This window comes from Pleurodeles waltl, chromosome 10 (assembly GCF_031143425.1).
Source record: "Pleurodeles waltl isolate 20211129_DDA chromosome 10, aPleWal1.hap1.20221129, whole genome shotgun sequence".
NCBI classification, from domain to species: Eukaryota; Metazoa; Chordata; class Amphibia; order Caudata; family Salamandridae; genus Pleurodeles; species Pleurodeles waltl.
In genome coordinates this window covers 51193505-51265593 of record NC_090449.1, presented here as the reverse complement: position 1 = coordinate 51265593, position 72089 = coordinate 51193505, and the positions used below count along the sequence as shown (strand labels likewise).

The window sequence follows — 72089 nt, the reverse complement described above, 5'->3', positions numbered from 1 at the left end:
GTGTAATCACTGGTGACCCCATAGAGGGGTTATTCAAACATATCAAGTGAGCTTTAACAGTCATTGTGTGATAATCAATTACTTTGGCATAAATCATTGGCATAAGTTTAATAAGGATGTATTAATAAAACATGTGCAATCATCATGAAAACCCAATAAAACCCTTATGAAGAATAAACTCATTGTCTGTGCATCCATTCAAATATTTGGACATTAAACTGTAATGATCAGAACAACCCCTAGAGGCCATCACAGTAAAACAACATGGTGTAAAAGGCGTTTCAGTGTATTCATACAATCAGCCTCTAGAGGGTATAACCACCAGAACAGTACATTACACATTTTCAGAACTATTAAAACTTTTAAAATGTTACTATACTCAGGGCCCTACACAATGAACTACTCTAATCTGTAGTGTAAAAGCTTCTGCCAAGAGAGAACTTAAAAATGCCTTAAACAGAGGGAAAGGTGATGATTTTGGGTCCCTCCAACTTAGGATGAGGACCCAGAAGATAACATGCAAAGAAAGAGCACGTCGTGCTGAATGACTTGGTGATGGTTCCATCGTCCTAGGACCACCAGAAACTGATATATGGCTGAAAATGCAAGCAAAATAAAAGGCCCTTCAAACCATTATGGGGAGTTCCTATGGGAGTGTAGTGAATACAGCAGTATCTGCTCTCTCTGTGAGCCAGGAGAGCCATGCTGGTGTTTCCTTTGTGTTCTTCTACACTTCAGGAGAGTGCCGGGTCTCACTTGGGCACCCCATGCCTCCATTTCTTTGGGGGAAGTTAAGGGATCCTACCCTCACTGCCCCACTGCCTCCCATGCGGCCTGGGACTCCATGAGCCAGCTGCTTTCTTCTCTGGTGCGCTGTAGTCGGTGGCAGCCTCTCGCCCCCCCCAGACATGGATGCGGGGAGTGGGGCAGCTGGCCACAGTTGAGGGAATGCGACGGCACTTCCCCTATCATTTTTGTTAATGCTGGGGTCGGGATGGGGTCCCGGCCCCCTGAAAGGAGTACGCTAGAAGCATGGATTCTCTGGGTATTTAAAGGAATAAAGAGAGGGGGAACCAATGCACTCCATCTCCCTGAGGCATAATATAAATATCCTTTCACCGACCCCGGGCCCTGACCCACCCCATGTGTGAATTAGTAAACAGCTGTGGAGTCCCACGCGCTTTCGCTGGTAAAAGTTTGCCAAATTTTAAAATGACATAACTACAGCCCTGTTGGGCCAATGTAGATGTTCCTGGGCTCATTTTACTCCTGGTGGCAGTAACAACAACACTCCGCACCTCCAAAGCTGTGAAGTCCTCAACCAATATCTGGAACTCCTGGCTCCCTGCACACGTTCTCCTTTGTGGCTTTGTCAGTGAGCACAGAAAAGTCCAGGGCTTCCCTCAACTGGTCCACAGGGGGAGAAAGGGGGGGCAGTCTCACTGGCCCTTGCGGAGACCTTGTAGTGAATCCTAGTTTGTTTTGATGGGATAACACGAGTTAGCTTAGCCTTTGGCTTGCAGACTTGTGCCCCCATCACCTAGTGACTTTTAACCTACTTAGCTCGCTCTGTCTTCGCCCTTTTATTTAATTAATTCTTCTAAGATGGCTGCCTTTTTCATAGTTAGTCCATTTGTTTAGCTTCATGTTATCAGTGCTACCGTGCTAAGGCGTCAACTCATGCGACAAAGACAAACAAACTGTAGGTGTTCACATTAGGTACTTTCCCTCTTCATGCTTTTGAGGGAATTGTTTATATTAACTACATCAGGGGTCAAGTAGATCTGTATAAATACATCACACTTTAAACAGATAATCAGAGGGATTCCTACCAGATACCATCGCTGCTATCGATGCTGCATGTCGCCTTGACGCTGACCCGGACTTCGTGTTCCTCCGGAGTCTGAGCACAAGACCTCATTCCAAGGTAGCAAGGGTTGGGGGCTCCTTCCAGGGACAAGGCATTGGCAGATTAGGTTTAACATACCCAGGTCTCCATTAGGTTGAAAGTTAGGCCTATTATGATAGGGAACTAGGACATATTATACACTTTGGCCCTCATTTCAACCCTGGCTGTAAATCCCGCTTACCGCCATGCAGAAGACCGCCAACATACCGCTGCAGCCGCGGAATTCCACTACAGGTATTACGACCCACAGCCCGGAATCCGCCACAATACAGAAACCCACACAAGTCTGCCACACCAAAGGTCAGTGATAAACTGGCGATACCAAAACCGACACTGTCACGCCAACAGGAATACGCCCACACTCTCACGACTCACGAATCAACGCAGCAGTCTTTCAGCTGCGGTAATCCATTGGCGGTACACACCGCTACACTCAAAATACACACACATATACAAAACACAACCACATTGGACAATTCGAAATACACACAACCGGTAACACACACCACACCCACACACCCAATCCAATATAAAACACACACCCACATTACCCACAAACCCTTACTACCAGAAATTTGAAAGCAGGCCAGAGAGAGACATACCTAAAACAACACCAGCATCCACAGACACAAAACACCATCACTTATACAACATCCACGCACCTCAAACAACACACACCAACACATCCCCTCACACATCACAACAGACACCACCTCACACATCACCCACACCACATCATGGCACCTCAACAACACCCCAGTTTTTCTGAGGAGGAGCTCAGGGTCATGGTGGAGGAAATCTTCCGGGTAGAGCCACAGCTATTCAGATCACAGGTGCAGCAGACGTCCATTGCAAGGAAGATGGAGCTATGGCACAGAATTGCCAACAGGGTCAACGCAGTGGGACAGCATCCAAGAACACGGGATGACATCAGAAAGAGGTGGAACGATCTACGGGGGAAGGTGCGTTCTGTGGTCTCCAGACACCAGATTGCTGCACAGAGGACTGGCGGTGGCCCCCCAACTCCTCCCCCACAACTAACAACATGGGAGGAGCAAGGCTTGGCAATACTGCATCCTGAGGGCCTCACAGGTGTAGCAGGAGGACTGGACATTGGTAAGTCAAATCTTTACTACCTTATCCCCCCACCCCACCTGCATTCCATCACATACTCCCACCCTTACACTCACACCCATCACACCAACAACCCACAGATACCCCACCAGCACAACCCACACATCCCAAACGCAAGCCCTACATGTAACACCAATGCATGGACACCCATCACCCAAGCATGTCCAGTATAGAGACTCAATCATGCCCCAAAATCACCAATCACACAAGGACCAAGCTAATAATTCAAGCACTGGAGTAGAGGGTCAACCACCCATTGCACACAATGGCACACAAAGATACAATTATTATGCATTTACACCCCTGCAGGACCCCTACCCAACGTCACCGGACAGGAGGTGCCAAACATATCCAGTCCCTCCACAGAAGAGGCCCACAGTGATGACAGCAGCTCTGCACGCCTGGATCAAGATGACCAGCCCAGCCCATCTGGGACCTCGGTACAGTCGGTTTCCCCTGACATTGTCACAAGCCACCACAAAGCCTCCCCCCTCAGGAAACACCAGCACAGCACCCACCCAGCGGGCCCATCCCTCAGTCCCCAGGACACGCCAATCAGCAGTGTGTCCACCACTACAGGGAACCCAGGCAAACCCAACAACCCAAGAAAATCAGGGCCCTGGGGTCAGTGTCAGTGGGCACACGGTTCAGGGGACAGAGGCACAGGATAACTGGGAAACTGGGAGGACTGCTGTGCGACAGGGGGAGGACAGGCCCAGGGAACCGACACTCCACAAGGCACTGTCCAACATCATGGGAGCTTACCATCATTCCCAGGAGACGATGGCAATGGTACTGGCCAAGTTTCAGGAACCCCAGCAGCTGCAGGAGGAACACTACCTTGGGATCAGGGAGGACTTGAAGCCCATTAACACCACCCTGGTCACCATTGCAGGGGTGCTGGCAGACCTTCTCAAAACCAGGAGGGACACAGTGGCACAACAATGGGCCCCTGACACTATCCTGAGCGATGAACAGCCCTCCACCTCTGCTGGCGCTAGTGGACAGGAGGCACCGCCACAGGAACAACAGGACACCAGCACCCCACCCCCTGCAGATGGAGAACCACCCCGCAAATGGTCCCTGAGATCAAGGAACACGACAGAGAACATTGCCAAGACCCCCCACCAGGAAATGAGACCCCCTGAGTGTCACCCTTCTGTCCCACTGTGTCACCCTGTCCATCCTTAAACTGCCATTGCTCCACTTCATATGCCCCTTTGGACAATGCACCTGTGAAACAAATAGACTCGACTCTGCCATGGACATTCCTCCACCATCACCCCAGCCCATTTGACAACCCCTCCACTTATTAGCACAGGAATAATTACACTTCAATCACAAAACAATCTGGAGTCAGTCTGTGCTTTCACAAATGTGTAATTGCAATAACTATGGGATATAGCAATGTCAATTTACTTGTTCACATACCAATGTAACACAGCTGTAGGCCAGCAGTAAACATAGCAGAGGGCATAAAGTGGGACCCAGTTCTGTGAAATGGAAAGTCAAAGTGACAAGTCAGGGTCCATACACTAAACGAAAATGACAGACTTATGCTAGCTCAAACAATAGTATGAGATGTGGGAAGCAGTGAAATCTTCTTACCTGTGTCTCACTGGAAGTATTGCATGATGATGTTGTTTCGGTTGTCTATATCCTCTTCTTCTGCCTCCTCTTCTTCAATGTCCACAGGCTCCACAGCTGCCACAAGACCACTATCTGGCCCATCCTCCAGCAGAAAAGGCACCTGGTGTCGCAAAGCCAGGTTGTGCAGCATACAGCAGGCCACGATTATCTGGCACACCTTCTTCGGTGAGCAGTAAAGGGATCCACCTGTCAGATGGTGTAGGAGGCTGGCCTGGTTTGTAGTGAGTACCAAGGGTTACTTACACTCTGCACCAGGTCCAGGTATCCCTTATTAGTGTAGAAGAGGTGTTTAGCAGCTTTGGCTGATAGAAAAGGGTAGCTTAGCAGAGCAGCTTAGGCTGAACTAGGAGACATGCAAAGCTCCCACTATACCACTAGTGTCATATGCACAATATCATAAGAAAACACAATACACAGATATACTAAAAATAAAGGTACTTTATTTTTATGACAATATGCCAAAAGTATCTCAGTGAGTACCCTCAGTATGAGGATAGCAAATATACACAAGATATATGTACACAATACCAAAAATATGCAGTAATAGGAATAGAAAGCAATGCAAGCAATGTACAGTCACAATAAATTGCAATGAGAGCACATAGGTATAGGGGCAACACAAACCATATACACTAGAAGTGGAATGCGAACCACGAATGGACCCCAAACCTATGTGAGCTTGTAGAGAGTCGCTGGGACTGTAAAAAAAACTTTGAGGGTTAGAAAAATAGCCCACCCCAAGACCCTGAAAAGTAGGTGTAAAGTGCACCTAAGTTCCCCAGAGAGCACAGAAGTCGTGATAGGGGAATTCTGCAAGGAAGACCAACACCAGCAATGCAACAACAATGGATTTCCGGGCGAGAGTACCTGTGGAACAAGGGGACCAAGTCCAAGAGGCACACTCAAGTCGGGAGTGGGAAGATGCCCAAGAAATGCCAGCTGAGGTTGCAAAGAAGCTGCCACCGGATGGTAGAAGCTGTGGATTCTGCAAGAACGAGGAGGACTAGGAACTTCCCCTTTGGAGGATGGATGTCCCATGTTGTGAAGAAGCTTGCAGAGATCTTCCCGTGCAGAAAGACCGCAAACAAGCCTTGCTAGCTGCAGGGGTCGCAGTTAGGGTTTTTGGATGCTGCTGTGGCCCAGGAGGGACCAGGATGTCGCCAATTGCGTGAGGAGACAGAGGGGGCATCCAGCAAGACAAAGATTCCACTCAGAAGCAAGCAGCACCCGCAGAAGTGCCAGAACAGGCACTAAGAAGAAGAGTGAACCGGAGCTCACCCGAAGTCACACAAGATGGTCCCATGACGCCAGAGGACAACTCAGGAGGTCGTGCACTGCAGATTAGAGTGTCGGGGACCCAGGCTTGGCTGTGCACAAAGGAAATCCTGGACGAGTGCACAGGAGCCGGAGCAGCTGCAAATCACGCGGTACCCAGCAATGCAGTCTAGCGTGGGAGGCAAGGACTTACTCCACCAAACTTGGACTGAAGAGTCACTGGACAGTGGGAGTCACTTGGACAGAGTTGCTGAGTTCCAGAAACCACGCTCTTCATGCTGAGAGGGGACCCAGAGGACCAGTGATGCAGTCTTTTGGTGCCTGCGGTTGCAGGGGGAAGATTCCGTTGACCCACGGGAGATTTCTTCTGAGCTTCTAGTGCAGAGAGGAGGCAGACTACCCCCACAGCATGCAGCACCAGGAAAACAGTCGAGAAGGTGGCCGGATCAGCGATACAAGGTTGCAGTAGTCGTCTTTGCAACTTTGTTGTGGTTTTGCAGGCGTCCAGAGCAGTCAGCGGTCGATTCCTTGGCAGAAGGTGAAGAGAGAGATGCAGAGGAACTCTGATGAGCTCTTCCATTCGTTATCTAAAGAATTCCCCAAAGCAGAGACCCTAAATAGCCAGAAAAGGAGGTTTGGCTACTTAGGAAGGAGGATAGGCTAGCAACACAGGTAAGAGCCTATCAGAAGGAGTCTCTTACGTCACCTGCTGGCACTGGCCACTCAGAGCAGTCCAGTGTGCCAGCAGCACCTCTGTTTCCAAGATGGCAGAGGTCTGGAGCACACTGGAGGAGCTCTGGGCACCTCCCAGGGGAGGTGCAGGTCAGGGGAATGGTCACTCCCCTGTCCTTTGTCCAGTTTCGCGCCAGAGCAGGGCTGGGGGATCCCTGAACCGGTGTAGACTGGCTTATGCAGAGATGGGCACCATCTGTGCCCTTCAAAGCATTTCCAGAGGCTGGGGGAGGTTACTCCTCCCCAGCCCTGACACCTTTTTCCAAAGGGAGAGGGTGTAACACCCTCTCTCTGAGGAAGTCCTTTGTTCTGCCTTCCTGGGCCAAGCCTGGCTGGACCCCAGGAGGGCAGAAACCTGTCTGAGGGGTTGGCAGCAGCAGCAGCTGCAGTGAAACCCCGGGAAAAATAGTTTGGCAGTACCCGGGTCTGTGCTAGAGACTTGGGGGATCATGGAATTGACTCCCCAATTCCAGAATGGCATTGGGTTGACAATTCCATGATCTTAGACATGTTACATGGCCATGTTCGGAGTTACCATTGTGACGCTATACATAGGTAGTGACCTATGTATAGAGCACACGTGTAATGGTGTCCCCACACTCACAAAGTCCGGGGAAGTTGCCCTGAACCATGTGGGGGCACCTTGGCTAGTGCCAGGGTGCCCACACACTAAGTAACTTAGCACCCAACCTTTACCAGGTAAAGGTTAGACATATAGGTGACTTATAAGTTACTTAAGTGCAGTGGTAAATGGCTGTGAAATAACGTGGACGTTATTTCCCTCAGGCTGCAATGGCAGGCCTGTGTAAGAATTGTCAGAGCTCCCTATAGGTGGCAAAATGTTGCAGCCCATAGGGATCTCCTGGATCCCCAATACCCTGGGTACCTCAGTACCATATACTAGGAATTATAAGGGTGTTCCAGTATGCTAATGTGAATTGGTGAAATTGGTCACTAGCCTGTTAGTGACAATTTGGAAAGCAAAGAGAGAGCATAACCACTGAGGTTTTGGTTAGCAGAGCCTCAGTGAGACAGTTAGGCATCACACAGGGAAGACATACATATAGGTCACAAACTTATGAGCACTGGGGTCCTGGCTAGCAGGGTCCCAGTGACACATAACAAACATACTGAAAACATAGGGTTTTCACTATGAGCACTGGACCCTGGCTAGCAGGATCCCAGTGAGACAGTGAAAACACCCTGACATACACTCACAAACAGGCCAAAAGTGGGGGTAACAAGGCTAGAAAGAGGCTACTTTCTCACACAACCCCCCCCCCCCCCAAACGAAGGACAATAAGGCTAACCTTGGCCAGTTGAGACTTTATTGTCTAAGTGGTGATAAGTAGAGAGTAGCTCTGCAATAGACTGGTTACTCCCTTTATCATCCACTATATGTTTACTTCCCTGTGGGGATGTAAACCACCCTGTTTGAAGTTTTTTTTAGCTAAGCAACAATGTGAAGATATATTTTCAGAGTTTCTATCAGTAAGTTTTAGTTTAGAACAGTGGAAAGTGTCCACTGGACCTATATCTAGTGATGAGAATGCCAGACAGGGATGCTGTCTCAGTAAAGCCATAGCTGGGCAAAAACTTTGTCCATATGGCTGGAAGAGAGAACAGGGATGCTGTTTCTCTTGATTTGGAGCAGGGCAGGGATGCTGTATTATGAGCTCCACACTAGGGCAGGGTTGCTGTCCTAAGTGTTGTGAGGCAGTGCAGGGTTTCTGCACTAAAGTTTCTCAGGGAGGGTTGGAGGGATGCTCCATGTTAACTAAAATGGTGCTCTTTCTCTCACCAATATTAGTTATCCCACAGAGAGGTTCTTCCACCTCAGGGAGTACAGCTGTGCCAGCTGATGATTCCCTTGGAACAGGTGCCACCCCAGGAGAGGTTTCTCCCACCATAGGAATGGTATCCTGAATGGCAGAGTGGTTAGGGGATACAGTGATACCCTTTTTACCTGTTGCTGGAGAGGGATCCTGCGTTTTCAGGCCCTCTCTCCTTTGCTTTTTCATTTCAGTAGAAATGAGAGGGAACAATTCCTCAGGGATACCCAGCATGGCTGCATGGGTATAAAACTCTACATCAGCCCAACCTGAGGCCTCTAGGTCATTACCTAAGAGACAGTCTACAGGTAAACTAGGTGATACTACCACCTGCTTAGGGCCAGTAACTCCACCCCAACTAAGTTGAACTATAGCTAAGGGAAGAAACTTAGTGGAGTTATGGACATCAATAATCTTATACTGTTGTCCAATGATGTGTTGTTCAGGAGCCACTAGGTTTTCAGTCCCCAAAGTGATACTGGCACCTGTGTCCCTGTAGGCCTGGGCCTCAACACCATTTATTGAAATTGTCTGCCTGTACTTATCCATTGTAAGGGGAAAAGCAGCCAGTGTGGCAAGGCCAATGCCACTAGGTGTGACAGAAACTGTCTTGGGACTGACTACCCCAGTTTCTATGATGGACCCATAAGTGAACCCAACTACACCCTTAGTTTGACTGTTGCCAGCAGTCCCACCACTAGTACCACTACTGCTAGGGGCACTAGAGCTTGATGTATCAGTGGTGGTAGGCTCAGGGGGTTTACCTGGACAGGACTTATCCCCTGGCCTATGGCCTCTATTTTTACACACAAAGCACCAAGGGGCATATTTATACTCTGTTTGCGCCGGATTTGCGTCGTTTTTTTTCACGCAAATCCGATGCAAAGCTAACTCCATATTTATACTTTGGGGTTAGACCCGTCTAGCGCCAAAGATCTTGGAGTTTGCGTCATTTTTTTGCGTGGACACCTACCTTGCGTTAATTATATGCAAGGTAGGCGTTCCCTTCTAAAAAATTACTCTAAGGCATGTGCGCCTTATTTAAACTCCCGTGCAAAAATGACGCACGGGAGTGGGCGGGCCTTAAAAAATGACATCCAGCCGCTTGTGCGTCATTTTTTAACGCTTGGTCAGGGCAGGCGTTAAGGGACCTGTGGGCTCGGAAGGAGCCCAGAGGCGCCCTCCCATGCCCCCAGGGACACCCCCTGCCACCCTTGCCCATCCCAGGAGGACGCCCAAGGATGGAGGGACCCATCCCAGGGAACTTAAGGTAAGTTCAGGTAAGTATATTTTTTTGTTATTTTTTTGTGGCATAGGGGGGCCTGATTTCTGCCCCCCTACATGCCACTATGCCCAATGACCATGCCCAGGGGACATAAGTCCTCTGGGCATGGCCATTGGGCAAGGGGGCATGACTCCTGTCTTTGCTAAGACAGGAGTCATGTCAATGGCGTTTGGGCGTCAAAAAAAATGGTGCAAATCGGGTTGAGGCCAAAATTTTGCCTCAGACCTGACTTGCCCCATTTTTTTACACCCAAGCTCCATTTTCCCCTACGCTGGCGCTGCCTGGTCTGAGTCATTTTTTTTGACGCACACCAGTCAGCTGCGCCGGCTAACGTCATTCCATAAATAAGGCGCCCGCACGGCGCTTTGGAATGGCGTTAGCCGGCGTTAACATTTTTGATGCACAACTGCGTTGGCGCAGTTGTGCGTCAAAAAGTATAAATATGGCCCCAAGGCTTTTTAATGTGTGTAGGTTGTGAAGAAGATGAAGAATTTGTTTTATCCGCATCCCCTGAAGAGTGTTTAGGATTTGAAGAAGGATCTTTGGTTTTACCCTTATCCCCATGCTTATCCTGATATTTTTCACCATCTTTCTTCTTGCCATCCTTGTCACCACCTGTATGAACTTTTCTGTTCACTCTTGTTCTGACCCATTTGTCTGCCTTCTTTCCCAATTCTTGGGGAGAGGTCAGATCTGAGTCCACTAGATATTGGTGTAACAAATCAGACACACAGTTATTAGGAATATGCTCTCTCAGGATTAAGTTATACAGGCTTTCATAGTCAGAAACTTTACTGCCATGTAACCACCCCTCCAAGGCCTTTACTGAATGGTCAACAAAGTCTACCCAGTCTTGTGAAGACTCCTTTTTGGTTTCTCTGAACTTGATCCTGTACTGTTCAGTGGTTAAGCCATAACCATCTAGGAGTGCATTCTTTAAAACTGTAAAATTATTGGCATCACATTCCTTCACAGTAAAGAGCCTATCCCTACCCTTTCCACTGAAAGATAGCCATAGGATAGCAGCCCACTGCCTTTGAGGGACCCCCTGTACAACACAGGCCCTTTCAAGTGCAGCAAACCACTTGTTAATGTCATTCCCCTCCTTGTAAGGGGGAACTATCTTTAATCATGCTCTTTTACAGGATTACTATCTGTAATACTGCTGCTGCCACCATGGGGTCCAAACCCCAACCTCTGCCTTTCTTTTTCTAAGTCAAATGCTTCCCTGTCTAGATCCAGCTGTTGCTTTTTAAGCTTCAGCCTGGACTCTTCCACTCTCAATCTATTGAGTTCCCTTTCTAATACTCTGTCATCAGGGTGGGTGGGTTGGGCATGCTTAGACACAGAAGAATGGTGTGAATGAACAGAGGGAGACCTGTCCCTAACAGATGGCACTCTAACAACCTGGCCTAAAGGAGTGACATCCCTACTGTGATGAGAGCTCACATTAGTACCAGACATGCTAGGTGGCCTGCTAAGGGGCAGGTTGGGAAGGTTCCCATCTAACACTTTTGCTGGGGCTGCCCCAGAATCAGAGTGTGAACCATCAGCTAATCTGTCACCTGATGTGCCAGCTATGGCCTTATCATTTTCAATGAGCATATTAACTAACAATTCTCTAGAGAGATTCTTCCCTACCCCTAAACCTCTATCAATGCAGAGACTCCTTACACCTTTCCAGTTAAGGTGGTCATGAGCTATGCTGGCCAGATCCAGAGTTTGACCTGTACCAGACATGATAGAAAAGGTTTAAGGGACAGAAAAAGAAAGAAAAAGTTTCAGAACTTTTTAAGGAACAGAAAAAAAACTTTTTCAACTTTTAAGAAACTTTTTTGAAAGTTTAGAGGTACTTTCAGCACTTAGCAATAGAGTAAGAGAAGAAAAGCAAAACTTTTTGATTCGGTGTACATACAGTGAACTTGTTTTTTATATTTTTCTCTTATGAAAAGTACAATATGACAAAGTGGTAAGTAGTTGCAAGTACTTATCCCACTGCTGCACAACCAATGTAAGAGGCTGGCCTGGTTTGTAGTGAGTACCAAGGGGTACTTACACTCTGCACCAGGTCCAGGTATCCCTTATTAGGGTAGAAGAGGGGTCTAGCAGCTTTGGCTGATAGCAAAGGGTAGCTTAGCAGAGCAGCTTAGGCTGAACTAGGAGACATGCAAAGCTCCCACTATACCACTAGTGTCATGTGCACAATATCATAAGAAAACACAATACACAGATATACTAAAAATAAAGGTACTTTATTTTTATGACAATATGCCAAAAGTATCTCAGTGAGTACCCTCAGTATGAGGATAGCAAATATACACAAGATATATGTACACAATACCAAAAATATGCAGTAATAGGAATAGAAAGCAATGCAAGCAATGTACAGTCACAATAGATTGCAATGAGAGCACATAGGTACAGGGGCAACACAAACCATACACACTAGAAGTGGAATGCGAACCACGAATGGACCCCAAACCTATGTGAGCTTGTAGAGGGTCGCTGGGACTGTAAAAAAACAGTGAGGGTTAGAAAAATAGCCCACCCCAAGACCCTGAAAAGTAGGTGTAAAGTGCACCTAAGTTCCCCAGAGAGCACAGAAGTCGTGATGGGGGAATTCTGCAAGGAAGACCAACACCAGAAATGCAACAACAATGGATTTCCGGATGAGAGTACCTGTGGAACAAGGGGACCAAGTCCAAGAGTCACACTCAAGTCGGGAGTGGGCAGATGCCCAAGAAATGCCAGCTGAGGTTGCAAAGAAGCTGCCACTGGATGGTAGAAGCTGTGGATTCTGCAAGAACGAAGAGGACTAGGAACTTCGCCTTTGGAGGATGGATGTCCCACGTCAAGAAGAAGGTTGCAGAGGTGTTCCCGTGCAGAAAGACCGCAAACAAGCCTTGCTAGCTGCAGGGGTCGCGGTTAGGGTTTTTGGATTCTGCTGTGGCCCAGGAGGGACCAGGATGACGCCAATTGCATGAGGAGACAGAGGGGGCGTCCAGCAAGACAAAGATCCCACTCAGAAGCAAGCAGCACCCGCAGAAGTGCCAGAACAGGCACTACAAAGAAGAGTGAACCGGAGCTCACCCGAAGTCACACAAGAAGGTCCCACGACGCCGGAGGACAGCTCAGGAGGTCGTGCACTGCAGGTTAGAGTGTCGGGGACCCATAGCCACTGTTGTTTGAAAAGGCCAGGAAATGGAGTACAGACAGGACCTGCACTAGAGGGGGGATTCCTGTGGGATGGCGGATAGCTGACATCAGGTCTAGCTCCAACTGGGCACACAGTTCCTGGATTGTTGCACAATCAAGTCTGTATGTGACTAGGATATGTCTCTCTTCCATTGTTGAAAGGTCCACCAGGGGTGTGTACACCGGAGGATGCCGCCATCTCTTCACCTGCCCCAGCGGACGTGCCCTATGGAGGAGAACAGTGAGCAGAAAGTCATCCAACACTGAGGTATCACAATGTGTTATTTGCAGAAACTTTATTAATTTGCAATGTGTCTATATTCCCGGCCTAGATAGGTGTGACGCAGTTAACATCCATCCCATGTGGCCTCCTGAAATGGTGGCTGCCTGACCTGTAAGGTTGGACAAGGGGATATGAAGTAACTGTGCTGGCGTTCTACACCGTCGCGGTGGGCGGTCGAAGACCGCGGCGCAATTCTGCATTGGTTAACATTGGGACCTATGGGTCCCAGGAGCCAATGACGATGTACGCCTGTGGTGACGGTGCTCACCGCCGTGGACGTGACCGCCATTTTCTGTCTGTTCACTCACTTGAAACCTGACCTTCAATAGGAGTGGAGCTACACTGCAATTGCTGCTGTGACCTGTGTCTGGAAGCAACGATGGCTCATATGTCTGGGAAAAGGGCCCCTGTCTTCACTTCGGAGGAGATGGAGAAACTAGTGGATGGGCTCCTCCCCAAGTACACGCAACTGTACTGTCCTCCAGACAAATAGGTGAGTGCACTGTGAGCATGCCGCATTGGCAATGCCTGTTTTGAGTGGTGTGGATGGAAGATACATGGGGGGGGCTGAAGCCTGCATGTGCGGATGGGGAGTGTATGTGCATCAGGGAAAGGGTGGGAACTGGGGGCCAATGAGTATGATAATGGTCCGGACGGGTAAGTAATTTCCTTTCCCCCTGTACCATTCCTGTAGGTCAGAGCCCACCAGAAGAAGGGTATTTGATGTGCCATCGCCAAGGACGTCCGGACTTTGGGGGTCTACCACAGTTGGAGCACCCACTGCCGTAAAAGATGGGAGGATCTGCGCCGCTGGAGCAAGACATTTCTAGGAACTGTTAGTGCATGGCGTAGTGCAGAGGGCTGCTCCCTGTGTGTTGTGTCCGCCAACGGTAGTGGTGTTGCATGCACTGAACATGTCTTTCTTCTGTCTCTCCCCCACCTTTTTGTGGTCTCCCTGTTCTTGTGTGCAATAGCATCATCAGGCAGAGGAGCACTGGCACCGGAGCAGAAGGGGGCTGCAACCCACTTGGCCCTAGAGGGTCGAAACAATAGAGTCTGAAGCCACCAGTGGAACGGAGGGCGAGGGGAGCTCCTCGGCAAGGGCAGCAGCAGACAGCAGTGACAACGCCCCCCCTTTGATGGGAGCTACCTTGCGGTGGTGGGCACCTCTGTGCCCACTGCATCAACAGGTACAGCCGCCACCCCCCCTACCAGCACCGCCATCACAGCAGCCCCTCAGCGTGTGTCCCGTGCCCGCTCACCCAGGAGGGTGTGCATCTCCTTCACCTCAGGCCCTGCCCCAGTCAGCCCTGCTGCCTTCAGTGAGGAGGCTATTCACCTCCTGAGATCCCTCACTGTTGGGCAATCTAACATTGTGAATGCCATCCAGGGTGTGGAGAGGCATTTGCAACAAACAAATGCATACCTGGAGGGCATTCATTCTGGGCAGGCAGCCCAACAGAGAGCATTTCAGGCTCTGGCCTCAGCACTGATGGCAGCCATTGTCCCTGTGTCCAGCCTCCCCCTTCAACTTCCTCCACCCAGACCCAATCCCCTGTACCTCAGCCTATCCCAAGCACACCATCAGACCAGCATGCACATGCATCAACACACAAGAGTGGCTCAGGCAAACATAAGCACCACACATCCCACAAGCACTCATACAAGCACCATCCCCATGCAGACACAGCAACATCCACTGCCTCCACTGTGTCCCCCTCCTCCACGTTCTCCTCCTCCCTCCCTGTCTCGTCTCCACTCACACCTGCATCCTCAGCCACTGCCTCCATCTCCAGCACGCCCATCACCACACACCGCTCACGTGCACTCACCATCCCACTACCATTCACAATCCCCAGTGTCCTCTCCCAGTGTGTCAGTAAGCCCTCCTTCCAAAGTACACAAATGCAGGCACACACCCACCCAACAGCCATCCACCTCACAACAGACTCAGGCCCATGCACCTTCACCCAAATTCAGCAGACGTACACCTCCTAAAACCGCTACCTCTACCTCCACTCCTAAAAATCTCTTCCTGGCTAATATTGACCTCTTCCCTACACCTCCCCCCCGTCCTTCCCCTAGGGCCAGGTTTTTCATGTCCCAGCCCAGCACCTCAGCCACCACATCCCCAGGCACAGTGGTGCCAGCAACTGTGGGGTCATAGAGTGAGCCACCCATCAGGGCTGCCAGTATGCCACGTAGCGAGGGCAAGGACATTCCACCACCTGCCAAGGTGAAAAAGGTGCCCACATCCCAGAGGGAGAAGCCGAAAGTACCAGCCACCAAGGGCTCAGCAAAAACCAAAGGGGATAGTGGCAAGACAACTGCGGCACCATCAAAGCTGGGAAAGGGCCAAAAGCTGAAGAGCAGGTCAGGAGAGGGCATGGTCGCACCGGCTGAGGGACCAGTGTCACACTATCTGTCCACGACCATGCCAACCTATACGGCAGCGAACACCGCTAGCTGCCCCGCCACCACAACCGCCACCTGCACCGCCGCAAGCACCGCCACCTGCACCACCCTGGCACGTCTACAGCCTCAACGACAGTCCCCAGCCGCTTCCCCAGTGGGCAGCCATCCGAGGCTGCAGGAGACGTTCTGCTGTGTCCCTCAGCAGGTGCTGACCCATGCACCGCCGCCATCACTGCTACAACAGACACCGCCGCAAGTACCGCTGCGACAGACAACAGCGCAGGCACCGCCTCCGCCGGCAAGATCCTCGAACACAGGCACCACCGCTGACATGGCTACCATCCCCAGTGATCATTCGTCTGATGCTGGAGGAGAGTTCATGGACCCTGGGAAGCTCCCATGAGGCATTTCTTCCATCACTGTTTTCACCTGCAGGTGGAAGGCGCAGCTGCAGCAGTGTGGGGTATGTCGCTGCCTCCATGGCGTATCATGCTACCTGAACCTCGCAAATCTCATGGCACCCAGGTGAGGGAATTGTCCCGGCCACAATGCACGTGGAGCACTCTGGGCACCATGCCCCCTCCAGAACCAGTGGAGAGATACATCCACTACCTCAGTCCTTGGCAGGATGAAGCACTCTGGGCACCAGGCCTCCTCCAGAACCAGTGGAGAGGTACATCTACTACCTCAGTCCTTGGCAGGATGAAGCATTCTGGGCACCAGGCCCCCTCCAGGACCAGTGGAGAGATACATCCACTACCTCAGTCCTTGGCAGGATAAAGCACTCTGGGCACTAGGCCCCCTCCAGAACCAGTGGAGACTGTTGTCCACTTGAGAGACTGTGGCTTTGCACTCCCCAGGATAAAGCAGTGGGCAAACCACCCCCTGGAGAGACTTGAGAGACTGTGGCTTTGCACTCCCCAGGATAAAGCAGTGGGCAACCCACCCACTGGAGAGACTTGAGAGACTGTGGCTTTGCACTCCCCAGGATAGAGCAGTGGGCAAACCACCCACTGGAGAGACTTGAGAGACTGTGGATTTGCACTCCCCAGGATAAAGCAGTGGGCAAAGCACCCAATGGAGAGACTTGAGAGACTGTGGGCTTGCAATACCCAGGATACAGCAGTGGGCAAACCACCCACTGGAGAGACTTGAGAGACTGTGGCTTTGCACTCCCCAGGATACAGCAATGGGCATGGAGCCCCCTCGTGCAGCTGTGTCATTGTGCGTTCATCAGGCTGAGGTGCCCCTCTCCCCCTCCCCCTGAGGTGCCTGTATATTTTCGATCTGATGCCCCAGCAGTGTTCTCTCCGTTCCCAATGCATTTTGGGCCCAGTGGTCCACGGACAATAATTAGTAGACTATCTGAATTTGGAGTTTTGACTAATGGATTTTTCATGATTACAATTGTTACAAGAATTTCCTTTGTCCTTGCGTTCTTCCAGGGGGTGGTGGGGTGTATATGTAATGTTGCTGCATGTATTTGTGTGTATGTTGTTGTGGGTGAGGGTGGGGGTTTTGCGTGTTGCGTGTCACTCTCTTCCCCCCCTTTTGTAGGTGCAGTACTCACTGTGGTTGCCGCCGCCGCCGTTCGTACTCCTGGTAGAAGAGGAGGTAAACCAACATGGGTAACACCTGAAGTTCGGGCTCCAGGGCATCCTGATTCCTCGTTGGGTGTCGAGAGGTGAGTGTTTTCAGTTCTGTGTACTGTTTCCGCCATGCCTTTGATAGCGTTGGGTCTGCCCCGGAAAAGGTGGCGGATAGGCCTCTTGTAATACAGTGGGCGGTACTTTGTCTCCCGACTGTCTGTTGGCGGTGTCCGCCACACTGTTTGTTTCTACTGCCATGGCAGTCGGAGTGTTAAAGTGACTGACTATGTTGGGGGTTTCCGCCACGGTCGTAATCCCATTTTTTTCCCGCCGGCCTGTTTGCAGTATTACCGCCGCTTTAACACCGACCGCCAGGATTGTAATGAGAGCCTTTATGTCTTTCCATGTTATCGCAAGATGGTGGAAGTCTTCATAATCATGACTCTTGTCTTTACAATTTTATCTCATGCACTGTTCATTATCCTAATCATTGCAGCCCATGTGATTTACCGCAGATTGCAGATTGTATTCACTAAAAACTATTGAAACATTACTGCATCTTCGTTATTGCCTGTGTTTGGTTGAGATATGATGTATCTGTGAGAAAGGGGTAATCTCTGTTTAACCACAATGCTCCCTGAGATGTCATACCTCTGAGTCCATGCGTAAAGGCTACCACAAATCACCTTTAACTGTTTGGGTTTTCGGTGAGGTACTGCTAGTGAGCCGAAAGGGTTAGGACTACAGTTGCAACTTGTTGTAGGATAGGCATAGTCACCTACAAACATAAGTACTGTCATCCTTAAACCAGCAGTCTTACCCAGAGCAAGAGCCCATCTACGACAACCTACTGGTCCTAGGGTCACCTGGACAGAGTCCTAGGTCCTGATTGGGGGTCAGTGGGTTCTTCCTTCCAGTTCTCCATGGCAGTCTCAGGATCCAGCAGCATGGTGGGTAGAAAGTCCACAGGCAAGAATAAGTCTTCTCTCTGTGCATGAGTTTATAAAGGGGAGAGGAAGGTTCCAGATGGCAGGACCCGTGTCACAACCCTCCTGCACAGCATGCTGGGACAATCCAAAATTACGTCATCTGGGAGCCACTGGTCACATCAGTTCTTGGGGCCTCATCACCACCCCTTGCTGACATCACTGCCAGGGACTTGCACACTAGAATTTCAGAGGAAGCCCTTTGGTGGGTTGGCTCCAGTTGTCTGGGCATTCTTTTTGTTCAGTGGGCTTGGGCAAGCTCATCCTTGGTGCAGGGTGACAGCTACAGATCATTCTTCCCCATCCCTTTCCTCCTCGTGAGCTAGGAGAAATAGTGTTAATTGTTCCTTTTGTTTGGGGTGGCCTTTGTTCCTGTTTCTGGAGAAAAGCAATTACTGGGCACTGGGGGCAAAAGGCCTGGGCTCCGATCCTGAGCTGAGTCAGGACAACATGGAAACTCTGAATGACCCAGAAGATATATAGTTGTCATTTTGGAAGTTACAAATTTATGTTTTTTCACACACAGATTACACTCTAATTCAAGACATCATTGGTCTCTGTAGGCCAAGGGGAAGGGACACCACACTCTAAAGCAGGCCCTTCCCTGTATATAATAGAGTGCCACTGTAGTTATAATAGTGAAGCACACTGGCTTTCCCTAATACTGTACACTACCTTCATGAGGCCTCTTCCAGCTAAATACCTGTTTGTGCAGAGTTCCCATTGCACCAGGGTACCAGTGTGCTGTTACATGGCTGCACATGACAAACTCCCTCGCGCTACCCGCACACGTGTGCACACACATGTCCACATGTGCATGTGTAACCAGCCATGTGCCTCTTACTCTTGCTGCGCCACAACATTCTTATCTTAAAAGGTGGACACTGGCGGTAAACATGCACAGTCAGTCTACAATGTGATTACCATGGGTGAGACACAGGTAGTGAGGCTCACCCACAGTAAAGAGCCCAGGTGATCAGAAAAACAAAAAATCAGGGCATACTGCTGGGGCAGGATTTAGTGCAACATAGCTGCAGCATAATGATCTGTGGTAGATAAAACACATTTCACTGAAACATTTTTACTATTTGGACTTCAAAATAATGATAATTTTGAAGGTAAAAAAACAATTGGAAAGGTGAAAAAGGAAAGTCCAAAAGCAGAAAGAGCTGAATGATGAAAGAAAGGAAGGAAGTAAGGAGTGAAAAAGGGAGAGAAGACACAAACTGAAAGAATGAAGAAAGAAATTAAAAAAGAAAATGAAATAGAAATAGAAAGGATGAATGATGCCATGAATACATTAATAAATAACTAAGGGATCAGGAAAATATAGAGCAGTGTTTTGTGCCACAGGTCCTGTACATTTTATTAGTAAGATAATACAAGTTCAAATCCTGAAGATAATAACTTGGAAAAAATTTGCTTTTGTAGTCTGTTGTCCAGGCATTGATGGTTTCTTGCCCCAGTGGTTCTCTCTTTGATGGTTTCTTGCCCCAGTGGTTCTCTCTTTGTTGCTTTTTGTAGGTCATGAAGGCTCAGTGGTCAATGCCAGACAAATTAATCAATCAATCAATCAATCAGTGCTTGTAAAGCGCAACTACTCACCTGTTAGGGTATCAAGGCGCATGGAGGGGGTGTGTTTACCGGTGAGGTGGTTCTGAAAAAAGCCGTGTCTTCAGTTCCTTCATGAAGCTGAGGAGAGAGGTGGTTTGTGTCCTGTTGGTCTCCTGTTCAGGCTTTCCTGATGTGGGGTACTTCTGCCAGAGAGAGCTGGGCTGGGCGTGGGGCCCTTTGGGGTATGTGGCAGTTGAGTTTTTGGTTCAGGTAGGCTGGTCCGGTGTTATGGAGGGCTTTGTGTGTGTGGGCGAGGATCTTGAAAGTTATTCTTTTCTCTGTGGGCCCCAAAAGCCAGTATTACTGCCATACAGTCTTGGTGCCAAGCAGTTTAAAAAAAAGATTTTCATCTGAGTTTGTATTGGAGAAGGACCTTTTCCAAAATGTAGATATACCTTCTTGGATAGTTGTGAAAATACAAGAGGAGATTAAGAGGGAACTATGGGCCAGATGTACGAAAAAAGCAATTTGCGACTTGCAAATTGCGAGTCCCTGCGACTCGCAATTTGCAACTCGCAAATTGCTATGCAGTACGGTGTCTCAGACACCGACTGCAACTCGCAATGGGGTCGCAATGACCCACCTCATGAATATTCATGAGGTGGGTCGCAAATTGCGGCCCCATTGCGAGTATAGGCACTCGCTAACATGGAGGCCTGCTGACGTCAGCAGGCCTCCATGTTAGCGACCTGCTTGTCAATAAAGCAGGTTTTTTTTTTTTTAAAGTGTAGCCCGTTTTCCCTAAGGGAAAACGAGCTGCACTTTAAAAAAATCCGAAACCTTTAGTTTCGGTTTTTCAGGGCAGGGAGTGGTCCCTTGGACCACTCCCTGCCCTGAAAAATTAATATCTGGTCCAGTCACAAAGGGGAAGGGGTCCCATGGGGACCCCTTCCCGTTTGCGACTGGGTTACCAAGTGGATGGTAACTGCGAGTCCATTTGCGGCCGCGAATTGCATACCAGTGCGAGTCGCTAATAGGAAGGGAACACCCCTTCCTATTAGCGAGTCTGAAATGCATTTTGCGAGTCGGATCCGACTCGCAAAATGCATTTCTGCATAGCAAACCCACGTTTGCGAGTCGCAAACGGCGATTTTCGCCGTTTGCGACTCGCAAACGGGTTGCTACATCTGGCCCTATGTACCTTCCAATCTAAGACATGACAATGCTAAAGGTATTGTGAATAGAGTGGAATGATCTCATTTGTTTTAGTACCCGATTCTAGGGTGTGCTGAATATGCCATTCTAATTGGAAGAGAAAGCTTCACCCACAATTTGTGGCATATTTCATTGTCAGCTACCTCACCCTGCCCTGATGAGATCATACTAATTTGGCGGAAACAACCTCACTGAGGGGGAGTTCTTGTTTCATTCGTCGTAAAGTCCACATTACAGCTGGTGGTGGATGAGGTTGTAGGTACTACCCACTGGACAATCTTCTTGACATATGTGTGACTACAGGAGCTGAAAATCTGTGGCAACACGATGAAGCTATAAAAACCCTATTTGTGTATCATTTAGACTTCCTGTGAAGACAGTACATTTCTTTAATCAGATATGAATGAATAGAAGTTGATATGAGTGGGGATCCTTCATAAGCCCTGACAATTGCCAATGACCTGACCTGATCTAGGCACTAGTGAGGGTGGAAACATGTTGGCATTGTAGTGGATGTATTGAATATTAGATCTTTACCATCCAAAACATTATTCTTATCATACCTGGGGTATCTGCAAATGAAAATATGACTTTTATGTTTACCATCTGGATCCCAACAAGTATCGAGTTAAGCTTTATCAACTACTTTTTCTCAGTGAGTTTGAGTCCACCCTGGTAATATCATGTTCCAGGATGGGATGAGGTAGCTGATGATGATGAAAACCACAAGTTGCGGATGAAATTTTCAATTTCTATAAAACAGCTTATTCAGCACAACTTAGGTTTGGGTAATGACCAATGGGATCATTCCCCTTTCTCCACCATATCATTAGTGTTGTCATTTCTTGGATAGTTGCTAAAAGATTTCCCTGATTTGAAGTATCAATTGCTTTACTTTTTCTACAGCTGTAAATATGCTGCTACTCGGGGTCTTAGGAAGATTTTAGGATGAGAAATTCCAAAGAATGGTTCTAAAAAATCCTGTACTCTACTCTCCCATTTTCTCTCTCCCCTCCACTCTCTCCTCGTTTCCCCTCTCTTTTCTTTTGTCTGATCTAGGCACTAGTGAGGGTGGAAACATGTTGGCATTGTAGTGGATGTATTGAATATTAGATCTTTACCATCCAAAACATTATTCTTATGATACCTGGGATATCTGCAAATGAAAATATGACTTTTATGTTTACCATCTGGATCCCAACAAGTATCCAGTTAAGCTTTATCAACTACTTTTTCTCAGTGAGTTTGAGTCCACCCTGGTAATATCATGTTCCAGGATGGGATGAGGTAGCTGATGATGATGAAAACCACAAGTTGCGGATGAAATTTTCAATTTCTATAAAACAGCTTATTCAGCACAACTTAGGTTTGGGTAATGACCAATGGGATCATTCCCCTTTCTCCACCATATCATTAGTGTTGTCATTTCTTGGATAGTTGCTAAAAGATTTCCCTGATTTGAAGTATCAATTGCTTTACTTTTTCTTCAGCTGTAAATATGCTGCTACTCGGGGTCTTAGGAAGATTTTAGGATGAGAAATTCCAAAGAATGGTTCTAAAAAATCCTGTACTCTCCTCTCCCATTTTCTCTCTCCCCTCCACTCTCTCCTCGTTTCCCCTCTCTTTTCTTTTGTCTGATCTAGGCACTAGTGAGGGTGGAAACATGTTGGCATTGTAGTGGATGTATTGAATATTAGATCTTTACCATCCAAAACATTATTCTTATCATACCTGGGGTATCTGCAAATGAAAATATGACTTTTATGTTTACCATCTGGATCCCAACAAGTATCCAGTTAAGCTTTATCAACTACTTTTTCTCAGTGAGTTTGAGTCCACCTGGTAATATCATGTTCCAGGATGGGATGAGGTAGCTGATGATGATGAAAACCACAAGTTGCGGATGAGACTTTCAATTTCTATAAAACAGCTTATTCAGCACAACTTAGGTTTGGGTAATGACCAATGGGATCATTCCCCTTTCTCCACCATATCATTAGTGTTGTCATTTCTTGGATAGTTGCTACAAGATTTCCCTGATTTGAAGTATCAATTGCTTTACGTTTCTACAGCTGTAAATATGCTGCTACTCGGGGTCTTAGGAAGATTTTAGGATGAGAAATTCCAAAGAATGGTTCTAAAAAATCCTGTACTCTCTTCTCCCATTTTCTCTCTCCCCTCCACTCTCTCCTCGTTTCCCCTCTCTTCTCTTTTGTCTCTCCCTTTCTCTTCCCTTCTCTTCTTTCTGTCCTCTTTTTGCTCCTCTTTTTTCTCTCCTCTCTTTCTCTTCTCTTATCTCTCTCCTCTTTTTCCTCTCATCATTTTCTCTTCTCTTCTCTCTCCTCCCCAAAATATGACCAAGATAAGCCACAAGACCACAAACATGGTACAACATTTTTCTGTGAATAGAGATTCTTCAAGGAATGGAAACCTAGAGCCAAGAAGGTAAAAGACATACTACACACCATCTACTGTTTGGTTAGAGAAGGATTTGTCAGCTATACAACTGGCATTGCAATTCCCTCTTTGTCTGGCAAAATTCTGCATTCCATAATCTTTACTAGCCCATGTTGGTGGCACGTAGCCTTCACTACCTTACATTTGTTGTGTGTTCTCTTTCAGCTTGGCTTGTTTCTGTGTGACTTCCTCTTCTCATCACCTGAATCGGATCTCAAAAGATTCTTCCTGAAAAGTCTTCCTATTTCCTCACCCAGTTTTCTGAGCTTAGTCACTGCTATTGCAAAGGTCTGGTGAGTCTTTACATAAATTATATTGTTTCTCTCATGAACATCTGTTCACTATAAGCATTTGTGGCTTCATCTCCTGTACTAATGCTAACACTCCTCCTTTAGGATTCTACATGGATTGTTGGTTGCTTCAAGAAGCTCCTGCATCACTGAATGTTTCTCTTTCTTCCAGTCCCCCAATATTTCCCCACTACTGTCACATTTGGTGGAGGAATAACTTCAGGTTTTCTGTCATGAAGAGCTGTGTGAAGAGCTGTGTGGGCATTTTAGGATTGGCTGCTATTGTGCCCCATAGTGGAGGATTCGGTACACTTTACATGGCTAAAATTGTGTCTCACCCACATAGAACCTGCAGCTGATCAGAAAGCTGTGCGTGTGGCATTACTGGTAAACAATTCAAAGTAAAAGTAGTCACACCAAAGATTAGTAGCTGTCATTACTATGCTTCATCCAAAGCACTTCCCATATGTGCAGCAAATTGTTTCAATACCTCCTTTTAGTCCCTGTCTTTACTTTATGAGGATTTGCATCTGGATGAGACAAGTTAGCCAATACACATGGCTGAGAAGGAGGCTTATTTTTCTCTTTTTCTAGACTGTCTACTCTTTCGTCTATGCCCCACACTTCCTTCCTATAACGTTACTCACTCCATAACGTTTTATGTAAAAAATAAGGGCTTGGTGTGGAACTTGCCCTGTAATACCAATGCCACAGGATATAATGCACTTGTAGTACAGCGGACGGCTATCTGTCAGATCCGCCAAGATCTAAATCGGGGCCTAAAATGTACCAAATCTTGGCTTCAAAGTCTTCTCATAAAGAGGTAAGGGAAACAGGGTGGAAAGAGGACTGGTATGAGGAAGTCCAGGACTTGGAATATTGAAGATTACTAGAAAGTAATCTGAACAATGCACACTATGGATGTAGTGGCCGAAGTCAAGGCTTCATTGTCTGCTTTCATGTCCTTTGTCCCCTTTGCAGCCTTTAGAGAAATTCCCAGGGGTTACAGGCAATGTTTATTGAAGACTTTCTATGTAAATGTCAACTCAATTTTTGAATGAACTGCTTGAGTTTAATTTGGATGCGAGTGCACAGAGAAGCATAATTTACAGTCGCTCATTATATGGATTTTTTAAAGTTGACTGAGACATCAAGGGAATCAACAATATTCAACAATGTAGATTTCTGTTTAGCCCTTTGGCCACACAACGAGGATCCTGTATCGATATTTAAAGTTAAGTAGTTTATTTCCAACCAATAATCAATCCAATATATATGCAGCACATGAAAATGTTAAAAGTTACAGGATTACAGCTGGCAAGCTGATATATATTACAAAAGGTTGTCCTATCATATTAAGATAAAAGACAATAACAACAACAGCAAAACAGAAACTGAGAATCAGAAATAGGTGTTCCATAAAGAAACCGCTGCTCTCGTTCGTAAACACAAAATTATTCTAAAATCATCTGGTCTGAATCCTAAGTAGGGAATGAAGATGATTCAAATCAAATCTTAGGAAAATTCGGAAATGTGAGAAGGTGTCAGCATAGTAAAGACTTTAGTGGAAGCCCTTGAACAAAGGAATAAGGTCCATATTTATGGGCTTTGTGGCGTAGGGCAGCGCAGCAAGGTGCATTGCTGCACTGCTCTGCCTCACCGGCTATGGGCAGGACTGCTCCATATTTATTTAATATAGTAACTTCTTGCCTTTCCCCCTGAGCTGGAGCCCTTCTGGCTGCCTAGTGCCAATTAAGGCACCATGGTGGAAGGGTGTCTGCGTTTTGTGCAGTAAGCAGCACCTTCCTTCATAAAAACAAATCTGATAGGCAGAATGCAGCACGCATAGAATGAGGAAAAAAATGAGGAAAAATAAACATATTTCTCGTTGTTACCCTTGTCCTGGAGAGGTGTATCTTTCTTGCTCATTTCCAGGTGTACAAGTTCAAAATGCCTCTCTAGTGAAAAGTAATGTAACGTACATACGTTACATTAGTCAAGATTTATGAAGCCATGCAGGGCTTTATGCCCCAATATGCCCCCAATAGGTGACCTGAAGGGTCCCTTGGACTCCAGGATTACTTTTCTGTGATACTAAGCATTGCAGTGGGAGGGGAGGTGGACTTCCTGATAGAAGGCATGCCCCGCTCATCCCTTTACATTACCTTTGTTTTGGAACTTACATCAGAGAGAAAATATGGCATTTAATTCCTGAGTGGTTTCTCTCTGTAGATGTGAAATGTCCCCTGGACACTAGCATACATTTTTTTCAAGTAAAAAAAAAACAAGCAAGCTGACCTTTTGGGTACAAGCTATACCTCTCCTCAAGTTTTCAACTGCCAGAGGTATTTTAGCTCATCTGTGGGAGAATATCCGGGGTCATACACCTTGATAGGACCTCTGAGATGACATGAAGTGCCCTGAGCACTTCTCTGTGTTTTTCAGGTTTATCAGTGAGCACTTTGTGGGTGTGATCTGCCAATCTTGATGCACCACAAATCCTCTGGATAGCAGGCATTTCGTTTCAATTTAGTGGACAGTAGTTTCCTGAGTTAGTTTACATCGAAAATGTGATTTTTTAATCCCTACTGTAGCTTTTCATGCACTAGAGGGATCCGCACAAAACATCACATGCTGAAATATAGCCACTTAGTCTATATGATAAGTAGCAACATGGACAATCATTAAATGTTGTCAACATTACAAGCATAGGAAAACCATAATTATCAATCAAAACTGAGATCCTCATTTAAAGTTCAGAGAGGGTGGTATATCTGTATACAAGCAACAGACGCACCGCATTCTTTCTATTGGGGAAGAGCCATCTCTCTGATTGCAGAGCATCTTCTTGTGAAAATGATTGACCAAAGGCCTGTTAGTCACTGCGCTGTCCTACTTCGTACAACAAAATGCCTGTCTTAAATAGGGTATATACGAGGATTATAAAGTATAATATACTCCTTATTACCAATGTTACATGGTGATAAGCAGTATGTTAGTGGCACTAACTATAACTCGCACCCCTGCCATGCACTGCTTATTACCTCACACATGATATCACTCATGACATGTTCTATGACATAATTTATGAAATCACTGATGACATTATCCCTCTTCCCCCAGGGCCACTCTTTTAATTAAAGGGACGTGTTGCCTCTGGCCCACATCCCAGCTGATTTTTTGCTCTTCAACTCCATCCCATTGGGCCAGGTGTTATTTTTAGGAGAAGGGGACAGGGGACATGTGGCCCCTTTCCCTGGGCTGGTTTCGGTCCCGGGGACCGTATCCCACAGGGACTTGAGGGGATGGCAAACATTGCTGTGAAGGAGCAATAAAAATGTGTGAGAAAGAAGATTTGGTGTTGCGCTAGGTCCTTGGTTGATAATTACAGTAAAGGGCAGTAGAAGTGTGTATATATATATACTCGTACTATAACTGCTGCATCTCTATAGTTTTGTAACTGAATATATATATATATATATATATATATATATATATATATATATATATATATATATATATATATATGTATGTTATAGTACGAGTAATTTCAAGTAACTATAACTTGCACCATAAGATAACTATAACTCATGCCCCCGCCATGCACAATTTTTTCTTCAATAATGTGATTACTAATGTTTCATTTATATATTTAATGACATTATAGAAGTTGTCATGAAGGCTGTAATATATAGGGAAATAAGCAGCGCTTGGTGAGGGAGCGAGTTATGGTTATCTTAGGACCCAAGTTATAGTTACTTGAAATAACTCTAACTATAACAGCTGAATTTCTATGGTTTTATGTGACTAAATTCAGAACCTAACTAAATGGCCCTGAAAACTTTTTTGGGGAATTTCTATGCTTTTTTCACTTCTATTTCCTGACTATACCATCCCTGTAACCTTTTGTGTGTGTGTTTCACATAAGCTTTATTCGGCCAACAGACCATCAAAGCAATACAATACAATACAATATAATATAATAATATAAACCATAATGTCATAGAAAAATTTAAAAAAAGAATGATCCATGTTTGCCCGTCTTAAAACAATTTCAACTCATTGTAAATTAAAAGTGCGTATGCGCCATGCTGTTGCTAAAAACTTACTTACTGCGTAAATTGTCACATTTGAATTGTGGCTTTTTAAGATCCGCAAAGCTAAAAAACATTTCCTTAAATTCAATTCCCTACAGATTTTATATATCCATTTAAACCTTGGGATTGAATAGGCGGGACAAAAAAACATAAAATGTTCTACTGTTTCGAAAGGAATGCCACATACAGGACAGGTATCAGAGCTTGACTTAGGTCCCCATCTGCTCGTTAAGGCCTTCAGGGGTAATGTTCCAAATCGAAATCTGGCATACAAACTTTTGCCTAACAAATCAGGTATTGTATCTAAGTATGGTTCAAACTCAGGGTACCATTTAAAATCAATAAACGAGTTAGTTAAATGACCATTCGATTTCTGAGAAATGTAATTATTACATATGTGGGACCAGTAAGCTCTCTTCAATACTTTTACATGGGGCTTCACAAGTTGCTGGGGATTCTCCCAGAAGTTCCTCAGTCCTAGCATGCAAAACCAACTAGATACGTGTTTGATCCATGGTATGGACATGGAGTTAGAGGTTTTTAACAATTCTAATAGGGAAGACTTATATATAGCCAGTTCAGGAACTACCCAAAGCCTCACCCAATATAGTAGGGGCCGTAAGATAATCAAATCGGCTATACGTTTAAGCCCTAGATCTAAAAAAAGGGGGGTTAATGGGGTGCTAGTGGGACAAGCACATAGACCCCGAGCAAAGCTATTCTCAATTTTAGTTATCCTACTGCTATCTGTCATGCCCCAAATCTCTGCACCATAAACAGCAGCACCCTGTGCCTTGGCCACATAGATCTTTACTGCTGGAGACACAACTTTAGCGATCGTATTCCTGTAAAGGCGTAATATGGATGCTGCCCGATGTTGCAAAAGCCCGCCACTCTTACCGACTTGTTCGTCCCAGAGGAGTGAGTCTGTAAGCCTCACACCCAAGTAGTCGATAGAGCTAACCTGGTCCAAAATAGCTCCATCTAACCTGATCGAACACTTCTTACGAGAGCCAGAGCGAAGCACCATCAATTTTGTTTTCTTCGAGTTCAGCTCTAAACCAAAATTCCAGCAGAATGATTTAAATCTATCCACAAGAATTTGCAGCCCCATAGGGGTCTTTGAGATCAATAGAGAGTCATCCGCAAAAAGAAGAATTGGGATTTTCTGATTGCCTAAGCTGGGAGCATCATTCTGGCATGTCATGAGTTCTTGGACCACCTCGTTAATGAATAAAGAAAACAAAAGTGGCGCTAGGACACATCCCTGACGAACACCTCTTTTAATGGGAAACTTGTTAGTCAGTTCGCCTTGGTTACCCCATCTTACTTGAGCGTATGTGCCTTCATGCATACGTGTTAATAAATGAATGATATCAGATGGTGCCCCTCTTTTGTGTAGCACTCCCCAAAGCTTGTCTCTAGGGACCAGGTCAAAGGCAGAGCGCAGGTCTACAAAAGTGACATATAGTGTTTGCTTTGCCAAGACTACATATTTCCAGTGTAGCACGGTCAACCTAAATACCTGGTCAACCGTGCTAACTCTAGAGCGGAACCCTGCCTGAAGTGGTGATAGGATCTGCTGCTCCGTCACCCAACTCGTCAGTCTAACTAACAATTGTTTTGCAAAAAATTTTTGTAGGTTGTCAATTAAACTGACCGGTCTGTAGTTAATTGGAAGATTTACGTTGCCCTTTTTATATATTGGAATAATTTCTACACCCTTCCACGTCTCAGGGATCTGTCCTCCTTTTGCGATTTTGTTTGACAGCATATTAATATACCAGGTCCAGATGGGTAACTCTGATTTATAAAGGTCACCTGGAATTTTATCAGGGCCTGGGGCTTTACCTGTCTTTAGAGATTTAATGGCGTCTGCAGTTTCTTCTAGAGAAAAGCAAATATAACTTTCAGAGTTAAATAGATTCCCACTGGACGGAGAAGTGGCAAGGTTAGCATTGGGTGAAATTGGGGGGTATAGTCCCACTTTCTCACAATCGACAGTCCCAGTGGAGGCAGTTCCTTCGTACAAGAGAGAGAAATGATCCACCCAGGTACCAGGTTGAATATGGTTCCTTTGTATAAACCTACCCCCTCTCTCGTGCTTAGTCAGCAGTTCCCAAAAAAGCGTATTGTTGTTTGTTTTAGTAGCATCTAGCAAGTCCTGCCAAATAGCATCTTCCCAAGCTTTTTTTGATTGTAGGATTATCTTTTTATACGTGAATCTTGCTTGTTTGATTGCCCCCGTATACCCGGCCAGTATAGCCTTCCTTAACTCAGTCTTAGCCCTCATGCATGCATCATTAAACCAACTGCTGTTAGGTGAACCCCCATATTGCCGGTTTGCCGTGGCTACCTTTTTATAAAAGACACTTTGAAGTTTAACCATCATATCTTCGTGAATATCAAGAAGTGGAATGGCTTCTGGTTCGAAGTCTTCATAGGCTGACAGATTATCTAAGAACACTTGGTAGATCTTACATAGCAAATAGGGGTTTGACATGACTTTTGGCCACTTCACCTTTGTATAAGCATTGTTTAAAATAGGGGGAGGGGCCATTGATGTTTGCATATTCAAGGTTCTACCAAAGATATTCCCAGCAAGGGTGAGCAACAATGGAAAGTGATCGCTCTCGCATCTTGAATCTACCCTCATATCTAGCAGCAATGGCCAAAGACGCACATCCACCAGAAAATAATCAATTACGCTGGCCACAGAACCTCGTAGGAATGTCGGTGCCAAGTTTAAATCAGAAGGAGTTCGACCATTACAGGCCCTTAGGCCAAACTTTAAGCATAGTGTAGCAAGCTGAGTTGCTACACGAGAGCGTGGAGGATAACTATCACCATCCAATTGTGCAATACCCCATAATTCGTCCTCATCCGCAGTTAAATCACTAAGAAACGCTGAGGGTTCGAAAGTGCAATTTACATCTCCTGCAATAATTAAGTAGGAATTAGTTTGTAGCGTGTCTAAAAAGTCAAAGAGTAAAGTTAAAATGTGTGATTCTGTACCACGTGCAACAGAACGGGCGTAAACATTAATTAAGATTATGTTAAAATTTTGATTAAAAGAAATTTGTAAACCCATCAAGTCGGGACAATCAAATTCTAAAACCTTATAGTCACATTGGAGCTTTGAATTTAAAAGGATTAAAAGACCCCCTTTTGCGCGACCAGTTGCTTTCTCTGAAGGCAGTGCAGGGATATAAAATGAAAGAAACCCATCCATGCTTGGTTGGCCCTCGGCCCAAGTTTCTTGAAAGAGACACACATCTTGTGACTTTATATAGGCAACCCAGTCCACATCATCCAATTTCCTAGCAAGGCCCGCAAGATTCCAAGTCATAATGGATAACCCATTAGTTCCCAATGCAGCCCCATGTTTAGGGGATGGGACATCCTTATAGTTCGACTCGATAGCAAGGTACTTCTCTAATTTGTCTATTGAAGGTGCCACTAGATTATCCTGATAGGCGGCTTCCTGGGCAGACAGTCATACATGCCCCGGATGCAGAAAGACGCCTTCTTCCCTAGAGCCTCTCTCATTGGTATTAGCAATTGGGACAAACACAGGAGTCTGTTTTGGGTCAATTAAATTAGCGGCCAGCCTGATGCCTCCTCCTTTTAGCTCTTTGTGTTGTCCCTTGCGTTCAACAGAGTCAATAAGTTGGTCTGCCAAGAATTTATCGTGGAACACAATCATGATTACATCGAGGTTTGACCCAGGGGGACTCCATCTTTCTGTTTTTTGAATGTCCGAACGTATAATTGAAAGGCAACCCTGTCGATTGCGTATCCAGTAAATAACCTTATTAAGTCTAGACTCTTGGTCCTCAACAGACCTGGGTGGCAACTTTGGGACATTGCTTAGGAAAAGAGTGTTGGCTCTGTGTCTGGGACCAATACTATTAGGAGTCCCGCCTAAAGCACTATTTGTTCTTCGAGAAGGAATAATGCAAGCTGGATCCTTAATTTGATGGTTGTCAAATAACTTCCTATTGGTTGACAGAGGGCTATCCCTATTTATCGGTAAATTGGAAGTAGGATTTTGCCTTGAAGCAGACTGACGGTTCAATGGGGCAAAGAGGCTTCCAATAGGATCTTCCCCGTTCCTTGTCTTGTCTCCGCCGAGGGGGATACTATTGCACCCAGTGAGTATATTTCTAGGGTTCATAATATAGGAAGGTATACTACCTTCAGCGACCCTCCTATGGGATCCAGCTCTCTGGGCGTGATTAATTAGCCCCTCACGTGCTTTAGTATTAAATGTAGCAGAATCAGCTGCCAAAGTCCCACCTGCCCCTTCTGCCTCTGTCTTCTGGCAAATGCATCCCGATAGTTTGGCCATATTCCCCTGTAGCAGTTTAGTTAGCTGCAAGACTAGATTCTTAATTTCGTCTACTCTCTGAAGAATTAAGGGCAATTTAGCTGCATTGTCAGACACATCAGAACACATTTCAGTAGTAATAGGCAGGGAAGAGGCAGCTTCAATAGCCCTAGCAGCTGAAAGAGGGTCGTGGACCTCAATCACAGCGCTTCCCTCAGACAGAAGCTCGAAACGATTTTTGCATGGAATATTAGGGACCAGCCTTATCTCCGGACTCAATGGCAGGGGTGTGCGTTCCATTTCCTCCATGTGCAAAATCTCCTGGGTTTGAAAGTGATTGGAGATACTGCTACCAGTCACGATACCCTGCAGGAAAGAGGGAGCAGTGGCATTAACAGCGGATGATTTCCCTGCACAATCTGTTGAACCCCCAGTATTTACTGGTCGAGCTTCCCTATTCTTGATAAAAAACTCCTGAATCGTTTTAGGTTGGAGTGGAGGCTTCTTCAAGGGCAAAAGGCCATGAGTGCCTAGTTCGCTGTTAAGTATAGCCTCTACCTCCTCGAAAAGTTGATCAATCTCATCGAGTGATTTCGATTCCCCTTGGGCAGGTTTAATAGTTGTTTTCCTAGGTCGTTTTTTCTGCTTTTTTATACCTTCCAGTGGAGCCGGCGGGCCAACAGCCTTCCTTTTCCCCATAATTCTAAATAAAAACAGCAGATACAAATAATTAGAGCTGAGGTTGTTACCGGACTCTTGGCAGCAAAACGATCCTTCTAGCAGGTATGTTGTGGTTTGTGTCAAATCAGGTCCCAGAATCTGAGTAACAGAATAGAGAGACGGAGCCCAGCCCGGCCTCAGACGATCAAAGACAGGAGTAGACGGGCCCTATGTTTGAGAAGGTGTCCGGGTGGGTAGATAGTTATCAACCACTGCCCAGGGGCCTTGGGAGTCGGGATAAGAATGATATAATTCAGGCCGACCTCCTTTGGCCACACGATGTGGGTTGACAAGGCTCCTTCTTTTCAACAACTCCTTGGCAACAACGTGCTTCCTGTGTACGAAAGGGGGGTGGCCCAGCCCGGCCTCTTCCGGGCAATGACGGGCAAGGACGGGCCCGCCCTTGGCCCGGGCTTTGCCCGGGCGCCGCCCGCGCGCGTCCCGCGACGGCGGGAGCGCTCTTCCAATTTAAAGGGCTCCTGCCCTGCCTCTCGTCACTTCCCCCGGACTCCTGGCCAATCAGCGCGTCCCGCGACGGCGGGAGCGCTCTTCCAATTTAAAGGGCTCCTGCCCTGCCTCTCGTCACTTCCCCCGGACTCCTGGCCAATCAGCGCATCCCGCGACGGCGGGAGCGCTCTTCCAATTTAAAGGGCTCCTGCCCTGCCTCTCGTCACTTCCCCCGGACTCCTGGCCAATCAGGGCGTCCCGCGACGGCGGGAGCGCTCTTCCAATTTAAAGGGCTCCTGCCCTGCCTCTCGTCACTTCCCCCGGACTCCTGGCCAATCAGCGCCTTTATTTCTTTCAGTATTTTTTTTTAATGTAACGCCATACGTTAATTCAGCCACTGCCAGGCACTGGGGTTGGCCACAGGGCCTGCCTCTCTGGGTGTGAGAATGGGTGTAAGAGGGTGTCTCTGGGGTTTCATATTGGGGGAGGGGGGCGTGTGGCCATCCTTCCCAGGCCAATTTTGGCCCTGTAGACCCAATCCCTTGTGGCCCGGCCTTAATACATATTCCGGGCCTACTCTAGTGCGGCGCAACTGGTGCCACCGCACCGGGTGCCGACTTCGGGTGGGGGCACTGTATTTGCACGTTTATTATGGTTTCAAATGCAACTGCTGCCACGTTTCTTGCCTCCAACTGTTTTCCGGCAACAATAAACATTTAAAGACAGCTCCATGACTAATGTTGTTCCTGGAGAGAGATCGGAGTTTTGCCTAGTGGAAGTTGTGACTCATCATAAGGTGGCACTAGCACAGAGGTTTAATATACCCTGCTGCAAAGAACGTCTACCATGCAGATCACAAAGTGCATGCAATGTGAATTGGTTGGTTATCGCTTTTGTCAGAGATCCCTTTGTTGCTTGCAATTTAGAAGTTCAAATCCTACTATAGAACAGTGAGCAATTAAGTGCCATAAAAGAGCCGCATGCAAACTTCAAGGAATAGATTAGAGCTTTAGACTTTTTCCCCAGTCTTTCATTAACCTAAAGTAGGAAAATGGGTTGATTTGAGTAGAAATCAATTCTTATTATTAAAGAGAACCCCCAACCAGGGTGTTAAAAACCAAGTTTTAAAAATTGAGTTTGTGCTTCTCCAGACCAAGCACTCTTAAACTATACTGCCTACCAGTATGGGTGACATGACTTCTACACCTTGTAGTCCTCTGTCCTATGTAACATTTCCTATACACTGATTTACACGCCTACGATTGATTGTCTCTGTGTAACCTGAGTGTGATGTAAAGTGCTCTGGCATCCTACACTTGTATGAGTGGTGCTACAAAAATAATTAAATGCATCTGAGAGAAAGGCTATGGAGGCTTGAGGGGCACTGTCAAAGGGTGGGAGTGAAAGAATCTGTGGCAGAATTGGTCATTGGGGGCTCCATTGGTGCTAAAGCTGGACCCGCAGAGCCGTGCTATGTCACCTGGGTGTTGCCCTGGGCACCCAGTCACCACTGTTGGGGATGTGAGGAGGAGCCTGAATGCACCCTTCCGAGCGAGCATAGTGCCTCCTGCGGGAGCTAGCATTGCTGTCACGAAGGTCGAGCTGCTATTCATGCAGCCCCATGCCTGTAAGAGCAATCATTTCTTCTGTTTCCCTGACAGCATGTCTGTGGGCAAGGAACCTGAGGAAACCTCTACTCCCAGCAAGCAAGAGCTGTTTGACAGCTCTCGCTTGCTGGGAGAGGTGTTGTATTAGCTCTGGATCGACTGGAGCTGTCAAAGCTCCCGCCAAGTCAGAGCACACTGCTGTGTCCTGGGCGTGTGCACCCCAGAACATAGCAGGAGCCAGCCCTGTGGAGTGGTGTGCCCAAGGGCCATTATTGACTCCATGAGGGGGACTGTGCAGCACCCCTGCAACATTTAAACAGCTTCAGGGGAGGGGGTGGTCCCCAGGGTCAGGTATCTGCAACTGATCCCCTCCATTCTTTCAAATCGGCACTGGGAGGTGACAGCCATGGTGCTGTGGGAGGTGGCAGGCAGCCCCCCTGCATATAATCAAAACAGCACTGGGGAGTTGGTGGCCCCTAGGGCTGTGAGGGGGATCTGTGCAGCCCTCCTTATTTTGACACAATTGCCCTGGGGAGGTGGCGGCCCTTGGAGCTGCGGGGTGCCATGCGAACCAAGCACATAATAGATTGTAAGCCCCAGGCAGGTGGTGGTCCCCAGGGCCTGGGGGAGTCTGCAAGACCGCCTACTATAATTGCAAGATTTTACACCTGGTTGTCCCTGGGTGCGGGGGCCGCATGGCCCCCTGACTATTTCTTTAAGCCCCAGGAAGTAGGTGGTCCCTGGGGCATAAATAAGCCCTGAGATGGACCCCATGCACCCCCCTCCTTTATTTTCGACATGTCCCAGGGACCTGGCCCACCCCGGGGCTTTACTAAAACAAGCACAGGAGACAACACTTGTTCTTTTAAAATTTTAGCTGCAAATCCGCAACCCAATTTGCTGCAAAGTATTCATTTTTAAAAGTGCTTTTTTTGCCCTAAGGGGTCCCTCTGGCACCCTAGCACCAGAGCCAAGGGGTCTGTGTATCCCTACCCTGCGCCATGTTCTTATGTTTTATCTTTTTTTTTAGGGACTATAACAGAGATGGCTGCCAACACTTATTTGTTGAAGTGCTGGCAGCCAATCAGATCCCAGCATGAGATCGTAAGGGTTCGTGGAGCCTTTACTTCTCTCTCTAGATATATACAAATTTGAACTTTATTTAATATCTAAATAAACTACTGAACAGATTAACACTAAATAACAAAAACTTTCTGGAGTAAGATAGTAATCCATGACAGTCTCTATTACTCTCAAACCCATTACAAAGTACTTTACTACAAGTTAGAGAAAATGAAAGTAAATGTCATGATGGGGTAAATGTTTGATGAAATAAATTATAAACATATTATGTTTATTTTGGTTGTTAAAAACAAAATTTGATTCCAAGGATTGTATCTATAATAGTGAATGGAATACATGTATTACTTGTAGTATGTATGTATATCTCTTTAAAGATTAGGAGTGGGTATAAGGAGGATGTTTTTTTAAATAGGTGTTTTACACTGTATTAAGTGATGGCCCAGTCAAAGTCTTTCTGCCAAAGCACATAGGCCAGCTTGTTTGTAGCACCTCACACTTTGTATTTTTGTAATTGAATATCTGAAAATAAATTTCCTTTAAAAAAAGCAAACAGCTCGTACCAGCTTGTGCTGTCTCCTGGATCTGCCTGGGTGAATGGATTGTGAACTGAGGGCAAGTATTCTGACGAAAGGTATATATATATATATATATATATATATATATATATATATATATATATATATATATATTCACTAAAAACAAAAGAAGTAGCTTTATAGTTAGGGGAATTTGTCAATGGCAACATTCATTTTTTGAACTAAAAAAACAGAAATTCCCCAGTTACATTTAGCAGCACTAACTATAACTTGCGCCCAGCCATGAACTGCTTATTACCTCACACATGAAATCACTCATGACATGTTCTATGACATTTATGACATCATCCAACATGCGTGGTCGTTTGTTTTATAGTTTACATAGTGGTGTGTGAGTACCATTTTACTTGCCTACCTAGTTCCTTAGGTCCTGGGTTTCACATCCCCAAGGGCTGTGTGTTTTTTTATGGAGACGTGGGCCACACAACCCCCCTCCCTGAGTGATTATCGGCCTCAGAGATCATCCCCATCTATTTAAATAAAGGGGAGGGGGATACATTCCTCCCTTCTTGAGCCTTGTTAGGCCCTATGGACCCCCTTCTCCAGGGCCACTCATTTAAATAAAGGGGAGGAGGTGCCGATGGCCCCCTACCCGGGCTGACTATGGCCCCAGGGGCCCAATCCCCCTTGACCTGATGTTATTTTTAGGGGGAGGGAGGGCATGTGGCCTCTCTCTCTGGGCAGATTTTGGCACCAGGGACTCCTATTCTTTTGAACCTTATAAGGCAATGGGGACCCTATCCCCCAGGTTTTTTTTTAAAACAATAAAGGTGAGGTGGTCTATGTGGCCCCCTTCCCAAGCCTTGACAGGCCCTGGGCACCCCATCTCTAGTGCCACTAATTAAAACTAAGGGGAGGAGCATGCAACCCCTCCCCAGGCTGATTTTAGCCCCGGAGATCCACAGCATAAACATTGGCAAAGTTTATAGGTCTGGAATTTGGGACTCTTGGCTTTGCCAGTGCCTTTTGGTGAAAATTGGCCTGCCTGGAAACCTTACATTTTGGCAGAGGGTCTCCCCAAATTGAACAAATCCTTCCACAGAAGAAAAAGTGAAGAGGTCAAGTGCTAACATTTTCACCAGCTACCCACTGTTTAGATTGACTTCTAGGTTCTGTGGCATGGTGACCCCATAGTGAACATAGCCTTGATGGTTGGATGTTGTGACTGTCTTCTTATTGATGTCTCCATTAGTAGTGGCCTACAGGTAGCACATAAGCTGCTTGGGTGCATTGGGATGACAACAGCTATCTATACCTAGTTCTATTCTGAGTTTGCTGTGGGTAGTGACTGCACAGGGTTGCTTCGGTTCACACCAACATCTTATTCTGCTTCCTCCCTGCCTCCTTCTATCAGTTAACTTCTTCTCTTTTAAATCCAGCAGTTATGTTTGCAGGGGAATGGTATCCCGAGGCCCTAAGAGATTAGGAACATGCTTGTAGATACTATTCCACTGAGTACTGCTTGGGATATTATAATACTGCAGATACTGAAGATAGCTCAATGCAACACAAGCCTTGCTGAAGTCAACTGCTTAAGCCTACAGTTGATGAAACACTTTCTGGGAGTTTGTATCTTTACTACTCGATAAACAGAAAAACTAATCAGTTACTATTTTGATACTTTTTTTGCTAGTTCCGGTTACTTTTGTATCAAACATAGCCTTGATAATTGGTTGTTGTGACTGTCTGCTTTATAATATCAAGGGTAGTAGTGGCCTACGATGAGCGTATAGGCTACTTAGTTGTTTTGAGCTCACAATATTCCTCTGTCCCTTGTGTTGGTATGTACAATTGTTGCAGGGCTGCTTCACATGACACTGATATCCTCTTATTGCTCACCACAACCTCCGTCTGTTAGTTGAACTTCTTCTCTCACCACACCACCGGCAGTTACGTTTTTGAAGGGCTTTGACTACACACTTGTTGTTGGCCCCTTGTAACATAATAATTAGGACTCCCGCTTTTATGGTATTTATTTTTTTAACATTTCCATCTGTATTTATCAATATTTATTTTCTGATCATTTTATCTGTATTTATCCACTTTTTTTGTCGCAAGAAAAAAAGGCTGCAGTTAGTATTTTTTCAAATTTCTTTAAATAGGCAATGAGCGCTTTTTTGTTATAGGTTATAGGTTTAGATAGATTTATGTGGATGGGTAAATGGATAAATGAGTTACTGCTTTTAACAAAGAGATCCTTTTGTTACTTGCAGTTAATATACTACAATCCTTCTAATATAGCACAGTGAGCTGTGAAGGACCTTGTAACCCTTACTGTCTGATTTATTGTCAATATAACGTGTGATGTAAGCGCTCTGACACCCTAAATTGGGATGAATAATGCTATAGTGGTATTTAAATTGCTATCTGTGTAAAGACTGGGACAGACCAACACATCTAACATCCCTACAGTGCATCCATATCTCTTGGATCGAGGGACTCTTAAGTATCTGTGAAGTGATAAGCTGTGTGCATTTGTTTTGCCTTAATTGCTTTTAGTTGTGCATCTCCCTCCACCCTCCGCATAGCTCTCAGCCAGGATACTTAAACAAAAGGAGGCCTGATGGCACCTTAACGTTGCCCTTTGTTACTGGCTCAGCTAAAATACAATAAGCCCTTTCCCTGCTTATCTCGGAAAGGCTCGTCTTCTCATTGCAAACAGCAGCAAAGTTGAACATATTTATTGGCATTTTTCTGTTTCTATTTATAAAAACAGACAAAGAAAAAATATTTTTCTGTCTGTATTTATATGTATAAATCAGTTTAATCAGAAAACCAGGAGCCTTAATAATAATCCACCGGGCTTACCAGAAGAACTTTGTTTTGCGAAATTAGCATTCTGTGATGTGTTGCTTATTTGGCCCGAGTGCAACAAAGTCCCACACTGAGCTTTCTTATGATAATAAAGCCATGTTCTGGCCTCTTTCTAGGAAGAGGCCAAGTTGTGACTTCAGTAACTGGTAGTTTCTGTGAGTTTTTGAGGTACGAAAAAGATGGAAACATGCAGTGCTGGCAGACTAGCATGACTAAGATCAGGTTGAACGGAGGTGAGCACTCCTCTGTGCAAAATCTCCACACTAACTATCACAGGCTCATCATCACATCCCTCACTTCCAAGGCATATATGTACCTTTAATTTCCCTCATCTCTCCTCCCAGGTATCAGTATGTCTCATTTGGGTTCCAATCCATATCAAGATCATTGGACAAGGAGCTTGAAAAAATGTCGGATTGTTCTTTTTCCATGTTGGAGATTGTGAAGCTGTTGTACGTAGTGGAAAAGTAGTGAACAGCTTGACTTCCAGCTCTGCACCTACTTCTTAAACGATCAGAAGCTACTGGTCATGCTTCTTGTTTTTGACTTTGCATTTCAGGAAAAATTTGGAAGGCTTGAAGTCAACGATGATAAGTTTTCTTCTACCTCTATAGACTGCCCACTTAGGGCTATCATCTTTTATATAGGTGGGATAGGCCTCACAGTATTGAAAAACACATTTTGAAGTTTATCACTACCAGGACATTTAGAACTTAGAAGTACATGTCCTCCCTTTTAATTACACAGCACCATGCCCTATGGGGTACCTAGGGGCTACCTCAGTGGTGACGTTTATGTAATAAAATTGGAATTTAAATCTTGGTAAGGGGGGTTAAATGCCAAGTTGACATGCCAGTGTGGCACTGCCCTGAGGCTGCAATGGCAGGCCTGAGACTGGCTTTAGAGTGCTACTTAGGAGGGTGGAACGATAAATGCTGCAGGCCCACTGGTACCATTTAATTTACAGGCCTTGGGTATATGGTATACCTCTCTGCAAGGGACTTGCAAGTAAATTAAAAATGCCAATTGGGTATATGCCAATCAAACCATGTTTAGAGGAGTGAGCACAAGCACTTTAGCACCAGTTGGCAGTAGCAAAGTACCAACAAAATGAATTCAGCAAGGTGGTGACTCTGCAGAGCGGGCCAGGTCCAGCAATGCTCATCTACAAAATCCCATATCAAAAACCATTATAGAGATCATAAAGTCTAAATTGCTGCAAGCATTAACTTATGGCTAAAAGTGCCTTTCCAGATAGAATCACTGCATTTGAGCTGTGTTACAATCTAAGGCCCAGATTTATACTTTTTGACAAAAAACTTTGCAAACGCAGTTTTGCATCAGAAAGTATAGCGCCAGCCTGCGCCATTTTAGGTCGCCAGCTGGGTGCCAAATTTATGGAATGGCGGAGTCCGGCACAAAGGGTGGGCTAACGTCAAGGAAAATGACGTTAGCTGGGTAGGGGTGGCGGTATGGGAGAAGGGGGTTTTGCACCAGAAAATGACGTTAGGCAGGTTAGAGTAAAAGATAAATGACTCTAACCAGCCTAACATCATTTATTGATGCAAAAACATCCATACCACATGACTCCTCTCTTATAGAAGACAGGAGCGATGCCCATCACCCCAATGGCCAGCACAGGGGACAAGGGTCCCGTGGGCGTGGCCATTGCACCCGGTGCCATGTACAGGGGCCCATGTCAGGGCCCTAATGGCACTTAAAAAAAAGATTTAAAACACTTCCCTCTACTTACCCTACTTACCTGCAACGGGGGGTCCCCCATCCTCTGGTGTGGGTGGGGTGTTCCTGGGGCTTGGGGAGGGCACCTGTGGGCTCTTTCCATGGTGTTCAACCATGGAAATGGGTCCACAGGTCCCTTAACGCCTGCCCTGACCCAGGCGTTAAATAATGGCACTAAGCAGGCTTATTGCCATTATTTAGGCCCACCTCCCTCCTGTGCATAATTTTTGCACAGGAGGTTAAATAAGGCGCTAGCGCTTTAGAGTCATTTTTGGGACGGGAACGCCTACCTTGCATCTCGTTAACGCAAGGTGGTTTCATACATCCCAAAAATTACTTTAACTCCATTATTTTGATGTTAGACTAGTCTAGCATCAAAATATAAATATATAGATAAGATTGCACTGAATTAGCAAACAATAAAAATTACGCCAAATCAGCGCAGAGTATAAATATGCCCCTAAGACTCATAGAAAGATTTTCTATTTGCCTCAGACTAGTGAAACAAAATTCGGCATGAAGATGTTCATTTTTAAAAAACAGTTTTGTACTCGATTTCTTTTTTTTATGTGAAGAACCCGTTCAAAAATCCCTTGTCAAAATATCTGGACTCGGTTTTAAGACATCTCGAAGCAGAAACTGCTCAAAGTACCCTTCTAAATTTGTTTTTAAGACAATACTTAACTCTCAGCTGATGCTCTGCTTGTGACCTGCAGATTATGCTGAATATCAAAGGTTCAGGAACACAGATTTACCTAATAGACTGATGTGAATCTCCTAAAAAATCCTACTTGGATGACAATCTCAGCAAATCCTTTTCATTAAAGCATAATTCGTCTGCATTTCTTACTTTTCTTGATCAGTGAATGCAGATTAGAATGACACAATCAAAACAATTCAAGAGATTTTTGCAGACTTTGCAAGTTTTAATAACTCATGGGAACCAGATGTGCAGAAACTTAGAAGTACTGTTTTCTATATCATGGAGTTAAGTCCTGCTGCAAAACCTTTACAACTAGTTTTGAAAAAGTTGACTTATTATTGAGTGTCGGTTTTACCTATCTTCGATGTATAAGGGATTTCACTTTATTCTGTTTATCTTGTACATTTTGACCTATCTTTTTGTTACAGTGAGGATTCCCATAATTAACTGATATTACTTGTAAATGTGACTAATTCCTTCTTCTTATCTTCTTTGTAACGTTTCTTACAATAAACATAATTGTGACTTTGTACAAGATAGATGACACATTACAGATTAACTCTAGTTAATGTCGAAGGAGATTTCTCTTAGCTGAAGACAGATGGGTTAGAGGATCAATGTATTCATTAATGACATCTACCTAGCGTGTTACGTTTATCAAATTTGAAATTCCAACATTATTAGGACGGCATGATCCAAAAATCACTACTGCAGTATCATAATGGCGACCTCATCTTTGCAGTAGCGATAGAGAAATTCTATATACTTTACACTATTTCTGCACTAAACGCTTTATTTTCCAGAGCAGCCGCAGACCATGCTACAAATGCACACAAAGAGAATCTGAGCAATCACAGTTTGAATTTAAGATCTATCAGTCCAAATAGTTTAGCTAATAAAAGCCTTTGCCTTAATTTCACCAGCTTAGATGTGTCTTGCTAATGTTTTCTTTAAAAAATCCCTTGTGTTCGTCTCTGGTCTCAAAAACACAATGTAAACCTTGGGTGCAAATATACAAAAAAGAAGCCCAGCACCAGAAGACAAAATTGCAAAAATCTCTACTGCTACCATGTACTTTCCTTTTGTGCTGAGATAAGCTGGGATAAAACAGAGCCAGACACTGACAAACACCAGCATGCTGAAGGTGATGAACTTGGCTTCATTGAAGTTGTTTGGTAAATTTCGAGCCAGAAAAGCAATCCAAAAACTTATACATGCCAAAAATCCTAAAAATACTAACATGCAATAGAACATCAGGATAGATCCCTCATTGCAGGCAGCTTCAATCTTCAAACTGGCAGCACTGTTGTTAAGTTCTGGGAAAGGAGGTGACGTTGCCAACCAGATAATTCCAAGGCTCAGTTCTACAGCGGTACAGCTCAGTATGATAGTGTAAGAAGTCCTGTATCCAAGCCATCTTCTGAAATTGCTTTTGGGTTTGGTAGCCCTAAATGCAATGACCACCATGATTGTTTTAGCCATCACAGAGGAAACAGCAAGTGAGAAGCATACACCAAACATCACCTGACGGAGCATGCATGTCACTCTGTTGGGCTGGCCAAGGAAAACCAAGGGACAGAGGAAGCAAAGCATGAGGGCAACCAGAAGAATATAACTGAGATGAAGGTTGTTAGCTCTCACCACTGGTCTATGCTGATACCTAATGAAAATACACAAAATTCCAGTAGCATTGAGGAAGAAGAAGATGGAGGTTAAAGACAATAGGAAACCGAGTAGTTCCTTGTAGGACAAAAAATCAATAACCTTTGGTACACATCGGACCTTTTCACCTAATGTCCAATGGCCCTCTGGACACTTCATGCATTCCAAGGCATCTGAGGATGACAACAGAAATTAATTTTTAGACAGCAATGTGATGCTAATTTAGTAAAAGCCACTTTTAAATATGTATATGCACCTGACAACTGGTTTGTAGAGAATGTATTTAACATATGCTATGAATATGTACATAAAATACATTTACTCTTGTCTAAGAATACATTTATTTAGTCCTGAACCACTCCTGGAACTGACCATACAATACTGAGGGATCTTGGCCCCCAGTATTGCACATCTAATGTATTTGTAGGTGCAGGTTTTATATTTGCCAAACTTGTTACATGTGTCATGGCCAACAAGGCACTTCATGTCAGGAATAGACAGCACTACCAAATTGTGAGCTTGATGATAATGATAAACACATCCACTTGTAAACCGCACTGCTACTCCATGGGGAGCCCTGGTGCCGAAACTGGTGGCAAGATTATGAGAAAGACAGCAGGCCTTGGGAATTGAGAGGTTTGTATAGCCAAGCTTATTAACCTCTCTCTTAAATCCAGACTTACCCAGTGGAAAGCAGTGAATGAATAAAAGGGAGAATGGGAAGTAATGGGGCTTCAGTAATCCCAGAAAGAAGACAAATACCTCTGTTACCTTTAGCCAAAGGAGATAAACGATCCGTTGGACTGATCTATCCTGGTTGCACAGGCATCCTCAGGAAGGTGGGGGGTTTAGTGTTAGGACTGAGGCAATATACCCCAACGTTCATCCTTATCAAAGGAGCATGAACGCCTACTAAAGGGAGTCATATCCTAGGGATCTAACATGATCTAGGTCAGCAGATTTTAATTTATGTATCCTTTCTTTCCTGGGCAGTATTGAAGGTATGTAAATTCAGGAGAAGTCCCAGAAAACACCCATGCCTGGAACAGGTCCAGCTCTCTTCTGTTGTGTCATGTTATTGGCTCTCTAGAAACCTTTACAGGTACATTAGTAAGATGATAGCAACAGAGACATCCTGCTTTTCACCACAACTCCATAAGGGTTTAGGAAACATGCTGATATAGAAGGCGAAGCCACAACTGACAGCAACATATCAAAGGGGCAGGGCAATGGCTGGTAAGCACTTGTTTGTAAGCAGCACTTCCACTCAAAGCTAAAAAAAAGCCATACAGGCCAAAAGCATCCGTGACTTTTTCCATACCACAATACTCGATAAGACAACTCAAATGCAGACTGAGAGGCAAAGAGGGGAATCATCACCTGCCCTATCTGCTTATACACAATATCACTCTAGGTGTGATCACTCAATAAATGATTACCACATACCAGGCCCTATAATGAAATAGATGCTTTCTGGATAAGGAAACCTCACCCACATTCCTGTGGCAACTTGCATCATCTGTTCCACTAGGGTAGATTCAAAATCTTCTTGAGGGAGTTCTATTTAAGGGATTATAGGACATGAACAGGGATCCACAGTTTGTTACAATTACCTCAAGGTAAACTTAATAGTATTTCTATTTATTAAGAATAACAAGGGTAGGATCAAAAACAAACTCCCTCCCCAGATACAAATAAAATCAGACTGTGAAGTTGGAATTTATTGGGTACCGTAAATACCACCTAATATGGAATAACATGTGGACTTGGGTGCTTAGTGCACCAAAATATGCATGACCTAGTTTCTACCGGGCATGTTTTGCCTGACAAATACCAGCAGGTTCGACCTGCTGATTAATCTAAGGGGTGCAATTTTTTTGTCACAAGACTCATAATTCTAACAAGGCGGTAACATAAGTTACTGCACATATCAGAATTTAACAGACAACTCGTGAAACTGGCCTAATGGGAGTTCTGGTATAAATAGTAGGGTAATAAAAGGTTTTCTAGAATAGAAACAACTTGTAATTGGTATTGCCAAATTTGAGTCTCTTAGTAAAATATTTAGGGCAGATGTGATTTATAGGTAGCATTTTCCGATAACCGGTCAGTGAAATTGTTTCTAGATTTGGGCTTCCAATAGATGGTGTAGAGGTAGATAATGTTGGGTAAGGATTAACAGACAGGACATTTGAAACATTCAAATGTGTCATAAATTGTTGTGCTATAGACCTGCATTTATTGGTGGTATTGTGATTGACTGTTATGCTGCCTCCTAACTTACTTTGTCTGTTAGCACCCGTGAGTTTTATCCTTGAGTTACTAATAAGTCAATGATAGCTGGGCATTTCCATTAAGCCAGGATTCAAGGATGCATAAAATGTTGTTTTCATGGTCAGAAATAAGGTTGGAGATTTCTGGGTAATCAGTATTGGGTGACTAGACATTAGTAGCATGTACAAACAATTGAAGTTGGTGCTTTGACTAGGGAGTATTTTGTGTGTGTGCACATGATTCTTATGAGGTTAGTGGTATTGCCACGTTTGGAATAATGTCTTTAGGGCAATGTTAGGAGGTACCATATTAGGAATAGGGAAGTGGGCTAAATGTAGACACATTGTTGAGCCTTGGAAATTGCCACAGATTGTGGTAAGCGACAATAAGAAACAAATACTGATCTTGAGAAAAGATCTCTAAATCATATGGAATCACATATACCAGGAAACCTTTAGAAAACTTGAGAAGATATTTTCATATAGTCAATAATATTTATCAAAATAAAAAACATAACAAAGTTCAGAAAGACATGCAGAATTAGAAACATGTTTATCCTTACCTGATGGACACATGCTATTTCTAACTGCAATCCCTGAACCAGAACATCAGACCATCCAAAAATTGGGAGAAGAACATGAAACAAAAGTTTGCAAATCTCTGTGTAAGAAATTGGGTTACTGGTTGACGGGGTGAAAACCTTCTCTGGCTGCAAACCACTATTCTTCTCAGAGTGAAGTCACAAGCAACCCCTAAATTAACCTTTGCTCAACCCTCAGGTATCTTGGAACAGAGCAATCTAGCCTAACTCAGAGACAATGTGTATAGTATTAGTTCAACACTTCAAACAGTAATATAGTGAAAACACACCACAAAAAGATCCCACACCAGTTTAGAAAATTAGAGTATTTTTTAATAAATAATACAAGGCCAAAATGACAAAAAAACAAATTAGTAGAACCAGAGCTATTCTATTTCAATTTTTTTTTTTTGAAATAGAGCCAAAAGGTGTAAAGCACAAACTGTGGATATCTGGTTGTGCCGGGACCAAGTCAGAAGTTCAGGTAGACAGTGCAGGCCTGCTACAGGGACTCATTTAGGCATGCTGAGCACAGTACCTTAAATCCTGACTTGCAAAGCATTTTGAGGATTCATGTCGAAGATACATCACATAGCTGAAGCTGAAGTGTTTCTTAGGTGCAGTGGGGCTGCATTGCGAGGACCTGAGTCGTCGTCGAGGATCCAGATGATGATAAATAAGACACCAAGGATGCATTGTGCAGTCAAGTTGATGTGTCAGTTCTGAGGAGCTCTCATACGCAGTTCAGCATTGCTGTTGAGGCTGTCGTCCATGATGGATGCAAGAACTTGCGCTGAGGATACATCATGCAGCGGAGGTTCTGATTTGGTGATGGGCTGCATGCAATACAGGTCTTTAAAATAGCTCTGGTTCATGCAGTAATGACGATGCCTCAGTTCTGATCAGGGCTGCACAGCAGAAGTCATGCGCCAATTATGCTGGATCTACAGAGGCTGGCAGAGCACCTTAAGCCCACTTCCAAACATCCATGACTGGGTGGCACCTTTTGGCAGGGTAGACCCACAGATGACAGAGAGCATCTGAGAAGTCTGTTGCATCCCTGAGGCTTCAGATCAGGAGGCCAGCCAACTAGCCCTCGGGGACACTCTATTGTTCTGAGTGCAAGAGATGCAGGTCCAGTCCTTATTACCAAGGCAAGAGGGCAGCAGGCAAAAGGTAGCAGAGCAAGGTTGCAGTCCAGCAATTCAGGAGTCCAGCAGGGCAGCAGTGCAGCAGAGTGGCAGTACTTTCAGCAGCACAGCAATACAGCAGTCCTTCCTGGCAGAGTATCCACAGGTCCAGAAGAATACTGAAGTGGTGGTGTCTGAGGTCTACTATTTAAACTCAGTTGTGCCTTTGTAATGGGGGAGAAGCTTCTGGAGCTTTCCAGTTGAAGGCTCGTGCATCTTGTCTTCCCTGTCCTGGTTCCAGACTAACTACAGGGAGTTTGCAGCCCTTTGTATGAGAGCAGGACACAGCCTATTCAAGTGCAAGTGGTCCTGCCAGTGATGGCCTATCCAGGCACACCTAAGCTCCCTATTGTGTGTGGCTGTTGAGGAGTCATATTCATCCATCAGATCACCCAGGTACAGAATACAGGTACTAAATCACTAAGGCAGGAAAAGTGCCATTTTCAAAATTGTAATTTAAAATCCTACTTCACCACAAGTTTGGGTTTTCCATTACAATTACAAAGACTCCAATCATATAGTGGTCACTTATACCCATTTGAAAATTACAGCGTATCAAATGTAATAAAGTAACTTCAACGTTAGTTTATGGGCGGAGTAGGCCTTGCAGTAGTGAAAAACAAATGTACAGGCTTCTCACTACCAGGACAGGTTAAACTTAAAATTATTTGTCCCACTTTTTAAGTACACTGCACCCTGTCCTCTGGGCTATACAGGGCCTACTCTATGGGTGACATATATGGATTAAAATGAAGGTTTGGTCATGGAAAAAGGTTTAATTTGCCAGGTGAAAATGCCAGTGACAAACTGCACACTCAGGTTGCAATGGCAGACCTGAGACATTTTTAAAGTGCTACTGAAGTTGGTGGCACAATCAGTGCTGCAGGCTCACTAGTAAAATATAATTTACAAGCTCTGGGTACACATCGTACAAATTTACTAGGGACTTATAAGTAAAGTAAATGTGACACTATGACAAGTGGGGCTAAAACAATGTTACCATGTTGAGCACATCCACTTTGGCACTGTTTAGTAGGGGTAAAGTGCACAGAGTTCTAAGGCCAGCAACATGAGTTAAGCAAAAATTGAGGAGGAAGGTAAGATGTTTATGATAAGGCTGACAGGTCCAAAGTTCTGTGAGCTGAGCAGAAGACTCTTATGAAGGTCCCAGCACAAGGCCCACTGTTACCCAAATCTATAATCAGCTATTTTTCAGAGAATCCAGGGTAGTGAGAAAAACAGAGAGAGAGAGAAAGAGAGTCAGATGGAGACTAGCAGTGCAACAATACATCGTGGTCCTCCTCCAAGAAATACTAAACTTGGTACAAATACAAACTTTGTGATTACCAACAGATAGGATGACAGTCCCCATTTTTAATTTATGTCATGTCATTTAAGTCATGTGCTTTCAGCTACAGAAATCTCTGTTTTGACCAAAGGCTTATCATTTGTTCACTTTGAAAGAGTTTTTTCAGTCACTAAATGGAGATTCTTCACTTGTTAAGAAAAATATGTCTATGCTATGGTGCTGGCAGCATGAAAGCAGCATTTGGATTGGACAGAGTGCCCAGCCAGGGCAGAGTGAAAGACTTTGCCTTTTTCCTCCAACCCAGGAACGCAGTGCCTTCGTTGCTTGGTTGGAGAGAGCCCAATGTGCATGTGTGTTTGGCCGGCCCGAGACAGGCAGCCAAACATACATGAGCATAGAGTACACAGCACTACCCCTTCATGCTCGTCATAGCCCCATGGCCCCAATCTTTTTATGGTAAAACGATAATAAAATAGTTTATTATCGTTTTATAGTAAACGTTTTGCTGCTGCTGGTAGGGGGAGGAGGGGGGAGGGGGCAGAATGATTTTTCCAATGGTGAGGCCAGCTCATTCTACCCTAATTGAGGCCCTCAGTCGTTAGTTTAGAACACATTACTGGGGACTAGAGTTACGTTTTCTGTAACAGAAGAAAAATACATAAAATTATTTTAAAATATTTCGGTTTCTGGTTTCTTTATCACCTCTAAAAGGCTGATGAAGGCTGGGCTGGTCGCCTGGTACATGGCGTTTTTTTGTGTAGGTTTGTGTGACCCACACTGGTCCTGTGAATACATTTCAAATAACTTGGAAAAAAACTATTGAAACATTCTGCTTTGGATTACGGTAAAATCTTGGTGAGTGATGATGGACTTGCGTGAAGGAAATGTTCTGAAACCTTTCATAACTCGGAAAAAGGAAAACAAGAAACCAACAGACAGTTGAAGTGAAGATTCTTCCACGCTGTGTTCTAGGGTAATCCTGTCCTTGAAATGTAAACAATTATTACGCACACCCAGGAGTCCGGGGAGCACAGCGCCTCGCCAATCTTTCTGTGTGGCCTCTTTATATGAGAAGATTATACTGTACAGGCTGTGAAGAAGCACTTTATGGTATAGCACTTGCTGATTTTGCTAATACTTTTTCATGCATATTCACTTTGGGCAGAAGGGTCACTCTCAAAGGTTTTTCGACCAGCACCAGCCAAATAACACAGTTCTGGAAACACACTGAATAGATAAGGCAGCTATTCAAAATCGCAAAAAGCTCTTCTGCCCATGTAATCAATTCCCTATTATGATGAACCTTAAGATTTGCCATACATGAGAACATTTATCCCTGTAAATGCCTGTTTGTAATTTTACTTTTATTGATCCCCGTTTTTCTCCGTAACCCTCTTTCCAATCTCGGTCCACGCAGAATTAGATTTGCATCCCAGAGGTTGGTCTGAAAGTATAATGTTAACTTTTAATTCTTCTCATGTCTGATGCAGTTACATTCGGTACCTGATGAGGGCGGGGATCCAATTTTGCTGTAGGTGATGTTCAACGAATTTATTGATACAAAGTGTTAAAATTCAAATGCATATATTGTAAACTGTGTCTGAATGCCTTTGCACAGTGGAATACTTTCCCATGCCACTGAACCCACCTGTTTGGTTGGCGATGCTCCCATCAAGGCAAGGCACACAGAAGAAACAGCATACCTGCCGCCCTATCATAGCAGACTTCCGGTACCCTGGAGAACAGCTATTACTGCAGACAGACAGAGGAACCTAGAATGATTAGAGGTTAAACCATGTAGGAATCAGTGCATTGAACATATTCTAATTGTATTTATATAGTGCTTACTACCCCTGATGAGGCATTGAAGCGCTTTTCGGTGAGTAGCACACTATTCTGGAACCCAAAAGGATTAGTGGATGATTACTATCGGGAAATATGAGTGAAGTATTAGTATAGGTAGGTATGAGTTAATTTGAGCGGAGGACATGTGAGTCTGTTAGTTGGATTGAGTAGAATAATGGAGGGATAGAGGAGGGAAGAATACAGAAGTGTTAATTGGGAGATCATTGTAGTTAAATGAGGTTAGTGGTGAGTAAAGTAGAGATGGAGGAGGGAAGAGTTTGTAGAGAGGGATTAGGGGGATCGTAGTAGTAAAATGAGGTTTGGGATGAGTCAAAGGAGAGATACATGAGGGAGAATTTTGTAGGATTGTTTGGGAGATCATAGTAGTAAACTGACGTCTGGGGTGAGCCAGGAGGGGTAGAGGAAGGAAGAGTCTAGGAAGAGTTATTTTGGAGATCATTCTGGTATGGAATGGGTGTGGGAGGAGTCAGAGAGTGGAGATAGAGGATAGGTTGATAGCGGTATAGGGTGATGGTGAGACAGAGTAAAGCTTTTGAGAGAATTTTTTTTTTCCTCTTGTACTGTGGGACTAAATAAATATATATATTATTCTGGACCTTTTCAGAACTTTACACCACTGGTGCACACCTCAGTTAGTGAAGCTTGGTGTAAACCTCAGTCCATCACAACTACAGAACTATTAGGTCTTCAGAATAACTTCTCTGATAACAAGGAGTACAGGACTGAGGGGTTCCTCGGCCCTCTCCTCAAAGTTATGTTGGAGACCCATCTTGCCATCATCAAATATTCCATGAAGTTGTTCTTCTCTTCCTCTCCAAACATTTATCTCCTACTTTTCTTTCCTGTGCTACACTATCCCAGTATTCTTTCTTTCCAGCGTCGACTTCCTCAATTCCCTCTATTTCATCAATTGTGCAACTAAACAAACAACCACTTCTTCCTCCTGCCAATGTTTATATTCACACTTACATCTAGCAATTTGGCTGAAAAGGACTGGAAAAGTTTTCTACAGGCCAAAATCAACTTTTGTGTTTAAATTACTCTTCGAATAAAGGAACTGTTTTTAACCTCAACTTTGGATCATCTTGAATCTTACTCGATCATTGATTGAGATATTTTGGCTTGTTTATGAATTAGCTATGCACTATTAATTTGAAACTTGGGAGTGTGAGGAGTTTGTCAAAAAGACTGTATTGCAGAAGGCAACCCTGTGGCTGTCCTAACAATGGTATTGTGGTGGTTTATCACTTGTTTACTCGAGCACCTCAGATAAAACATGGTAGAATTAGATTTTGTATGGGAATGGTGGTGTGTGCAGTATCTCATAAGTAGCTCAAATGTCACTTGCAAATTATCTCTCAAACACTATATCACTTCAAAGACTTCCAGGCACCCCCTTACAAATATTAGAATAGCTCATTGTTCGTCTTTCATCTTTCAACCAACTTAAATGTCTTACAGGGTTACACAGCCATCTCTGTTTTCCCTTGCATCTTGCACTTTCCACTTGTCTACATGCTCCAAATCACTTGGCAGACCTTTCCCATGTCCTTCCACTGTGGCTAGCTACTGCTTTACTCTAGTCTCCATCACCGTAGATTAATTAAATCCCAAACCTCCAGTGATGAAAGGTTGTTTGAGGCTGTGGGGAGATGAGGAATCATAAACAGATTGAATTATTAGAAGGAAGCAGGCAGAGGGTCGAGAGGCAAGAGATAATTGATGGGGGCTTCAACAAAATAATAAGAGAGTCCAGCTAGACACACATGTCACAGAAAAGAGGGTACAAAGGTGGACAGAGAAAGGAAGGAAGAAAAAGAGAATAAAAAAGTGAACAAGAAGAGGATACAAGAAGGCACCAGAAACTGTGGTGTAGACATTGGATAAATAAAGGATACAGAGTGGATGAAATGTAGCACAGGATATAGGGCCAGATGTAGCAATGACTTTGCTAGTCGCAAACGGCGAAAATCGCCGTTTGCGAGTCGCAAATGCGTCTTTGCTACGTAGAAATGCATTTTGCGAGTCGGAACCGACTCGCAAAATGCATTTCCGAGTCGCAAATAGGAAGGGGTGTTCCCTTCCTATTTGCGAGTCGTAGTGGTATGCAATTCCATTTGCGACAGCGAAAGCGGTCGCAAATGGACTCGTAGTTACCATCCACTTGAAGTGGATGGTAACCCAGTCGCAAACGGGAAGGTTCCCCTTTGTGAATGGACCAAAAAATAATTTTTCAGGGCAGGTAGTGGTGCAGTGGTCCAATGGACCACTACCTGCCCTGAAAAATACCCAAACAAAAGGTTTTTGGGTCAAATGGGTTGCACTTTGAAAAAAAAAACTGCTTTATTTAAAAGCCGTCACGGACATGGAAGTCTGCTGTTCCCAGCAGGCCTCTATCCCGGTGAGTGCCCTGAGTCGCTATGGGGTCGCAAATTGCGACCCACCTCATTAATATTAACAAGGTGGTTTTTTGCGACCACATAGCGACTCGCAGAAGGTGTCTGAGACACCTTTCTGCATCCCAAATTGCGACTTGCATTTTGCGAGTCGCAGGGACTCGCAAATTGCAAGTCGCAATTTGGGACTTTCCTACATCTGGCCCATAGTCCTTTGCAGGTTGGAGAATGCAGGGAAGGCAGAAAGATAGGAATTACTAGTAAGAGAGTTGGAATAGGAAACATTATTATTGAGAGGTATGAAATAGAAAAAAGACAGGTAATATGTAAGACCTTATTAGGTGACTTTGAAGATTCTCAGATAAAAAGATATGTATGGATCAAGCCAGACATTGCCTCACATGGGCCATATGAAAAGTCTAGGTTTGTACCTGATGGCTGCAAAAATCTTTACAGTTGTTGGGGAGTTTATGAATTTATTTAAATCCTGCACAATGAGCAAAAAAGTGAGGAGAAAAAAGAATGTTCTAACGAAGAAGAGAGGTAATTGGTAAAGAGCCTGAGGGTTCCACGCCTATATAGAAATTAAAAGCTTGACATGTTCCACAAGTGCTATCTAAGAATAATAAAGTGATAGCAGTATGCCAACATCTAAATGCATGCAAGTAGATAAGGCAAACCCACTTTGATGTTATGGGGTTATTAAGGTATCACGAGGAGTCTAGGCCATGAGGTACAGGAAAAATGCATGCAATGGGTGGAACCGGACACAAATCTTTGATCAGACAAGCCTGCCTTCAGACAGTCCTATAAGAGACAATGTTTAGACATGTGTGGATGGAGTATGTAACCTTTGTGTCATTTCAAAGTGTCGTGAGAGATCAGAAGACTGACTGCGGATGTGGGGTCACATCATTGTGGTCAAAGTCCATACCAAAAGCAATTGCAGGGAAAAGAGTTGGGCTATTCATGTAAAGATATTAACAATCTAGATTCGAGAAATGGGGACATAAGTTCATCACAGTTATTGCTGAATTTGCTAAGTTTGCAGAGGTTAAAGAAGGGCTTTTCTTTCTCGCAATAATCATGGGCTACTATAACTTGATGTCAGTCTTAGAGGTAGAACTGAGAAAGATAATTTGAAGGTATTTTCTGATAATAAATTGTGGATGGCACAGATTGCACATGTTAAGAACGAAAATACTTGTTAGACTTTTCATCCTTGGTGTGGTCTCCCTTAACTTTTTGCCTTTGTTTCCCAGGTTGTTGATGTGTGCTGGACTCTGATTTTTCTGTTTTTGTTACTCTGGGCATTTTACCACTGCTAACCAGTCCTAAAGTGCAAGTGCTTCTTTACAAAATGTGTATGTAAGTGGCTTATCCATGATTGGCATATTTGATTTACTAGTAAGTCCCTAGTAGAGTGCACTAGAGGTGCCAGGGCCTGTAAATCAAATGCTACTAGTGGGCCTGCAGCACTGGTTGTGCCACTCACACAAGTAGCTCTGTAATCATGTCTCAGACCTGCCACTGCAGTGTCTGTGTATGCAGTTTTAACTGTGAATTCGACTTGGCAAGTGTACCCACTTGCTAGGCTTACACTTTTCCTTTTCTTACATGTCAGACACCCCTAAGGTAGGCCCTAGGTAGCCCCAAGGGCAGGGTGCAGTGTATGGTTAAGGTAGGACATATAATAATGCGTTTTATATGTCCTGACATGAAATATTGCTAAATATGTTTTCCACTGTTGCAAGGCCTGTCCCTCTCATAGGTTAACTTTAAATCTGATTAAAGTGTAGATTCCCACTGGGAGCGGATGGACATGTGGAGTTTGGGGTCTCTGAGCTCACAATTTAAAAATACATCTTTTGGTAAAGTTGATTTTAAGATTGTGTGATTGAAAATGCCACTTTTAGAAAGTGAGCATTTTCTTGCTTATACCATTTCTGTCACTCTGCCTGTTTGTTGATTCCCTGTCTGGGTCAGTTTGAAAGTTGGGCTGGCTGCACCTTACACTAGACAGTGACACAAAGGGAGCTGTGGTGTAGCCTGCATATCCTGATGAGCCATCTGTCCTGGAAGGGAGGGGAGGAGTGGTCACTCACACCTGGATGGGCTGTGCCTGCCCTCACACAGTGCAGTCTCCAACCCCCTTGTGAGTGCCTGGGGCCGGGCCTAGGCAAGGCAGGATTTCACATTCAAAAGAGATTTTACTTTGAAGTAGGCCTAGTACAAAGGAGAAATTGGGTATAAGAAGGGCACCCAAAACCACAGACTTTAGAACACTTCTGGAAATCCAGAGGAACCTCTGGCTGGAGAAGAGCTGAAGACCTGAGGAAGAAGAGCTGCCCTGTCTGTGACTGTGCTTTGTGGAGCTATCTAGCAGTTGCTGCTTCTTCCAGAGTAAGGGGGCAAAGACTGGACTTTGTGTGGCTTCCATCTTGTGAAGATCTCCTTGATTTAGAGCTTGCCTCCTGTTGTTTGAAGTCTCAGGGACAGCAAAGACTTCTCACTGCCAGCACATGGAGTCTCTGGAGAGACTCCTACTCTGCCCTGTGGTGCCCACCCACTTCCTGGAACCCTGAAAGGAGAAGCTGGCAGCCTAGAAGGAAGAAATCCACGCACAGAGCGCTGTGCGGGTAAAAGATTGACGCAACTCCAATCTGCGGCTGAAGAAATGACGCACCACCATCTCTGCTGCTGAAAAGCAACGCTCGCTGGAAACGCGACCGAAGAATCTATGCACAGAGCTGGAGAAACTACGTGCAGCATCGCTGACTGAGGTTGGGATTTCACAACCCGCACTGTGTGGTTTTTAGATCATTGTGCGACTGGATTTCTGACGCAAACACCCCTGGGCATGTACAAACAACACAAGGCCTGCCCGGACCTGAGAGTGCTGACCGGATCGACGCATCGCTGTCCTGCGGAGAGAAGAAACGACATGACCAGACCCGATGAAAGGAGAAACAACACAAGGTCTTACTCGTGAGTGAAATCAACGCATCGCTAGCCCTTTTTGATGCACACTCGCCTGTGTAGGGTTATTTCTGACGCACCCAAGGTACATTTTCATGCTAACAGTGTTAGTGTGTGTTTTAAACTACATAAATACTCTTTTTGCTTTTTAATTGATAACTTGACTTATGTATTGTGGATTTTTGTCATTTTGGTCTTGTTTGCATAAATATTTGCTTTTTTTCTAAACTGGTGTTGTGTCATTTTATAGTGTTTTCATTGACTTACTGTGTGTGTTGGTACAAATACTTTACACCTAGCACTCTGAAGTTAAGCCTACTACTCTGCCAAGCTACCAAGGGGGTAAGCAGGGGTTAGCTGAGGGTGATTCTCTTTTACCCTGACTAGAGTAAGGGTCCTTGCTTGAAAAGGGGTCAGCCAAAGACCCAATTTCTAACAATACTATAGACTACAATGAGAAAGGGTTTGAGGAATCTGGCGGCTGTAGGTAAGGGAAGACAGGAAGTAAATTTAGAGGTAGTTGGTTGGTGCAGCAGCAAGAAGAGTACTAGATGGCCCGTACATGGAACACTTGCCAGGTAAGTGTCCGGGCTTACTCAAATAAAATGGACTCCACCAATTCTACTTAGGAACTGGGTGATACTTTGTGAAAAGGATGGGGTCTCTAGGTCCATACTTAAAAAAGGGGGGGTTAAACGGTTTGCAAAAATGAGCATCTCCTGGGACGAGTTTTTTTCTGGGTGACTAAAGAGAAGGCAGCAGATAGGCTTACTGAAGTTCTTAGGTTGCCTGTAGGAGAAGGAAATGGCAACACTGGTACTGCAGATTGTCATTCTGGCATGAGAATATCAAAAGATAAAGGAGGTGCACTGTCACATGTTGCAAGAAGTGTTTTTTTTTATTTTATGAGGATCAAAATAAGACAGGTACTCGATTCAATCAAAGAGAGAGTCTGCCACCCTAAAGGAAGAGAAATCACAGCAAGGGAAAGTAGTTATATCTTTCGCCATACTGGATAACTTAGAGCTGATGTTGTGATAGCCTGAACAGCAGAATGATCAAGTGTGCACCTTGTATTGTGTAAGGCCTTGTTCTGCCTCGAATAAAATAACCTCTCAATGATGAACAAGTGTTATTTGGTTCTTTAGAATATTCATCGCATGAATCATATAAGATGATTGGTTTGCAGTACCAGTAGGAAAAAAGCAGCATCAGAAGATTAACTTAATGCATCATTGTTTTGATTCGATTACATTAATAAGATGCCCAAACATGTTAGTGTTACTCTGCTTGGTGGGATTAACGTAATGATCTTCCTTAGGACATAATTGAGGGCTGAGAGAACATACCAAGATTTGAACCCCTGACTTTGAGAGTAAACCCAGATCTCAGCACTATGTGCATTCATTCACAGATGCATTTTGCTGACAAAGATTAACAATCAAATAAAAAGTTCTGTTCTTTACCTTAATTCTTAGGTAAGTTATTCTATTAAGTAAGTTTACACTTTGTAGTTTTTACTACTTTCGATAGTCTGAGACTCTGAGTGTACCCTTACTACAAAGTTGCATGTTTACACCTTCAGACTAGTGCAATTGGCCTGCTCTTGTATGAGTGGATGGCAACCCTCCCTAAACTCCTCCCTGCCCCTCCCTAAAACCTGTCTTACTCCTCCCTAATACCATCCCGATTAGTAGTAAGTCTGCAGTTCTCAAATTGCAGTTTGAGAAACAGGCAAATAATGTGTTCTATCATCTAAGACAAGTGTCCTATAGACAGATCATAAGTACAGTTTTCAATATGAAGAACATTAAAATCATACTCACCCCTTGATATTTTCCACCCCATTGAATGGCGCTTTCATTAACGACTAGCTTTAAGCCTCTTGAAGCTCTGCCGTTGTAGATTCCCACTTTCAAAAAACTGCTGGTGTCGCTGGATGTCATGTGCCAATAAAACAACTCGATAAGTGGTGGTGAGTCTCCATTTGAATCAAAAAGGAATTCACTTCCAACTGAGCTCCTTGTGTGAACATTCCTGACATAGTGCAACATCTGCATGTAAACCAGAACATGTGACTTGAATAGGGATATAGAAGAATTTTGTAAGGCAGTTGTAAGGCAGTGTCCTAGATGTATTGGGTCTGTGCAAGCCAGAGACAGTGTCAAACTCAATTCTGACAATACTGAAATCCTCATGTTCGGCTCCACCCCCTCCGCATGGGATGACTCTTGGTGGCCTGCCACTCTCCAAACCACTCTGACTCCCACCGACCACGCACGCAAACCCAGGATTCACCTTGGACCCCTTATTGTCCATGACCCAGCAAGTCAATGCCATCACCTCCTCCTGCTTCATCACCCTCCGCATGCTCCAAAAGATCTACAAATGGATACCCACCGAAACCAGAAGAACAGTCACTCAAGCCCTCGTAAGCAGCAAACTGGACTACGGCAATGCCCTCTATACAGCAACCATGGCCAAACTCCAGAAGAGGCTGCAATACAGCCAGAACGCCTCCACACACCTCATCCTGGACATCCCCCACCACTGCCACATCACAGACCACTTGAAAAACATGCACTGGCTCCCAGTCAACAAGAGAATCACCTTCAAACTCCTCACCCACGCTCTCAAAGCACTGCACAACACCAGACCAGAATACCTCAACAGACGACTCTCCTTCTACACCCTGACCTGACATCTCTGCTCTGCCGATCTCGCCCTCGCAATCGTCCCACGTGTCCGCAGAACTACAACCGGCGGTAGATCATTCCCGCACCGCGCCGCCAAAATGTGGAACACTCATCCCACCCACCTACGCCAGACCAAAGACCTCCTTACCTTGAGGAAACCTCTCAAGACCTGGCTGTTCAAGCAGTAGTAGCACCTCCCCCCACCCCCACCGCTCTCCCCTCCTCAGTGCCTTGAGACCCTCACGGTGAGTAGTACGCTTTACAAATCCCTGATTGATTGATTGATTGATATGGCATGGAATAATACTTAATTTTAAATGAAAAAAACAGTGAAGTGTCAATACAAAGGTGCACTCACCTGCCATGGTTGAAAGTCCTTAGGATCTGCACAAAACCTGTTGGAAAATGGACCTTCTTGATGTTTGCAATGGAGTAGATTGTGCAGTGCCATGGCCAAGGCATAGGTGGCTATGTACGCATAGTAAGGAATGGTGAAGTCTTTCTTCTCAAACACTGAAGCATCAAGTGATTCCAACTTCTCTGTCCCAGTGCAGAATCCATTCACAGCTGTCAAGTTCTCCCCATTTGTTTCATTTAATGAAGCCTCCCATGTACAACTAAAAACCTGTTCCCAGAATGTCTTCATGAAGATATCCTTAGAGCCCTTCAGTGGGTCAATGTTGTTAAGGAAGTCTTTGAACCCAAGGATTTCACCCCTGTGCGCTATCATTCCTAATGTGCCATTCAATGTTTTCCAAAGGTTCCCCTGTGAAAAAACTGGTGAAGGAATCCAACTAGTTGTTCCTACCCATATTTTTCTGGTGATCCCTTGCAGGGACTTCTCATTTAAAACTAGTGAAATATCCACTGGAAATGCAAAACACACAACTACATTGGAAGAGGATTTTTTAATAATGTTAGTGACACGGGCTAAGGGTGACATTTTGGTTTGTGTAGGGAGAGTTTCAAAGAATTCAAAGCAAATCCCATGCTTTGCTGCTTCTTCCTTAAACATGAGGCTGCCCTGAAGACCGAGGTCATTATCTGAGACCAGAACTCCAATCCATGTCCACCTATAGTGAAGAAGTAACTGCACCAAAGCCTCTGCCTGTGAAGAGCCACTTCCCAATGTCCGTAAGAAAGAAGGGAACTGGATTTTGTCACTTAGCATGGGGAGTCCCGCAGCATGACTGATCTATAGTGGATAAAACACTTATTGTTGTATTACTAAGTATAGAATGGTTTATCTCATTAAGTTCAACTCTATCATGTTTGCTTTGGTAAAGCAAGCACTTTTAAAGGTTACAAATCACAGGGTATTTAATCATAAATGAAAACAATTGTGATTGTAAATAAAATAGTTAAGGAGGGGAGCGAGGGATGAAGGAAACATAGACAGCGCATGGACGGAATTGGTGAAAGAAGGAAGATTGGAACAAAGAGAGGATAGAAGGTAACAAGGAATAGAAGAAAGTAAAAGATCAAAGATGGGGAAGGTGAAATGAGAGTCAAAGGAAGGAATGATAGACTAAATACGCTAAGGTTAAGATGCTAGAAAAAATACAGCAATGGAGTATTCATAATACAAACCATCAACTTTTAATTATTCAGCTTTCTGGTTGGCTGATGCAACATCTCCCAGTTCTTACCACAATGATTCTCTCCATGCAGAACCCGGGAGCTCTGTTATGCCCAATGTTCAATACTAGGTGTGTTTATCTAGATGGGGCACAACAGGCAAGGATATGATAACAGGAGCTGAAGCTGAACAGGTTTACCAGTTTATGCCAATAGACTCGGTCCCATTAGTTCCCTATGGATCTCTGCAAAGCATTTTCTCAAGCTACATGATTGTGGCACATTGGTGCTTGTGCAGCAGTGAAAGTACTCTCTAGATGAGTGTGAGGTATTCAGAGGAATGGTACAAATAATCATTGGTGCTACACTGGTCAGGTGGATGCAATACTCCCTCCCATCTCAAAATGATCACAGGGCGAACAGCACACAGGAACAGGGGAGAGGTGAGAGACAGAGAGAACATGCCTCTTGTGATGCTAGATGTATACCCATCCCGTTGGTATGCATCCACAGTCTGGCTGCATCCTGTGGACTAGTTGTGATGCACTGAGGAGACAAAACAGTGGAAAAGGCAAACTGTTATGTGGATGGAATTGCTATGTGTTTCAATATCCCTTAATAGGGTCCTCTTTGTAAACTTCAGCTGCCTACAGATATTAGACAGTGCTGCGAACAGTATTCAGTCAACATTACCACTGGTCTGTTAAAGATACTACTGAAACAACACTAACAACAAGTTATGCAGACACATTCACCAAATCTGATGCACATTCATGGTGAAAGGTTCTGGAAGTCCTTTTGCCTTTATCAAGCTTGAGATGAAAACTGAGCGAGCAGGAGGGTTAAAAATGTAAGAACTGAAACAAACACCAATGGCATCTAGACAACTGGCGACCTGAAAACAACCAAAAGTGAGGTAATTGTTGCAGAACAAGGTCAGGTTTGTAATGCTTTGATAGTAGCTAAAAGTATGAAGTTCGCATACTACTGCAACATGCTGTCCTTATGTACAAAACTGTGAAAAGTGTGCATACAACGCAAATGAATCACTAACCTATTAACTAACTAATCTATCTTGAATCCTGATCTTCTAGAATTTATTAAAGAACTGTGAACAAGTTTTCTGTCAGTCTTTAAAGAGAGATGCAGAATTACTATGAATCCTAGCCTTCACTGAGTCTTTCTAAAGGTGTTGAACACACACCCACCTCAGCAGAGAGAGAAAGAGAGAGAGAGGGAGCAACAGAGGGGGTAACAGAGACGGGGACAAGAAATATAGGAACACTTGCTGTTGCGGTTTTGGGTTGCTGTGTGTCGTTATTTGAACAACGATCCTATACTTTCACACTTGCAATTTATCAAATATATTTCATTTTGTTTGATTTTGTAAAAAGAAATTTTTTAAAAGTAAAGAACATTGCTTTTCCAAAATATTCATTAAAATCACCAATCATTGCACATTTATTTTAAATGGTTTAACAGTGTTCAGAGATCTTTATCCAGATTATCCATATTATCATAATCAGAATTTAAAACTGAGGGGGGTATGGCTTGCTGCGATTCAAGATGGCCGCATCTCCGTGAGCTCCAATGCGGTAGCAGGTGAAAATCGGCCGTTTTTCCTATCAGAAGGGACAAAACTTCATTGAAATGTAAGGAAAACCACTAATGACATTTCTACTACCTGCAGGTCAGTTTTCTTTTACAAATATGCCCTTCTCTATATTTATTTATTGGAGTGAATCCTCTGAGGAGAATACTGTGGCAGTTATTTTGTATTTAAACAACTCTTAATTTTCTTCATAAACAATGCTGCTTTTGCTTTAATATCCTTCATCTTTTCAACAAAACAGTTTTTACTATCCGTTCCAGTATTTCTGGCTCCATGACTTTCATATTTGAATGCATATATTTTTGCGTTGTTAGATTCAGTCTGAATTTCTTGCAATATATTTTTTATGGGAAAATATCCCAACAAATAATTTTAATTATACACAAACATATTTTATAGGAAGAACTAAGAACCAGACACGGTCTTCTGTTCCCGCTACAACTGCCAAGGATTTTTCAAATAATTCTTTCTCAATTCTTGCAACAAATATGGATAGCAATATTTTGGAGAATGTGGCATCCTCTTCTACCAATGGGATTCTAACACAAAACTATGAGTCAACTTCCAAACAAAATGTGGGCATGACTTCAGCGACTAAACCTGTTAAAAAGGATCCTCCATCACCAATCAAATCACCTAATATTAGGTCAATGTTAGAAGAAATTTGGGCCTTAAGACCCTTTATGGAAGAAACTAATAACCCACTGCAGACTTTAACAGAACATTGGTCTCTTATGGAAAATAGAGTTACTCAAGTGGAACAACGAATTAGGGATGTTGAAGATACAAATCAAAGTTTGCAATTGCTTAAATCTGAAGTACTTCACCTCAGGAAGCATGCTGAAGACATAGAAATTCAGAGTAGAAGAAATAATCTACGTATCTATGGTTTACCAGAAGGAATGGAAGGTTCAGACCCTATTAAATTCTTTCAATCTTTTCTTCCCAAACATTTTGACCTGCCTTCTACATATTTACTGAATATACAACTGGCCCACAGATTAGGTCATTCAGCTCATCAAGCATCTTCGTCACTAATGCTGAGAGGTGTTATTATATACTTTCTGGAATATGTTGAACCCCTTCAAATACTTAGAGCCACTAAATCGAAAGGAAAGATTTAATGGACGAGTTCACATTTGTTCTTTTCATAAGGCTTTGCTAAATCTACAGCTGACAGAAGAAAACAATTTTTGGACATGATACCTGCTCTTCCTTCTTTAAATGCAAGATCTTGACTTTTTCATCCATGCTCGTTTAAAGTAAAACATAAAAATAAAACAATGATATCTGAAGATCCCAATGTTTTGCAACACTTTATGAACTCTTGTAGAGGAGAAGACATGGACATTCATTTACTTTTTTCTTCTAGATAGTGTCCTTCAGTTTTCGTGTTTTGTTATTCGTTCCTATTAATATAAGTAATGTTTTATCTTCTTTTCGTCATGTATCTCTTAACTCTTACTGATCTTTTGTCTTTTTTATCAGGTATTGGCTGTTGATATTATTATAATTATTTCATCGTCTCTCTATTTGGTCTGATCCGTCTCCTGTTGGCCTCGTCGAAGTTCCAATTGCACCATCTTCCCTCTGTGGTGTCACCACCCTCAATTCCTTATGTGTTATATAGGTATGTTAATTTTGTTTGTTTATACCTTATACCTTCTATTTTCTCGACATTACAACTTTTTTTCCTCTTTTCTTTTCTCTTTTCTTCAGTCCCTTGTTTAAATTCCTTCTTTGTAGCTCTATCTGTATATTTTGCCATCTTTTTCCATTTGATTTTAAATATCCCTTTTCTTAATTTTTCAATTGTTGTATATTACTAATTCTTTTCATATTATATTTAACTATTACCTTTTTGCTACCTCGTTTCAATGGTCAATTTATGTGCCTTTATGTTTACAAGTTCTTTCTTTTCATTCTAAGGGTTCTCTTCTAGATATTACTATATTTGCTTATGTGTCTATCAATTTTAGATATGTTGTTATGTTTGTAGAGGTTCTTAACTTTAATATAAATTATTACGTATTTCTCTTCGAATAATTACATGGAACGTTAAAAGGTTAGGTTCACCTATTAAGAAACAAAGAGTTCTCACACATCTAGCAAAATTGAACACAGACATAGCATTGTTAAAAGAAACACATGTTATAGATGCAGAAGTTAGTAAACTTACATGTAATTGGGTAGGTTATGCTTTTAAAACTCCTGGTACGGGTAAGCGTAATGGCATTGGTATTTTATGTAAAAAGAATTTACATGTTAAACTAGTGTCACAAGAAAACGACACAGAAGGCAGTTGGCTATTTCTAAAACGTATTATCATTGAAACACCAATAACAATTTTGAATGTATGTGCTCCCACTCATCTAGATAAAACGTTTTGGCCACATACTGCCAATAAGTTGATGTCTATTACAGATGACTACTTAATTTTTGAAGGTGATTGTAACCTTGCTTTGATCCTTATCTAGATTGTTCTTCTAAAACTAATTTTATTCCCACATCCATGTACAAACAAATTACTTCAGCAATTGCACAGAGAGCTCCTATTGATTCATGGAGATTTAGTAATCCCATATTATGAGAATACACTTTTTTCCCTCCGGTACACTTTTCCCAATCCAGGATCGATTATCTATTTATATCTCAATCATTATCTCAACATATCCTAGGTTCAGAGATTGATACGATTCTAATTTCAGAACATGCTACAGTTACATTAGATCTAGAATTACCTTCTGTTACCCCCAAAAGTAATTGTTGTCGCTTTAATACCTCTCTTTTAACAGACACTACTTTTATTAACAATTTTCAAGACTTCATACATGAATATTTTTTATTGAATGATACACTGGAACTCTCTTTTCAGACAAAATAGGATGATTTTAAAGCCGCCCCGTGGGATTTTATTTTGACATATGTTTCTAACAAAAAGAAATCTAATATTAAAAAATCACTCATTATTATTAAACATATTAAATCCCTTGAACATATTTATTATACATCTAAAACAAAAGAATGTCCAAATGAATTAGTCATAGCTAAATTACAATTAAATAAATTCTCTACAGATAATGCTGCCTCATTTCTTCTTAAATCAAGTGCCAAATACTATGGAGGACAGAGCAAAGCAGACCAAATACTAGCAAACTACTCAAAAATTAAAAAAGATAGAACCAAAATTGAAATGATTCTACATGATGATCATACCTTAGCCACTAATGATAAAGATATCGTGCATGAATTTTCTGACTACCATAACAAAATTTATACACCAGAAAATTCTCCATCTAATATGAATATCATTACATACTTAAGTTTTATTAAACAAGAGTTTTCCTCAAATATTGATTTTACCCCTCTAGATGCTGATATTTCTCTCAAGGACATTCAGGGAGCAATTAATCTGATTAAAACAAATATAGCCCCTGTCCAGATCATTTTCCTGTAGAGTTCTAGTTATCTTCCTCAAAATTGTTAATTTCCAAATTACACAAACTCATCACCTTTTTTGCAACATCTAACAAAATGTCTGTCACTTTTCAGGATGCTTTGATTTGCCTTATTCCAAAAGAAGGTAAAGACGTTAAATTATGTAAACATTTTCGACCATTATCCCTAGTTAATACTGATTACAAAATCTTCCCTAAAATTCTTGCAATTAGACTAGAATCCTTCCGTCCCCCTTTACTCGGCAAGGAACAGTTAGGTTTTATTAAAGGTAGATATCTTTCAGATAATACTAGACATTTCTTTGATATTTTAAATAAATCTAAAACTTATTCGAAATCATTAGCTGCTATATCCTTAGATGCCGAAAAAATGACTGATCGCATTCATTGGGATTATCTTTTTGCTACCCTTTCTTGGTTCGGTTTTGGCCAGAAATTTATCAAACTAGTGTCCATTTTATAAAGCTCCCCTAAAGCATCAGTTTCTGTTAATAGTATAACTTCTTCATCCTTTTTTCTTCACAGAGGAGTCAGACAAGGATGTCCATTGTCTCCTTTGCTTTGTGTCTTGGCACTTGAACCCTTTTTATCTTCTCTTCACCAGAATACTAATAAACGAGGATTTAAATACAGAGACATGCATATCAAATTTTCAGTATATGCTGATGATATTCTATTATATTTAACTTCCCCTGAACTTTCCTTAGAACCCTTTTTAGATACAGTCACAAATTTTGCAACAATTTCAGGTTCTAATCTTAACACTGATAAATGTGAGATTCTTCCACCTAATAAATGGTGCTTTAAACATGAATTCAAACTTTCTTTGGAACCCCATAAAAATATAATATCTAGGCATCTGTTTACAAATTCTTTAAAGGATACTGTTTCTATTAATTTTGATGGTCTGTTGTCTACCCTTAAAAATCTAACAACAAGATGGAATCCATTGTTTCTATTGTGGTGGGGTAGACCAGATTATATTAAAATGATGCTTGTTCCTGTAATAATTTTCTATCCCTCCAATTTTCCCATTAATATTTCCTCTTCCGTCTTTAAGAAAATCAGTTCTGTTTTAATCTCCTTTCTATGGAATAATGGGAAACCTCGAATGTCTCTTAATAAACTGCAGCAATCTAAGTATGAAGGAGGAGTTAATTTTCCTAATTTTCAACTTTATCATACTACTTTTTTCTCAAACATTCAAACCATTTGTATCATGAAGATACTTCACACCAAAGACCTTTGTGGGTTGAGTTAGAATTATCCTGTATTCATTTGTTTTTGTTTAGGGAATTTCTTTCTTTCACCCAACGTCCAGCCAATATATCATTACCTGTTCTTAAAACTGCTTGTAAACTATTACATCACATCTTTACTTCAAAATTTTCCAGCTTAGATCAATTTCTTAATTCTTCAATTTGGTACAATAACTTATTAAGGTTAATAATAAGTGTGTTTTTTGGAAGTCATGTGTTGGAAAATGGGTTATTGGTAAGGGCAAATAAATACCTACACTTAGCAATAGGCCACTAACCTCCACGTAGGTCCAGTTAGGTCTCAGTAAATTAAATCCAGCTCAACCCTTGGTAGCTTGGCAACAAGCGACAAGGCTTAACTTAGGAGACAGAATGTAAAGCATTCAAATATCACAAAACAGTAATTAAATAAAACACAGAAAACAGTTTAAAAATCCAAAACCAATTTATAAAAATAGATTATATTCTTATCTTTAAAATGTCACAAAAACAATTAAAATCGGATAAGGGGAACCAGAGATATGAATTTTTAAAGAATTATTATTTTTTAGCGCCTAGAAACAAAAAGCGCCAATCGGATCATCTGGTTGCACCTCGACCGGGGCAAAGTCAAAGTTTAAGGGCGACCGCGATGGAGCCCGGCTCGGCTACAGGCCGCGGGAGGCCTCGGTCAAAAGTTTACCTTCGCACTTAGATGTTTTTCTGAAGATTTTCTTCAGCGGGACGAACCTGCCAGTCCAAAACGACCTCCTGGAACCCTTCTCCGGATACGCGTCGCGGGAATCCTCGGTGGTGATTTTTACCTTCGGACTTAGTTGTTTTTTCGAGGTGAAAATCCTTTGAATGGGGTAAACCTGGATCTTGATCTGACGTCCTTGGAGACCTCCTTGGATACGCTGGCTGGGAGGTCCCGGTCATCTTTGTACGTTCGGACTTAGTCTCTTTTTTTGGAGATTTTCTTCACTGGGACGAACCTACAAATCAGGCCGGGTCGCGGTGGAGGCAACCTGGCTAGAGTTGCTGCGGAGGGTTGGTCCCTCTATGGAGCTTTTTTTCAAAAGTTCTCCAAACTTCTGGATCTTCTCCCAGATGTTCCTTTAATGTTCTTTTGGGGTCTACAACTCACCCCAAGGTACCAGAAGCTCTGAGATGATCCTTCGGGATGTGGACTACAACTACCAGAATGCACATGGCGCAAACTCCCTTTTGGCCACTGGGCAGTGGTCAGCTGGTTGATTTCTTCAGGAGTTAGTGCAGGGGACTCTGGTTAGATATTTTTCGCCTGTAGCAAACAGGGAGTCCCTCCTTGAACCAGTTGAAGCCAGGCAAAGTCCTTCTTGTGGTGAAGCCCAAGTGTGCAGCTGGTGCAGTCCTTCAGAGTGCAGGGTCCAGGTGCAGGCCAGGGGTCCAATAGGGCAGTCCTTCTTCTTCTGTAGTTCTTCCCGGTAGGGATCTGGTAGGGAACTGAGGTGTGGGTGCAGGTCTGCCAGTTTTATCCTTGCTCCTGGGTGAAAAACAGGGGGGTCCTGATTCTCCATTCAGGTGCAGGGTCCTTCCCCCTGTGATGACCACTTCCTGGGTGGTTTGGCAAAAATCAATCCCAGGAGGCAACATTCTTCAAAACTCCATCATGGCTGAAAATGATTTTTGGAGGTTACATTGGGCTGAGCCCACCCACTGGTGCGGCTAAAAATCATAAACACACCCCTCTCCTGCCTGCCCTCTCCTAATCTAATCAAGGGGGCATCTAGTTGTCTGGGGTTGCAGGATGTGGGGCTGTTGCTCCAAATGTCCTTCTCTCCCTTTGAAGACCAGTTTGGCAGCCCTCCCTATTCCTGCCTCACCATCTGCTGAGGGGATATTCCCTCCCACAGGCACATCTCTTTGTGTGAAGCCAGGCCACTTCACACCTCATCAAGGCAGCCTGGCCAATCAGAGCACAGCATCAAAAACAATGCAGGGCTGAAATTGGCAACTTTTCAGGTAAAGTTTAAAACTCTTTACCTGAACAAGCATTAAATCCCACAACTGGAAGTTGTGGGATTTATTATAACAATTAATTTCATACCAAACTCTTGGTATCCATTACTTAAGAGGACTTTTAAAATTAAAATAAGTCTCCCCATTCTAGCCTATGAAGGCCATTCACTACAATGAGGGAAAAACGAATTTGGCTGTTTTTACCTCACCGGGGCTTCTAAAACTACTTTTATAAGGCCCCTGCTTATAGTTACATGGCACCCAGCCCTAGGGGCACATAGGACACACCTTAGGGGTGACATATGTAAAAATAAGGTAGTTTAAGACTTTGGAACTACTTTTAATTCCAAAGTCGAATTTGCATATAACTTTAATTTAAAAGTAGCCAGCAAGGCAGGCCTGCCTTTAAAATGACTCTGGGCACCTCAGCAGTGCACCTATGGGTGCACTACCTATGATGTGGTCCCTAAACCTACATGCCCTACCATTTACTAGGGACTTATAGGTAGGTTGACTTAGCCAATTATAATTAGCCTAATTTGCATATTGATTTTATATAGAGCACAGACCCTAGGAATGGTTAGCAGTATCCAGGGCACCATCAGAGTCAGGAAAACACCAGCAAAAAGTGGAACTACAACCAGCAGTAGATCATTCCCGTTACTGTTTAATATATAAGTCTAATATAGTTTTATATTACAAGGTATGCTTATTCACAGTTTATGTTCCTTTTTGTATAATAGTTGTAACAATGTGTTTGATCCTTTATTTTAATCAACTGTTTAATATCAATGTTCTTATTCATTTGAAACAGAATATTTGAATATTCTTTTTTATTCTTGAAACTTATAAAACACACACATTTAGAGACAGTGAAAACATATTTGGCATGATTTTTTGGGCATTTTTATAATTTCATAACAGTGATATCCATATCAATAGATGTTTATATTTTTCCCAGTATACATTACATGACCTTTGTAGGGTGGCAGGCAATCATTTTGATAACATTAATTCTCAGGATAACTTTAAACATATACTCTGGCAATTAGATGTCAGCTAACAGATTCAATATTTTTTTTCCAGAGTTGCTAAGTTTTCATATGGCTTATGTGTGACATTTCAGTGGTTTCAGGGTGTACATGAGTGACATTCTACTGCTAAATGTGTGACACTTTGAGTGACACATCCTCGTGAGAACAACAAAGAAACTAGGTTTAGTGCACCAGCAAGTTTTCTGTTATTGTACCCAGACATATAACACAAAGCATACTCTAAAACAAACAAGACCAGTTGGCGTTGGAGTTGATGAATGAGCAATTAAAAAGGTTTTGTTGTTTATTGCAAATAGGAAAATATTAGACTGGATTCAACATTTTTAAGGTATGTGGAAGGGAGTAGTCTTTAGAGTGCTTTGTTCACTTCCATTCTCCGGTTCACATCACTTTCCTCTCCAAGTTCTCACTCTTTTACCCACTTGAATTCTTCCTCTCCCCACATTGTTTTGACATTTTCCATATGGTATCTCACATACCATCTCTTGCCTCTTCATCACTGTCTTTATGACCCGTCTTTCTGCATGCCCCTACATGTCCCCCCTTTCTTGCTCACACATACACTCTCTCCTCACGCGTAAACACATATTTTTTTCTTTTGGAGCAGTCAATAATTAACAGTTGTGTAGCACCTCCATAAGCTTTCAAATACAATGATTAATATACTTTGCATTTGTGTTATAATCGCTCTGCAAAGAGGCCAAGGATTGGATGAGCAGTTAGTGTGACCTCACACAGCCTAGAGCCAGTTGCGACTTGCAGTGATTTCTGAGGGTGGGGTGGTGTGCGGAGGGCAGATTCATATTTTTTTTTTAGAATAAATGAAAAAAACATACCTCCGCTCCCGCCCCGTGCCCCATGCCGCTCCTCTGGTCCTCTGCTGCATACAGGTACAGACTCCCAGCCTGCCCTGCAGCCAATCCTGACACTGCTCAGGCAGACTGGAAGCCTGTGCAGGCTCTCTCCAGCCCAGCAACTGGTTTGTTGGGCTGGAGAGAGCCCTGTGCGCATATGTGTTTGGCTGGCCCGAGACGGCTGTCTCAGTACACATGCACTCTGACGGGAGTGAACACTGCCACCAATGCCGGCCCCTTTCACAAGGAAAGGATAATAAACAGAGTTTATTATCCTTTCCTTGTGAAAGGATTTGCAGAGGTTTCTGCTGGCGGGGGGCAACGCTCGTCCACCTTTATGGAGGAGCCACCCCTGCCTCGAGCTCACAATCGTATAGGTGACTTGGTCACAGAATGCAGTGTATGTTGCTTGAATAAACCACTGAAACACAACATTTGGTAAAGCCAAATACTCTTCAAGAAGTCAATAAACCACCTGAAATGTAAAGATGGACTACATTGCTGGCCTCAATTACCTTTAGGGATATTAGTGAATCTTGAGGAATTGATAAACACTTCTCCTGAACTATAAATGTCTTGCTGGTCACATTGGGGCTCATTATGAGTTCAGTGGACCGTTTACATAGTCAGCTGATCTTCCAATGGGTGGTTGACACCATACAGGCTACCTCTCCGCCGGCCCCATTAAGAGTTTCCCGCTAGGTCAGTAGGTGGAAACCTGAGTTTCCGCCTGTGGCCTAGCGGTAAACAGCCTATGGCCTTGTCTCCGGCAATGCTGCAGTGTGCAGACAGTGAACATTGCAACGGTGCTGGGCAGGGGGGCTCCCTGCACCCCTTCTTCACCAGCATTTTCATGGCAGTGGTACCACCACCAAACAGATGGCGGAGAAGGGGATCGAAATCCGCAGGGCAGCTCTGCTTGCAGCCCTGCCCTGGCAGATTAGGACCGCCACCACCTCCAGACCACCGGGATCTCTGATCCTGATGGAGCTGGCAGTTCCATGGTGGCCCGACCGCCAGGGTTGTGATGAGGTGCTCCAACCGCCATCCGCAAGTCTGGCGGTCTAGTGATCGCCAGACTCATAATGAGGCCCTATGTGTCAGGCTTGCTGATAGTTTAGTGCATAATGAACAGTTCTGTGAACTCTGCTTGCTGCTCAGAGACTGCTGCACTGCTCCTTCTAATTATTCAGTGGATCAGCCACTTGGGATCTAGACTCCCTCCCGCCAAAACATGAGGACATGGTCACAGTAAGCCAGCCACAGCATCTGTGAACTCAACTCACCTATCAACCTGTGATTCTTAATGTGGTGTAGATGGGACATAGACCGTACTGTGTGGAAGAAAGTAATTCAATATACAGAGAGAAAATTGTTTCCCACTCTGTGCATTTACTTGGCTT

General features: G+C 43.9%; 1 protein-coding gene across 1 annotated transcript; it reads right to left on the bottom strand.

The window, feature by feature from the left end:
- Nucleotides 1–42153: 42153 nt before the first annotated feature.
- On the bottom strand, nucleotides 42154–58140 carry LOC138262363 (vomeronasal type-2 receptor 26-like). The gene is made up of 3 exons (XM_069212260.1): nucleotides 58021–58140; nucleotides 50602–50725; nucleotides 42154–43773 (listed from the first exon to the last, which is right to left on the bottom strand). The coding sequence occupies exons 1-3, from the start codon at nucleotides 58138–58140 to the stop codon at nucleotides 42863–42865; spliced, it is 1155 nt and encodes a 384-aa protein (XP_069068361.1). The 3' UTR covers nucleotides 42154–42862.
- Between the last annotated feature and the right edge of the window lie 13949 nt (nucleotides 58141–72089).

What these genes read in the sequence shown, in the direction of transcription:
- LOC138262363 (XM_069212260.1), bottom strand. Translation starts at nt 58,140, where the DNA reads ATGACATCCAGCGACACCAGCAGTTTTTTGAAAGTGGGAATCTACAAC. An exon ending in GGGGTGGAAAATATCAAGGG is followed by an intron (nt 50,726 to 58,020) that starts GTGAGTATGATT and finishes TAATCATTCTAG; the next exon opens with GTTCCTCTGTCTGTCTGCAG. An exon ending in GAGCATCGCCAACCAAACAG is followed by an intron (nt 43,774 to 50,601) that starts GTGGGTTCAGTG and finishes TGTCATCCTCAG; the next exon opens with ATGCCTTGGAATGCATGAAG.